The 72,089-nt window shown below is 39.6% G+C and overlaps 1 protein-coding gene across 1 annotated transcript; it reads left to right on the top strand.

The window, feature by feature from the left end:
* Window positions 1-17,484: 17,484 nt before the first annotated feature.
* LOC139461004 (CTD small phosphatase-like protein 3) lies at window positions 17,485-68,152 on the top strand. The gene is made up of 12 exons (XM_071242471.1): window positions 17,485-17,542; window positions 45,061-45,216; window positions 47,141-47,267; window positions 49,339-49,458; window positions 50,135-50,236; window positions 52,249-52,465; window positions 53,710-53,821; window positions 55,016-55,102; window positions 57,799-57,941; window positions 58,604-58,730; window positions 59,894-59,989; window positions 60,468-68,152. Exons 2-12 carry the CDS (start codon window positions 45,082-45,084, stop codon window positions 60,528-60,530), a joined length of 1,329 nt encoding a protein of 442 aa, XP_071098572.1. The 5' UTR covers window positions 17,485-17,542; window positions 45,061-45,081; the 3' UTR covers window positions 60,531-68,152.
* The last annotated feature ends 3,937 nt before the right edge of the window (window positions 68,153-72,089 follow it).

The raw sequence follows: 72,089 nt of genomic DNA, 5'->3' as shown, positions 1-72,089 counted from the left end.
TCTTTATCTTGTATCTATCTCCTCTTTATCACATCTATATCTCCTCTTTCTCTTGTATCTATCTCCTCTTTATCACATATATATCCCCTCTTTATCTTGTATCTATCTCCTCTTTATCACATATATATCCCCTCTTTATCTTGTATCTATCTCCTCTTTATCACATATATATCCCCTCTTTATCTTGTATCTATCTCCTCTTTATCACATCTATATCTCCTCTTTATCTTGTATCTATCTCCTCTTTATCACATCTATATCTCCTCTTTATCTTGTATCTATCTCCTCTTTATCACATCTATATCTCCTCTTTATCTTGTATCTATCTCCTCTTTATCTAACCTCTATCTCCTTTTTATCTTGTATCTATCTCCTCTTTATCACATCTATATCTCCTCTTTCTCTTGTATCTATCTCCTCTTTATCACATCTATATCTCCTCTTTCTCTTGTATCTATCTCCTCTTTATCACATCTATATCTCCTCTTTATCTTGTATCTATCTCCTCTTTATCACATCTATATCTCCTCTTTATCTTGTATCTATCTCCTCTTTATCACATCTATATCTCCTCTTTATCTTGTATCGACCACCTCTTTATCACATCTATATCCCCTCTTTATCTTGTATCTATCTCCCCTTTATCACATCTATATCTCCTCTTTATCTTGTATCTATTTCCTTTTTATCACATCTATATCTCCTCTTTATCTTGTATCGACCACCCCTTTATCACATCTATATCCCCTCTTTATCTTGTATTTATCTCCTCTTTATCTTGTATCTATCTCCTCTGTATCACGACCCGTGAAGATCCGGGGTAGGAATCGTTATTCAGCAACCCATGCTTGTCGTCAGATTTGATTTGATTTGTAAGATCACTGTATTGTCTGGTCCAGTCTCCATTATTTACAGACCGCCGCCATATAGCTGACATATTGCTGAGTCCGACGTTAAACAACAAACAAACAAATCTTACGACAAGCATGGGTTGCTGAATAACGATTCTAACCCGGGTATTCACCAAGCATCCAACATCAAACCGACACGCCGGGATATAAAAAAAATACTGAAACCACTCAATCCTTGTTGCAGATTCAGCATCCGGCAGCGGCTCGGGCTTGGCGATATTGAAGGGGGATATTCCCTACAGTCTGTCTATGGATCTTCGGCCGGCGGTCACCGACAGTGCGGGCTTTGAGTTGCCCACATCCGAGATCGTCCCTACCGGCAACGACGTGTGGGCTGCTCTGTACGCCATAGCTACAAACTTGCAATAGGAGTATCAACCAAGAGCGCACCTCCGGGAACGCATTACACCATAATGAAAAAAATATATAATTGGCGAATTTCTTCTTCTTCAAAACAGCTCCAGGTTGTGGCATTATCAGGACGGTTTTTTTAAAAGAATATTGGCAAAAAAGGTTTGAACTCAGATTTCCGCTTCTGTTATATTCAAACTAACGGATATCGTATTTTCTGGATATGGCCAAAGGGCAGATAACTCGTTAACTAGCAAGTTGCTGTATGGTTTATTGTATCACTGAAACAAACAAAAATACCTTTTTTGTTAAAGGAGGTGTTGATTCTAATTACTGCCGAACCCGGTTTTCTTGAACTCCCGGGGGACAGAGATAGTTCAAACTTATCCTTGGTTCCACATATCCAACTGGACTTTATTACCGTCTAGTTTAGCCATCAGACAAGATAAGCATCCTCTGCATCCTCATCGCTTCTTTCCTGGTTGAAAGTGTTGCCATTTCCTGAACTTTCATTTTTGTTTGTTTGTTGTTTAACATCGCACTCAGCAATAGTTATGTGATGGCGGTCTGTAAATAATCGAATTTGGACCAGACAATCCAATGGCTGACATCATGAGCATCGACCTTCGCAATGATAATACGATGACATGTATCATCCAAGTCAGCGCGCCTGACCACCCGATCCCGTTAGTCGCCTCTTACGGCAAGTGCGGGAAGTTGAAGACGAATTCTAACCCGCATCTTCACAGGCTGAATTAATGATAGTCACACGTTTGTTGTGTTTATAATTCATTGTCACGATTCTATCAGTTCTTTCCGAGTTTTATCGGTCATTACTTATCCTAGTTGAGACTTGGGTTCAATCTATACAATGCATTTCCCATCTGAATAGGTTCCGCGGCGCTGTTATATCAATAATTCATCTATTGATATCATTAAATGAAATATTATCAAAAAATCCATTTTAAATATTTCTTTTTTTCTCAGTTTAGATATTAATACATGAATTCATATCTTAAAATGAATTTTGAGATATGCTTATAGTTTTATGATCAGCGCATAATCGGATTTGGCTTTAGTAACTATTCATTTTGAGATATCTTTAAAAAATGTTGATTGTTAAAAATCAATACTTGGACTAGGTTTGACATTAACCGCTCCCTTGATAAGGAGTATATGGAGTTTCAGTGAAATATGACGCTAAGTCTGTCTAATGACACAGCGTCGTGAAACCTATTATTCGTAATTCTAACACAAACACACAAAACTGTGTCCTTAGTCTGGATCCAACAGTGTTACGCGACTTACTCACTCACTCACCCACTCACTCCCACCGACCCATCCATTCCCCACCCACTCACTCACTCACTTCCACCGACCCATCCATTCCCCACCCACTCACTCACTCACTCACTCACTTCCACCGACCCATCCATTCCCCACCCACTCACTCACCCACTCACTCACTTCCACCGACCCATCCATTCCCCACCCACTCACTCACTCACCCACTCACTCCCACCGACCCATCCATTCCCCACCCACTCACTCACTTCCACCGACCCATCCATTCCCCACCCACTCACTCACTCCCACCGACCCATCCATTCCCCACCCACTCACTCACTTCCACCGACCCATCCATTCCCCACTCACACACTCACTCCCACCGACCCATCCATTCCCCACCCACTCACTCACTTCCACCGACCCATCCATTCCCCACCCACTCACTCACTTCCACCGACCCATCCATTCCCCACCCACTCACTCACTTCCACCGACAAATCCATTCCCCACCCACTCACTCACTCCCACCGACCCATCCATTCCCCACCCACTCACTCACTCCCACCGACCCATCCATTCCCCACCCACTCACTCACTCACTCACTCCCACCGACCCATCCATTCCCCACCCACTCACTCACTCACCCACTCACTTCCATCGACCCATCCATTCCCCACCACTCACTCACTCCCACCGACCCATCCATTCCCCACCCACTCACTCACTCACTCACTTCCATCGACCCATCCATTCCCCACCCACTCACTCACTCCCACCGACCCATCCATTCCCCACCCACTCACTCACTCACTCACTCCCACCGACCCATCCATTCCCCACCCACTCACTCACTCACCCACTCACTTCCATCGACCCATCCATTCCCCACCCACTCACTCACTCCCACCGACCCATCCATTCCCCACCCACTCACTCACTCACTCACTCCCACCGACCCATCCATTCCCCACCACTCACTCACTTCCACCGACCCATCCATTCCCCACCCACTCACTCACTCACTCACTCACTCACTCACTTCCACCGACCCATCTATTCCCCACCCACTCACTCACTCACTCACTCACTCACTCACTTCCACCGACCCGTCCATTCCCCACCACTCACTCACTCACTCACCCACTCACTTCCATCGACCCATCCATTCCCCACCCACTCACTCACTCACTCACTCACTCACTTCCATCGACCCATCCGTTCCCCACCCACTCACTCACTCACATGGAAGTTGGTTGGTTGGTTGGTTTGTTGTTTTAACGCCGCTCTCAGCAATATTCCAGCTTTATGACGGTCGTCTGTAAATCAATCGAGTCTGGACCAGACAATCCAATGGCTGACATCATGAGCATCGACCTTCGCAATGATGATACGATGACATGCATCAACCAAGTCAGCGCGCCTGACCACCCGATCCCGTTAGTCGCCTCTTACGACAAGCGTGGGAAGTTGAAGACGAATTCTAACCCGCATCTTCACAGGCTGAATTAATGATAGTCACACATTTTTTGTGTTTATAATTCATTGTCACGATTCTATCAGTTCTTTCCGAGGTTTATCGGTCATTACTTATCCTAGTTGAGACTTGGGTTCAATCTATACAATGCATTTCCCATCTGAATAGGTTCCGCGGCGCTGTTATATCAATAATTCGTCTATTGATATCATTAAATGAAATATTATCAAAAAATCCATTTTAAATATTTCTTTTTTTCCCAGTTTAGATATTAATAAATGAATTTTGAGATATGCTTATAGTTTTATGATCAGCGCATAATCGGATTTGGCTTAAGTAACTATTCATTTTGTGATATCTAACACAAACACACAAAACTGTGTCCGTAGTCTGGATCCAACAGTGTTACGCGACTTACTCGCTCACTCACCCACTCACTTCCACCGACCCATCCATTCCCCACTCACTCACTCACTTCCACCGACCCATCCATTCCCCACCCACTCACTCACTCACTCACTCACTTCCACCGACCCATCCATTCCCGACCCACAAACTCCCACCGACCCATCCATTCCCCACCCACTCACTCCCACCGACCCATTCATTCCCCACCCACTCACTTCCACCGACCCATCCATTCCCCACCCACTCACTTCCACCGACCCATCCATTCCCCACCCACTCACTCACCCACTCACTCCCACCGACCAATCCATTCCCTACCCACTCACTCCCACCGACCCATCCATTCCCCACCCACTCACTCACCCACTCACTTCCACCGACCCATCCATTCCCCACCCACTCACTTCCACCGACCCATCCATTCCCCACCCACTCACTCACTCACTCACTTCCACCGACCCATCCATTCTCCACCCACTCACTCACTCACTCACTTCCACCGACCCATCCATTCCCCACCCACTCACTCACTCACCCACTCACTCCCACCGACCCATCCATTCCCCACCCACTCACTCACTTCCACCGACCCATCCATTCCCCACCCACTCACTCACTCACCCACTCACTCCCACCGACCCATCCATTCCCCACCCACTCACTCACTCACTCACTTCCACCGACCCATCCATTCCACACCCACTCACTCACTCACTTACTCCCACCGACCCATTCATTCCCCACCCACCCCCTCACTCACTCCCACCGACCCATCCATTCCCCACCCACTCACTCACTCACTCACTTCCACCGACCCATCCATTCCCCACCCACTCACTCACTCACTCACTTCCACCGACCCATAAATTCCCCACCCACTCACTCACTCACCCACTCACTCCCACCGACCCATCCATTCCCCACCCACTCACTCACTCACCCCCACCGACCCATCCATTCCCCACCACTCACTCACTTCCACCGCGACCCATCCATTCCCCACCCACTCACTCACTCACTCCGACCGACCCATCCATTCCCCACCCACTCACTCACTCACTCACTCACTCCCACCGACCCATCCATTCCCCACCAACTCACTCACTCACTCACTCCCACCCACCCATCCGTTACCCACCCACTCACTCCCACCGACCCATCCATTCCCCACTCACTCACTCCCACCGACCCATCCATTCCCCACCCACTCACTCACTCACTAACTTCCACCGACCCATCCATTCCCCACCCACTCACTCACTCACTCACTCACTCACTCCCACCGACCCATCCATTCCCCACCCACTCACTCACTCACTCACTTCCACCGACCCATCCATTCCCCACCCACTCACTCACTCACCCACTTACTCCCACCGACCCATCCATTCCCCACCCACTCACTCACTTCCACCGACCCATCCATTCCCCACCCACTCACTCATTCACTTCCACCGACCCATCCATTCCCCACCCACTCACTCACTCACCCATTCACTTCCACCGACCCATCCATTCCCCACCCACTCACTCACTCACTCACTCACTTCCACCGACCTATCTATTCCCCACCCACTAACTCACCCACTCACTCCCACCGACCCATCCATTCCCCACCCACCCACTCACTCACTCACTCACTTCCACCGACCCATCCATTCCCCAGTCTGTAAATAATCGAGTCTGGACCAGACAATCCAGTGATTGATATCATGAGCATCGATCCACACAATTGGGATCGATGAAATGCATCAACCAAGTCAGCGAGCCTGACCACCCGATCCCGTTAGTCGCCCCTTACGACAAGCATTGTCACCTTTTAGGGCAAGCATGGGTTGCTGAAGATCTGTTCTACCCCGGAATCTTCACGGGTCTACATGGAAGTAGTCATGTTAGATAGACATCGGGTTTTCGTGGAAACACAACATTAGATGAGAGTGCTGCAAAGTTTGGAGAGATGTCTGTCACTATTGGTGATACTGATTTGTTTGTTTGTTTGTTTGTTTAACGCCGCACTCAGCAATATTCCAGTTATATGACGGTCGTCTGTAAATCAATCGAGTCTGGACCAGACAATCCTGTGATTGACTTCATGAGCATCGATCCACGCAATTGGGATACGATGACAAGCATCAACCAAGTCAGCGAGCCTGACAACCCGATCCCGTTAGTCGCCTCTTGAGATAAGTATAGTCGCCTTTTACGGCAGGCATTGAGAGAGTGAAAAGGGCATATCCTTCCATTGTTTTAAGCTGATGTTTGTTTGTTTGTTGTTTAACACCGCACTCAGATATATTCCAGCCATATGACGGCGGCTTGTATATAATAAATTTTGGACCACGCAATCCAATGATTGATATCATGAGCATCTATCTAAGCAATGCATTGGGATACGATGACATGCACCCACCGAGTCGACCGAGTCTGAACACGCGATCCTGTTAGTTGCCTCTTACGACAAGCATGGGTTGCTGAAGACCTGTTCTACCCCGGATCTTCACGGATTATAATAACATACACATATTTTATGAACTTGTGCAGTTGTGGTTGCACGTTGGAATCTATCGATCATGTACCGAGCTTGTGTATCTGACGTCACGCGCCGTTGGTCGCATCGTAAAGGATCACCTGGGGCGCACTGCATGCGACGAATCGCTTAGAGTAAGTAGACCAGGGTCTGCAACAGTTCGAAGCGCTTGCGCACTCTTCCAAAATGGCGGCGTATCTATACCGCTTGGTTTCCTTGCCCTAATGAAGAACGAAATAGAAGAGGCTCGATGACGAGCTGATGCAATTTTTGACTACTTGGAAGATGTGGAGCAGACTGAGGATGATGGGGAGTTAGCTGCCTTTGCTTATTTCCCATTTGATCGAGTCAAGAATTTCTTGCTCCGCTTTCAAACTCAGCCGCCATTTTGGTTTGAGAACTAAGCGACCTCGGCCAATTGTGCGATTGCAAGTGGCTGAAAGTTCGCGCCCCGTTGTTAGGCGAACCGCTGTGCATCGCTTGCAAGCGATTGGCGCTGTGCAACGCAGCCCTTGTCTATCTGACGGCACGTATGGCAAGCCGTTTTCACATTTATTACGGAATAACACATATCTTCAATTCTTTTTAAGATATCCTGAATTGAATTGAAGATATCTTGAATGGAATTGAAGATATCTTAAATACAGATAATTGTAGTTATCTGCAATAAAATTTAAGATATCGCGAAATGAATTGAGAATATGGTGAAACGTATTACTGATATCTTGAAAAGAATTGCTGATATCTTAAATTCGATTATTGAAAATCAAAATATGATTTAAAGATATCAAAATGTCATGTTTTGTTATGATGTCAGTAATTCAGTTCCTGATATCTTGAAACTAAATACAGATATCAATAATTAATAATTGATATCTTCAATTGTTGCCATTATTAAAGACGTTTCTTTAATAATGTTACTTAAATAAGATAACTGATATCAGTAATTGATATAAAGATATTATCAAAATTATTAATGATATCTTCAATTGTTGCCATTATTAAAGACGTTTCTTTAATAATGTTACTTAAATTAGATAACTGATATCAGTAATTGATATAAAGATATTATCAAAATTATTAATGATATCTTTAATTGGATTTTTGATATCAGTAACGGTCGGAATTAATGATATCTTGAATTGAATTAAAGATATGTCTAATTGAATTAAAGATATCTAAAGCGAATTAATGATATATGTAATGCATTTGTAGATATGCATAACTTATTTCAAGATATCTTGAATTGAATTTAAGATATCTTGAATTTTTTTCTAATATATCTATGTACAGTGGGATGGTAATTGTTTAATGATATCTTAAATACATTTAGAGATATCACAAACTAATTTGTTGATATCACCGTAACATTTTAAGATATCAGTAATTGTATTATGGATATCAAAATTGAATTTAAAATATCTTTAATTATATTTTGATATCTTAAAAACATTATTGATATATTTAAAACAATTGAAGATATCTGTAATTCTATAATAGTGAGTGAGTGAGTGAGTATGGTTTTACGCCGCTTTTAACAATATTCCAACAATATCACGGCGGGGGACACCACAAATGGGCTTCACACATTGTACCCATGTCGGGAATCGAACCCGGGTCTTCGGCGTGACGAGCGAACGCGTTAACCACTAGGCTACCCGACCGCCCCAATTCTATAATAAATGTGAAGACGGCTTGCCATAGGCACGCGCAGTTGGTCGCATCGTAGACGATCACCTGCATTTTTGGTCAACTGATGACGTTCGTGAAGCCAGTAAACTACGGTTATAACGAACTGAAAGGGACTACTAATTTTAGTTCGTTATAACCGTAATTCGTTATAAGCATATATACAGCATAATTACAGCAAATAGTCGGAACTAATGGGTTAGTTCGTTATATCCGCCAGTTCGTTATAAGCGTGTTCGTTATAACCGTAGCTTACTGTAATTTGCAGAATGATGGACACCAAGGTGTCTGGCATCTCGTGGCATGCTCCATATTCAGCTGCAGTGAGACAGACTGCTTCCATCCTGTTTTTCACGAATTAGACGGAACATGGCGTTTTTGTGTCAAACTTAAAATCAAACTACAAAACCAACAGCTGTTATTTGAGACCGGGTGACAAGGTGTCCATTGAATCATTTGAAACCTTTAACACCTCCAGGTAATAGAGAGCGGTCCACGTCTTATGTTTTCAACAGAAGCTCGTGCAATTATTGCAAGTTGTGTTTTGGTGAATGTTATCATGTGATATAAGAGGGATTTTTTTCCTATTGAACATGTAATTCATTTTATAATTTTACATCACTTCTGTTTGGCGATAGAACACCTTCACCTTTCCTTTGGTGTCGAGAATACAGTAAACTACGGTTATAACGAACTCAAGGGGACTACTAAATTCAGTTCGTTATAACCGTAGTTCGTTATAAACATATATACAGCATAACTACAGCAAATAGTCGGGACAAAAAAAAGTAAGTTCGTGATATCCGTCAGTTCGTTATAAGCGTGTTCGTTTTAACCGTAGTTTGCTGTGTATGTAATCAAGGTCTCAACTACCCTCAACAAGTATCCATAGGGTTTTATGCATTCGGAACACACAGAGGAAGCGGAAAAACATGTTTAATACTTTTTTAAAATTCATACTGACACAGCAACTGCTTCCTGTTTCCCTTAGGCGGCCATTTTGTATGACGCTTTCATAAGGCCTAGGTTTATTGATTCTTTCTCTCAAATTTGAAGTCGCGGTTGTAGAAAAATAACACACTTTCAAAAATAATTGTCTTTTGTGTAAGCATATGTTCGGTAGGTATATTAACAAAATAATAATTCAGTGTCATATGATGGCCAAGATATTGAACAATATTTTTAATCATGCTGTCTAGGTGATTTTAATGCATAATTGTGTCGGGACATGCATGGACACAATTTGAGGGGACCCGGGCTATTGCAAGAATTAGTCACAAATACTCTATATTTTAAAAGGCTGAATAAATTTAATTGTCATCGGGTTGTACGGCTCGGTGAGCAGGTTTATCGATTGCGATCGAGTCGTCACATACCCAGACGACGTAGGGTGTTGCTCATAAGATCGATCACTGGTTTGTTTGGCGTGTAGCTGGAATATTGCTGCGTGCGGCGTTAATTTTTAAAACAAAAAACAATCGTAAAGAAAATTTAAAAAATATATATATATCTAGAATCTATCCTTAATCGACCGATCTGAAACTCAGATGTCTTGCTTAAAAAAATATATCCATCAAAACAGCTAAGGCACTTTTATCTGTGACAATTCACTTTGCGGCACAATTTTGCATTTATAGAGTCAAGATCTAAACGAAAGCCCGAATGACCTGTATTCGCGCATGTAATCGTTGCCATGTTTACATTTTAACGATTAGCATTTCCGCTGCAGGAGCGCTGGGGGCTTACGAAATGTTGTAATGCTCCCAATTTAAAGACCTCCGGGGTTGAAAATGATATTTTAAACGCTGCTCCCGACGGCCGCTAGCGGAGTGTCGCACAACCCTGGTTACACACTGTCGATTTCCCTGCGTCTGAATGTCAAATTGACATGGCCTTTAACTTCGCTTGTTTCAGACTCCGGCCCTGTGTCGATTGCAGGGGAGGGTTTTCTCATTTAAAAAAAAACAACTACTGGTGCATTTACTTTTCGAAGACGTTAAAAGTTCTAGGACATGGTGATCGCATTCGTAGATACGCATGTCCGTTGTTCACTACTTAGGCAGTGGACCAAAATATTTTTACTCTAGAGTAAGCGGCCTTTCGCCTTGCCGGGCACTTGTTTACACTCCCACAGTGCAATGCTACTCTCGTGACGGGTAGTTACAACTATATGCTGTTGACTTCGGTCGTCTACTGGCCGATGTCTGAAAAATTGACAGTGTTTCTTAGATAAATGAATAGCGTGTGAATGAATTATTACTTTTATATGAGACAGATGTACATTATGAACTTTAAATGATATTGACTATGCATGATAGAGAGATAATTACTTTGGCATTAATATGAGATATAATTTTATGTCATAATTGATCACGGTCTTTAAATGCACGTTTCCTCGTCCAACAGCTACATACACCACTTTGCAAAATAACATTAATTCATTAATTCATTAATTCATCGTCCGTCAGTCGTCCATTCATTCATTCATTCATTCATTCATTCATTCATTCATTCACTCACACCTTGTCAGTCAGTCACTCGATCGTCCGTCATTCATTCATTCATTCATTTATTAATTCATCCATTCATCCATTCATTCATTCATTCATTCATTCATTTACCCGTGAAGATCCAGGTTAGAAGAGGTCTTCAGCAACCCATGCTTGCTATAAAAGGCGACTATGCTTTTCTTTAAAAGCGACAAACGGGATCGGGTGGTCAGGCTCCTTGACTTGTTTGATGCATGTCAGGGTATCCCAAATGCTATGATCGATGCTCATGATATCAATCACTGGACTGTCTGGACCAGACTCGATTATTTACAGCTAGACCGCCGTCATATAGCTGGAATATTGCTGAGTGCGGCGTTAAAAAACAAACAAACAACAAAAAAACATTGTCCGTCAGACAATTGGTCGGTCCGTCCGTCCGTCGGTCGGTCGGTCGGTCGTCCATTCATTCATTCATTCATTCATTCATTCCAGCGTCAAGTCAACATGGCGAGTATTTGTGATTTCATCAGCTGATCTCTTGGGGGGGGGGGGGGGGGGGGGAGAGGGGCACGGGTGGCCCAGTGTCTATTCACAATCAACTATATTGGTCGGCCAGTCCCAATTTAGGATTACGTGGCTGTTAGCGGGCTTAGGATCTTGATCACAAACATGTTTCAATAAAATGAATATATATATTTTATAAAGTATATTCTGCTTTCGTTGACAGCCTGGGGGCAGGGTGGCCCAGTCGTCTTTGGTGCCGCGATTCGCTGTGCAGAGTTGCGTCCCTTGGGCACGCCAGAAACCTATGGTTGTGGGTTCGAATCCCGGTTCACCCCGATTATGTTTCTAGGTTTGTCAGCACCATACCCGTGCTCGTGGGTTTCACCGAAGTGGTAAACGTCTAAGACCTGCATCACTTTGGGCTTTCCTCCCACATTAAGCTGACACGCCGTGATATAACTGGAATAATGTTAAAAGCGGCGTTAAACCCAACTCACTCACTCACTCACTCTTATAGGCGAGACAGTCAAGTTGGTGTTACGCTCTCTCTCTCTGGCAGATATGTAGGCGGTAGCACAATACAGTGCCCCGTTTCACAAAGCGATCTTAACACATCGACGATCGTAAAGATCTGTTAGAGATAGGTCTTCCGACATTGTTAGCCTTAAAGGGTCACTCAGACGGCCTGATTCAGGATGGACTGGCTTTTTCGTGTGTTTTGAATGGTGACGTATACCGGAAGTGGAATACATTTTACAGACTGGCTTTTTCTGTTGAGCGCTGTGCACCACCGTTTAGTCTGTCATACAGACCCTGAAACAAATATATCCAATTATTATTAAACATATTTTATTGTCCAAAAAGACAAAGGGATTGGGCACAAGTGCACCACTTATTACCGCCTTCTCCCTATAAACAGTTAAACATAATATTGCAAAATGAAAGTGAACATTTTACAATTGTAGCTTGACAATTTGGAAACATAGTGCGCACTATATATATATATATATATATATATATATATATATATATATATATATATATATATATATATATATATATACATACAGTGCTCATATGAAGGATATGTACAATGTGCTGGAAAGTGAAGACAGTGTGCATCTCTTACATTTGCAAATGTTACACATTTTAGTGTTATATATAGATTTATAAATATTAATGATTAACAATTTTGAAACAATAATATGCTAGCTACTGAATCTGTTAGTCGTTTCTGTAAACTTGTGTACAGACAAGAATATTTTTTGTATTCAAGAAAACATTTAGGTTTGGGTTACCAAAAAGAATACTGTGTAGAGATTTTTGTCCTCCAGGATTATCCATAGCTGTCTCCCTAAAATCATCATATAAGGTACATTCGAAGATGAAATGAATGAATTTTCACAAGGAACTCCGCATTTACAGGAAATAGTATCAGATAAGTTAACACGAAACAGGTCGGAATTTAGTGTGCTACAATTGTGTCTCAATCTAGTGTGCAATATGTGCAATATCTAATGCAACTCCAGGCAAGTCTGTAATATTTGGGGGGCACGGGTGACACAGTCGTCTATGGCGCCGCAATTCGCTGTGAAGAGTTGTGTCCCTTGGGCACGCCAGAAACCTATGATTGTTGCTTTGTGTCCCGATTCGCCCCGATTATGTTTCTCGGTTTGTCAGCACCATACCCGTGTTCGTGGGTTTCACCGAAGTGATAAACGTCTGAGACCTGCATCACTTCGGGCTTTCCTCCCACATTAAGCTGACACGCCGTGATATAACTGGAATACTGTTAAAAGCGGCGTTAAACCCAACTCACTCACTCACTGTAATGTTTGGCAAGTCAAGAGATCTGAAAATGAAGAAAGTCTCTAGGCTCCTTTTTATTTTATTTTATAACCATAATTTAACAACTGTTTTTTTCTGTAAAATATGTTTATTTCAGAGACTAGATGTTAGTGTACATCCGGGCAACAAAAAACAACTAGGGCAACATTAATGAAGGAACGTAAAATAAAGTTCGTCTTGGAATTAATTAAAGAATATAGGCATATTCGCGGGAAGATAAATTTGACTCAATTTTGAAAACCATTGCTAGACTTTCTGCGATTTTAGTTTGGGCTATTTTGACTTCAAATTAATGATTTTACATGAACATTGCATATCATGGGCTCTAGAAGTTCGTTCGTCAAACCCGGGTCGCCTTTTTACAAACCCTGTCAAGCATAGAAAACCCACATCGCCTAAATATACTTATGTAATACGTGATGTCAGTGAGGTGTGTGTGTGTGTGGGGGGGGGGGGGGGGGGGGCACTCTCAGCCTACAAACGGAACGGCATGTGAAAACTACTGGTGTGTCTACCTCGCATAGAAGAAATTCCACAACAGTGTTTAAAGGAACAGTTACTAGAATGGGTCTGTAACTACAGCTGATAAAAATCGCATGTATGATAGTAAGCACATGTCTTGTTCGAGGAATGTACACATAAAAATCAACATAAATTAACAATATCTCATACATATGCTGTCATATTAAGCGCGTACAGCCATATACATAAACGTAGACGATGTCACGTGTCTTTGTAATAATTTGATAAAAAAATAGTAGAAGGCGTTAAGATATTATGGCTTCTGCTTGTATTTTAACTGATCACGTGTAAGTTGTTTGTTCCAGGAATGGAATATATATGTGTGTTTGTATTAAGATTTAATTTAAATATTATCATAACATGTTTTGTAATATTTTACTGTTGTATTTTAGACCTGTGAAGATCCGAGTTAGAATTGGTCTTTAGCAACCCATGCTTGTCGTAAGAGGCGACTAACGGGATCAGGTGGTCAGGCTCGGTGACTCGGTTGATGCATGTGTCGTATCCATAGGCATTGCGTAGATAGATGTTCATGATATCAATCATTCGATGACGTGATCCAGAATTTATGATTGGCCTTCAGCAATCTATCCCGACTAACGTGATCCGGTGGTCAGACTCGATGACTGGGTTGAAGCAGGTCATCGTATTCATAATATCAATCACAGAATTTCTGGATATTCGTTAAACAACAAACAAACAAACAAACAAGCTATACGTACGTGTATAGGCCCATTATAACCTATTGCGTACATGCATTCTATTTCACTGTACCCTAATTTCGCAAGTTAGCTCTTTAATCGTAAGGTTGACAGCTGTCAATTTCTCACATATATCGGTGAAATAAACACAGTGCTTTCATTCAGTGATTAACTCTGACGGATTACAGTAACGGAGTAACTTGCCAGCAATCTGTTCCCAAGGTAAAAAAAACCAGACGTAAGATGTAATTAATTTCAAGTATTGTTTTACTTAAAGCATAAATTAAATACAGTATATTATAGATATTATGTAACATCTACCATTCGAGGAGATCGTTTGGAGTTAGAATTGATCATCGTCAAAATATGCAGTTGTCAAAATGTGTACAGTACTTAAATGTTAGAGTGAGTGAGTGAGTATGGTTTTACGCCGCTTTTAGCAATATTCCAGCAATATCACGGCGGGGGACACCAGAAAATGGGCTTCATACATTGTACCCATTTCGGGAATCGAACCCGGGCCTTCGGCGTGACGAGCGAGCGCTTTAACTAGGCTACCCGACCGCCCCTTAAATGTTAGACCCGTGAAGATCCCGGTTAGAATAGGTCTTCAGTAACCCATGCTTGCCGTAACAGGCGACTATGATATTCGTAAGAGGCGACTAACCGGATCGGGTTGTCCCAGAAAATGCTTGAATAAACAGAACTATGCTCAGACGTTTAATGGCTTTTTTGGGGGGTAGATTATGGTTACAAGTTCTAAACTTACGTTTTCCTGTTTTCAAACTTTAGGCAACCATTTTTTATTATACTAATCATTGTACATTTTGAATACTTATCTCTCGCACTTGTCCAACACTTTAGATTAATGTTATTTAATTTTCCGTAGACTAAATGATTTAGATAAGTAGGATTTTTGAAAATTTGTGAAAACCAGATGTAGCTAAGTCCAAGTTCGTCAAAAGTTTGTTTGATGTATGTAATCCATTAATGTTTACATTTTCCAAATAGGTCGTCATTAAATAATAACTTGTATACAAGAAAAGATAATTCATATGATTTTCCGGAGAGTAATTTTGTCCAAAAATTTATCATTCCCATTTTAGCGATGTTTGATAGATGGAGTCTTCCAAGTTCCATGTACCATGAAATTTGGAATACATTTTCTTAAAAAATTAAGATATTTTAAAAACGCAAATAGACACCTTCTATAGAGTTGAGATGTTTTCAAATCCCCACATTTCGCATCCGTTGAGAACTGGTATAATCATACTGTCAAAAGCCAGTTGACTTGGAGGTGATAAATTTAACTTCGACGCCCCGGGTTGTACTCTAGGCACCGTATCACAATCTCCTTGAAAACAAGCATATTTACAGTTTAACCGTTTAAAACTTCAAAGAGATTGCCACTGTCTGGGTCATATCGTTATGAGTAAAGAGGGGCGTGGCAGTTAAAAAACATTTCACTGTCTGACAACTGGGTGTCTGACAATTGGGAAGGTAATGTCATTTGCAAATTGTTACTATGCAAACTTTTTTAGTTTCTGGTCTTCCTTCCACGCTTTGTTTAAAAACCAATCTGTAAGACACACTGATCCAGTACGGTGACTTTATTGGTAAGAATATATGTGTGAAAAGATGAACACTTCTTGAATACCATGTTTTGTTGACATGCTCCTTGTGAAAATTCCTTCCATTTCATCTTCGAATGTACCTTATATGTTGATTTTAGGGAGACATTAGCATATTAGTGTTTCCAAATTATTAATCATTAATAACGATAAATCTCTCACTATATATAACACTAAAATGTGTAATATTTGCATATGTATGAGATGCACACTGTCTTCACTTTCCAGAACATTGTACATATCCGTCATATATATATATATATATATATATATATATATATATAAAACTGATATAAAGAAGATAATGGACTAACGTGGACTTTATTATTTTATTATATCTTACATGTACACCGAGTGAACATTTACCTCATTTTGTGTGTGTGTATATATATATATATATATATATATATATATATATATATATATATATACACACACACACACACACACACACACACACACACACAAAAGTCCAAAGATGAGCTGTATAATTTACTCAACCGGTTTAACTATATATATGCTGTATCTGCTCAGATGAGTAAAGAAGGAAAGAAAAAACATAAAAATAAATAAATGAAAGAAAAATATAAAAAATTGACACACCAATTATGAACATTCAATTATGTTCTGAATCCCTTAACAAAGAAATCGCAAAAAAATATTGACTTTTTTTAGTGGACCACATACAATTGACATTTCATATTTCCGTTTTATCAAATGCTGATACGTCAATGTCACTGAAAGCAAAATATCAGATAATTAAAAAAATAGGTTGGTGAATAAACAGGAAATCGCCAATTTTAATTACAATTCCCATTAGCATACTTAATATGCATCAGCGGCCATAAAGGTTACGCTCTAGCCAAGATTACATATCGGGAACAAATTATGATTATGTCCGCGTTGTTGTTGTTCGAATTGAGAGAATACTTGATATTCTTACATGAATTTTTGTTCAATACATTAACAAAAGTTTATTATGTGAGCTCATTATTTCTGAAAGGACGAAAATGTAAAATAAGATTGTTCAGTTGAACACCGGATTATTTTATGTAGTTCCTACAAACGCGTGTTTAAGGGGAATAGCACATGAGAAAGACACTTGTCAATTAGCGCATGCGTAAAAGATTAATTCATCCGGGACCCGCTGCCTACGCGCGAAATGGAGTCGGACTGATTGCTTTCGACTGTTGGTAAGTTATTTATTTTATAAAACGCGTTTATATTAGCCTGGTTACTTCAGGATCGGAGTGTTCTAACACCATAGTATCTGACCACGTTACTGTCATCGCGGGATTCTCCCGGCGATCGCTCTATAAGCCTGCTGTTTTGACTGAAGTGAGGCCGTTGTTTCTGTTGGCTTTGGGCCAAGCCATTGAAAAAGTTCTGATGTTGTCTACGGCTTCCCACTATATTCCCGCGACAATTTTATGCACGATTGTAACTGTATTGTAAAGCTGTGACTTAAAATATCGAAAACACGCCCAACACAACACAACAGCACCATTGTTTACAATATCGGCACCTGAGTCTAGATGGTTGGATTACATGGAGGCGTGACGTCATACAATGACCTAGATTGGTGTTTGACACTGCCACTGTTATGGATACCTGAGTACAATTTCGTTTGAAATCTTGGGGACAGGGGCGATAGGCGACCATTGACGCTGTCTTGCTGCTCCTCATTTTCCTGTTCAACGTCAGCCTTGTAGGGTTATCTTTTCCAGTTTATTCGACCATTTGCAACGTAGTCGGTGATGCTTGATTGAAAAATGAGTTGTTCCAAGATGAATGAATCATGCAGTATTGATCGGATACGCACGACCTATTGCTTGCGACTAAAGGAATTGATTTTGTCAAAGAGAGAAATTGTGCCGCATATTCAAATCCCGGAGAGCACACATTGGCCAGCTGAACTGGGCTACACGGGTCAATACGGTCCTGTTTGAGGGAAAGTCTTGAATTATTGAGCTAGACATCATGACATTAGGCAAGAATATATTCAAGAACTACAAACAATTTTAAATATCATCAGGCGGGAATATATTCCAGGACTTCAAACAATATTTATGAAACACTCTTTTGGTTTTAATATTTTTTCAAATAACAGTGTGCAGCCCAAGGAACATGTCCAAAGACAGTAAAATGTCTGGTCGAGTAAGTTCATCTCAAAAAGAAAATCCCACATGAGTACAATGTGTGAAGTCCCTTTCTGGTTACCAAGCAGTAATATTGCCGGAATATTGCTAAATGCGGTGTAAAACCTCACTCACTCACAAAGAAAAGTTGTGTTTGAATTTAGGGGGTGCCATGGTCCATTGAGGTTTCAGATAAGATGCATATTGGCGTATCTCCCCCCCCCATATTCAAAACCCAATTACTTTCAATTAACTTGCAAACAGAACCGCATGTATTACATAAAATACTCTAATGTATCAAAACAGCACGCGGAAATATCCAATAAAGCTTTTTCAGCATGCATACAGCAGAGTTAATTTCCGAAACACAATTACGGGCTAATTTCCTTTCTGAGTCAAGCCTATATTTAGAACTGTTATATACATCTAAAACATTATTTAACTTTTTTAAGTCTCAAAATGTTTACACATTTTGGGAAAAAAACAATAGAGTGATGAATGGATGAGTGAAAAGATGTTGGTTACCCAATGAAAAATGTAATAAACCAATTAGAATAGAAACCGTAGAGTAAACACTCAATTGCTCTTAAAGTTATCAGGGGCTCTGGGTTTGCTCCAGTACTGAAAATCTGTTATCAAGTGACCCTCTTGTTATAAGTTGCTATGGCAATGCCACTTTCTTGTTAATTTTCGAACACTGAACGCTCATTTAAATGTCTCTACCTACTAAGAATGATACCCACATGTGAAGATACAGGTTAGGTCTTCAGCAAACCATGTTTTCCATAAGAGGCGACTAACGAGCTCGGGTGGTCAGGCTTGCTGACTTGGTTGATGCATGTCATCGCATCCCAGTTATGTAGATCGATGCTCATGATGTCAACCACTGGATTCCCTGGTCTGGTCCAGACTCGATTATTTACAGACCGCTGTCACATAGCTGGAATATTGCTGAGTGTGAAAAGAGTGAATTAAGAAAAATCCTGGAATAGATGGCAACAACTGGTTTAACATGTTTAAGTACCAAATGGAGCCCAGTGGAGAAAATGTATTAAATACCTGGCATGCAGAACAAAATAGGAATTTTATCATGTCTAAATCAGTGTTTGAAGATAAGGTAGGGCCTAGTGTCCTTTGTGTTTGCTAAAATAAGATTCTACATGCCTTAATTTTCAACTTTTAACACCGTGTCTGGATGCTGTTACTTGGAAGGTTAATTTCGACGACTGTTCATCATGTTTATGATGAGATGGCTTGTTGAGCCAGAGTGTGACCTGATTGCCATACCATGACCTGTAATTGACCTGACAATTTACTTTCAGTGACCTAACTTTCTTTTTCCTTGTGTAGATCTGTTGGGTCTTATCTATGCTGAGGTTGAATCTGTCTACTGAAGTGATTGATGATAATAATATCGAGCGTTTCATCACCTGCACCTGTTGAATGTAAAGTTTGTTTAGTACCCGTGTTACAAAAGAAAAATGTAAAAAATGCTGTGATTTAATTACAGTGATCCCTCGCTATTGGGCTCTTCGATAAAGCGCTACCTCGGTTACTACGTGTGGTTTCGCATGGCTCCCAAAATTTATGTACACTTTTAATACTGAGAGTTTTACACAGCTGTGATTGTATTGTTGTTCGTTGTTCATTTGCACATAACGCTTCTCATTGCATAATCAATCGTTTATCGCTGAATGGAGTTCTAAAAATCTGTTTGAAAACATCTGCAGCAAGTCCCGGAAATACGATTGTTCTGCTAGTTAACTTTTCACACTGTACATCCTTTGATCTTAGAAGCGCATGCATGCAATAAAAGAGAACCACAAGTGAAGTTTATTTTCTTAATTAGTGGGCAATCCAATTTGAGGCGACACTGTCAACTCACATGTAGTTGCTGTCACAACACGACGGTCATTCCTTTTGATTCCGATCAAGTAACCGTATCAAACCAATTAATCTGGCTGGAATGTGTATCTATATTTGCATGAATGTGTATGAATGCGAGTAGTGCTGGTCAAAACTCTTGTTTTCCGTATTTTAAGCAACATGACCAATCAATGCCACTGAATCACTCTGTACTTGTGTAATGAATTGTGATTGGCTCTTCTCTCAGAGCGTCTGTTACTACCATTATCGATCGATATTTTCATGTAAGTAGACTACATTCACATTGAATGTGACAGTTAAGACTTGTAAATGATAACAAACGGTGAAAACATAATGGTTATGTATATATATTTTTACACTATGAACGGTAAACAACTTGTATCATTGCAATGTGCGAGACAAGGGAAAGATCGTGTGATTGGCCGAGCGTGCTCCCCCGCCTCGGCCTCGGTTAAACGGCTCATCGTCTATAACGCCCACCAATTATTTGGACCCCATTGGTAGCGTTGTAGCGAGGGACCACTTTATTTTGAATTTTTTTTAAATAATTTATATTTTTGTGTCTCATGGTAAATCAGTAAAAGAGAAGTAATATGTTATAAAATACAAGAGGGGCGGTCGGGTAGCCTAGTGGTTAAAGCGTTCGCTCGTCACGCCGAAAACCCAGGTTCGATTCCCGACATGGGTAAAATGTGTGAAGCCCATTTCTGGTGTCCCCCGCAGTGATATTGCTGGAATATTGCTAAAAGCGGCGTAAAACCGTACTCACTCACTCACTCACAAATATAAGATAAGACTCAAAACCTATCTTTTCACCAAATATTTCTTGGAGTATTGAGGCTTTGTGTTTTCCTAGCTGTGTAATGTCTCCTTTTTGTGTAGACTCAAATCAAGCGCTTTTGAGCAGTTCTTCGAACTGGATACCAGCGCTTTATAAATCTGTAGTTATTATTATTATGACAATGGATAAATCGCAAAGAACAATGAAGAACAAGGCATGCTTTATTTCATAATAAGACATTGAAATATCATGATGTCATTTCTCGAAATTCGAAGCTGCACTCGCAACTCGAAGTCGTAAACTGGACAACATTGATTTTTAGAGGGAGGTGTCTAGTGGGTTGTTGCCTGTAGATGTAGCCGGGCAACGTAGATATACGCAATAGTATCGAGAAATAAAATGTTGTAGTGCAGCAAGGGGTCCCCCTTCCCTTCCCCCCCCCCCCAAACATTCATTCATCCATCCGCCTACCCATTCAACCATCCATACACTCAGGGTTAGAATTGAACAATAGCCTGCAAGCCCAGGGCTTGTATAGATTCCTGCGGGCAAGTACAAATTTTCAAATTTCCCAATTGTTTTAACATTACAAGGTGGCGGTCGGGTAGCCTAGTGGTTAAAGCGTTCGCTCGTCACGCCGAAGGACCCGGGTTCGATTCCCGACATGGGTACAATGTGTGAAGCCCATTTCTGGTGTCCCCCGCTGTGATATCGCTGGAATATTGCTAAAAGCGGCGTAAAACCATACTCACTCATCCCAATTGCGTGGATCGATGCTCATGATATTAATCACTGGATTGTCTGGTCCAGACCCGATTATTTACAGACCGCCGTCATATAGCTGGAATATTGCTGAGTGTGGCGTTAAACAACAAACAAACAACTAACAAAAAAACATTAAAAATAGAAACATTCCTTTGTCATATTTCAAATCTAATTGTTTCTTTACATTGCCTGTACTGTGATTAATCAACATGATCAAACCACCTTTAATATTCCCCGTGAACATTCAGGTTTCATCACTGCATTAAGCGTATGTTACTAAGCATTGTTTGTTTATCTGCAACAAAATAAATTAATAGTATTTTTGTAAGGGTAGTATCACTGATCCCGCTGGCTTTTGAAACTCTAAGAATTACCAGTCCCCCCATAATTTTTGTCAGTCCCAACTTCAACAAATAAGAAACCGATGAAAATTACCTTGTTAAAGTTGTTATAATTCTTTCAACATCATGCTCATTGCAATGACGTCATCTCTGAAATTACTTAGTTAGATCTTCACATCATTCACACAAAGTTCAGTCACAATTTTCTCTTCTTTTTTTTGGTAATATTTCAAGACTTTTTCACTACAAATATACTTTTAACCTCAAAGCAGATGTTATTTCCTAGCCCTTAGAATTGACAAATTGAAACCTTGATGGTTACAGACAAGCTGACTTATATGAATATCACAGATTTATAAGCTATGTTATTTGTTGGTCAACAGGGACTGGCAGTCACATGAATAACCGGTCCGAGCCTAATTTTAAGGGTAAAAAACACAATTACCAGAAACAGGAACATTGAATATTGCTTGGGGATGATAGCTTAACATGCTTGGTAATAATTAAATAATGTTAAAGTCACAGCTACTTTGACAAATAATTTAGGAGTGAAATCTGTTCATCGCTCTTCAAATATGTCGGTCAACAGCTTGTAAATCGATTTATTTTGTTACGGGTCAGGTTTGATTGGCTGTGGCGAATGTATTGTCACCATATTTTACCCTTCAGTCCTATAGTACTACGTGTGAATGAACTTGTTTCAAGAGACTGTTATTGTGGTAGTCATTGTAAACAGAGCGTGTTGACATGGAAATGACAAAAACACTGCTTCTTGCCTCTGTGCCATATCGAGCTCCACTGAGCACGTCCTCCAGCTAGTGTTAAATAATGTTTATTCGAAGGATGCACTAGTAACCAGATTCGATGTTTTGATAACGCTTTCACAACCACTACTCTAGTTAGAACATTGATAACGCTTTCACAACCACTACTCTAGTTAGAACATTGATAACGCTTTCACAACCACTACTCTAGTTAGAACATTGATAACGCTTTCACAACCACTACTCTAGTTAGGACATTGATAACGCTTTCACAACCAATACTCTAGTTAGGACATTGATAACGCTTTCACAACCACGACTCTAGTTAGGACATTGATAACGCTTTCACAACCACGACTCTAGTTAGAACATTGATAACGCTTTCACAACCACTACTCTAGTTAGAACATTGATAACGCTTTCACAACCACTACTCTAGTTAGAACATTGATAACGCTTTCACAACCACTACTTTAGTTAGAACATTGATAATGCTTTCACAACCACTACTCTAGTTAGAACATTGATAACGCTTTCACAACTGTAACTGACTGGATATATGACTGTTTCTATACGAATGTGTCTACCTGTAATGTGACCCTTCATCAATACCTCATTTATAAATCATTTGGCAGGGCTCAAAGTTGCTAATTTTTAATTTGTCTACTGTCTAAAATTCAGTGGTAGCCAAACGACTACCTTGAAAAATATCTTGTGGCGACTAAATTCTATTGCTACTAGGGCTGTTACAATTCACTCGCGTATTTGGTGAATCAAACCGTAGCCATTCATGAATTGAATTCGTTATTCATGGCCACTAGAATGAAATATTTATGAATATGCAAGCATATGCATTTACATGAAAAATTTACCCATAAGAACATATTTTATGCATAGATTTCTTCATAAGACAACAGTCTTATACTATTTAATTTGACAGTATTGTGGTCACTGGTCATTGTTGCATTTGAGCAGATACTAGTACCTGGATAAGTGCAGTATATAAATGAATAATATATTAAAAATTAACAAACCATGTCAAATAATTCATGTTGTTGCCTCACTGAACATGCTGAATATGACAGATATTACATCCACTGCTGACTAGTTATTGTATTCGTGAATTAATATTCTTATTCATTACCCTATATTCATGATACGAATCGTATTCGCCTCATAGTGTATTGACTGTATTCGTTGCAGCCCTAATTGCAACACATCTTTAGACACGAAAATAAACGTCTGCTACTAATTGTACTCGCAAATAATTCCTCCTAAAGTCAACAATGAGCCGAAATGTATAAATATTAATGTAATTAGTATTTTATTCTAGTTGATAGTTTATTGGGTAAACAAGGATATGCCTATATAATCTACTAACATAAATTGCATCATTATTTGAGTCACAAATAACAAAACTCAAGTACAGTTTCCACTAATATACAATAATAGTTATTTGATTAAAGATAATTGCTCCCTACACTATTGGCTTGACTTCTTAATTTTACCACTGGCTACCTGGAAAAAAACTTGTAGCTGTATGGCTACTTGGTAAAAAATTAAACTTTGAGGCCTGTTTGGTTGGCCAACGATAAACATTGAGAGATATTTTTGAGATATTAGACCATTGAGAAGAGCACCTACCTTGTCAGTGTAAATCTAGACACAATTTCTCTATTCTTCTGTAATGGCGACTTTTCGGTAAAGATTTGCCAGCGTTAACTAACAAGGATTTATCTAGCATTTTAAAATAAGTGCAGACAGATTGAGGAAAAAAAGTTTTGTTCGAAATTTGGGATCTTCTTAAAAGTCATGATTGTGTAACTTCGGGGGTATTTTAACATTCCATTCAATGGAAACAATTACATTACAATTTCATCTTGTTTGTTGGTCCTGTTTTGTTTGTTTGTTTGTTTGTTTGTTTGTTTGTTTAAAGCCGAACTGGCAATATTCCAGCTATATGACAGCGGTCTGTAAATAATCAGATCTGGACCAGACAATCCAGTGATTGGCATCATGAGCATTGATCTACGCAGTTGAGATATGATGACATGCATCAACCAACTCAATGAGCCTGACCACCGTTAGTCGCCTCTTATGACAAGCATAGTCGCCTTTTACAGCAAGCATTGGTTGCTGAAGACCTATTCTACCCCGGATCTTCCATGTCTGTTGTTCCTGTTATCAGTGACAAACAGGTCGCCTTTGCAAAGCAATAAATTTGTTATTACCCTCAGAACATGATTTGAAAAAAATGTTTTATTTCAATTGGGAGTTGTTGCCGAGACTTGGGCCTAATGTTCCTCTTAGCTGGTCTAGATATATCTACGACTTCCTCATGGATATAGCTCACTAGAAAAAGAATGGGTACATTTTCAGATTTATATTGTATTTATTTATTTATTATTGTATATATTTTTTTTAAATATGCAAAAGAAATCACCATGACCCATGAAATCACCTTGTTTTTTTACTTGTGTGCAAATATGCATAAAAAATTTCAACTGTATAACAACACTCAGAGCTCCAGATAAGCTGCGTATCTGCGTAAAATACGCATCAGACATGCAGAAATACGCAGTAAAATATAATCCAAGCTTATCAAATACGCAACAAACATTACAGATATGCTACAATAATAAAACTTGTGCATATCATCATTACTGATACCCAATGATTTTAAAATGCGTGGGTAAAATACCCACATCACCAAAAGCTTATCTGGAGCTCTGACACTGTTTAAAATTACCCAATGCATCTCTATTTGTTCACAGATCTTTAGTTGCACACATTCATGAAGTCAACTGAATTAAATAATGCCTATAAAAGTAGCAAAAAAATCTAGTCATGTGTAAAAATACCCACTAGACTCTACCCAACGGAGTAAAAACATTGAAAAGGGAAATATCCAATCTCATCCCTGTATGTTATCATTATAAGGATCAGTAGACTAAAACTGTTAGTTTCTAACGCTGCCATATAATAACACTAAACATACAAAAATAAACTGAAAATGATGTTAAGAATCATTTTGGGCCAGTAGTCTCAAAAGTATTTGGCAAAAGCTGATTAAACAAGAACTCTTGAAAAAATCCAAGTATAAATGCTAAATCATGACTGAACCCAGATGAAGAGAAGTGATATATTTTTTCACTATTTTCTGATTAGGATATACATATGATTCTACAGGACATATTGGAGGCAGTAGACTCCATTTTTTAGCACTGTGTGGTTCTACCTCAGTTCCACCAACACCTGCTTGGAATGGGGCTGTCGAGAGTCTATATTTAGAAACCAGGACGCCTAGTCCCATGTTGTATTGATCAGAAAGCAGTTTAGAGGCGGTATGGATTTGGAACCCGTATGGTGCATGCACGTCCCTCTATAGAGACATGGAGCCACTGTTAATATCATTCAGTGTATTGATTACAAAACAGTGTCAATATCAGTCTGTCTCCACTCATTACCATTCTCTGAAGACACTTTGTGATTAAGTGATAAGGCAAAAAGGTGTATATTTCATCCTGAGCCATGTTTATTGCGTTTTTCGCATTGTGGGTGTTAGCTACAGATAAGACTTGATCTCCTCTCAAGATCTTTGGGATAGATTTCTTGATGATGTCTGTGGATAAGTGACTATTATTATGCTTCTGGTTCAGACTGGTGGCGAAAGTCGTGTTATATTATTGTTTTTGCTTTTGGTTGACCTGTGAAGATCTGGTTTAGAATTAGTCTTCAGCAACCCATGCTTGTCATAAGAGGAAATAATGGGATTGTTGTCAGGCTCGCTGACTTGGTTGATGCATGTCATCATATGCCAGTTGCGAAGATCAATGTTTATGATGTTAAACACTGGATTGTCTGGTCCAGACTCGTTTGTTTACAGATCAACATTATCCTGAAAGTGAAACTAGTCTAGTAAAATTATGTAAGCTCAACTAATAATATACCGTGTTTGACGTAATAAGCGTCCAGTGCTCTCTCAAAATTAGAAATAGGGGGCTCTTATTAGAATATAATTTTGGTGAGAAAAAAAAACAGAGTTGAAAGATCGTAAATTTTGTGGTTTATGCTGACAGCCGAAAATGATACAAAAGAAGAATCTGTGTGTATTATACAGATAGATATATTTTCCAGAATTTTATTGCCCATAATTAAGGGTGCATATAACACACGAGTGCATATTATACACGAATAAATAAGTCTTGTGCACATTGATCAATTGGAAGGGGTGCTAATTGGGATTGTTCACAAGTCGGGGCGGTCAGGTAGCCTAGTGGTTAAAGCGTTCGCTCATCACGCTGAAGACCCGGGTTCGATTTCCGACATGGGTACAATGTGTGAAGCCCATTTCTGGTGTTCCCCGCTGTGATATTGCTAAAAGCGGCGTAAAACCATACTCATTCAATTGTTCACTAGCCAATATATCAGCAAATATCGTCGTGGGTGCTTATTACATTGAATATGGTTGTCCATATAATACCATTAAGATGATCTGGAAAAGTGCTAAGATGAGGCTGGTACTAATAATCTCAAAAGTTTTTAGCACAGACTCTGTACATTAATGATATCCTATACCAAATATTCTTGGTCAAATCTTCATGTACAAGGCTTTGTATGGTTTGGAGGCTCAACATTGGCCTCGTATGTTTGGAATAATTCTCAGAAAGGGCCTCATGATTCTTTGGTGCCATCATGGAGGATCAATGCCAATGTTCACCAAGAACCAAGGCTCGTCAATTTCTGTCGATGCCTATTGCTTCGGTTTGAAAACCAGACAGACACTGACGGGCAACCAACATCGCCAATCAATTTCCATCCTTCAGATATCAGTCTAAATACCCACATAGCATTCTGGGGAAATCAAATATAAAAAATCAGCAGGGCATGATATTGAAACAATTGAATTTCATTTGTTGATCAGTGGAGAGGAAATGGTGGTGGCTTATGGTGAAAGTGATCAAATTTGTATGAGTGTTTGGGTATAGGAAAGCATCGGTACATTGATCGACATAGGCTAAGCGCTCGCTGACGCATGTATACTTGATTGATTTTACAGGGAGACGCTTATCGAAACTGATACCATGGTATACACTGTAACTGGGTTTGAAATTCAGAGTGTAAGTCAGGGGTCTGTCATTAACATGTTTTTTAAGGTAAAAATTTAAATGGTCTTTTGATTTAAATACTTGTTAATACAGAAGAAACACTGGAGGAACCCAGGTCTCCCTTTCCAACACTGCTATGGTAGTCGGTGCCAGAAGGTTTTGCGTCTGCAAGACCGAACTTGTCTATCAGGCTCCTTTCATGTTGATTTTGATGTTATATCATACTATTATTAGTCCAGGCGTTTTATATTTTTCGGATTACCGACCTGCCGACTCAAATTTTTGAGAAAATGTAAAAATAAATCAGATTTCCATTTTTCTTTTCGCCGATAGCCGCATAGGCAGTTATTTTATTTGTTATCATCACCTTTTAATAAAAAAACATATGAATTCCCCGTTGTCAACTAGTAAAGAGATACATAATCGATCTTTGTTGATCTCGAAGCCGTACATGAATAGCCTCCCTTGACAATAGTTTGTGTTGTAAGTGGTAGAATTTTTATTTTTACAAGGGGCTTTATCGTCACATGGCGGTCTTTTGAGCACAGAATATGTTCATAAAGTATGCCAGAGGCATTCTGCATTAAATAAAATGCATCCGGCTTTTTGCTCTTTTCTTTTTTTTCTGTTTTTTTTTCCCCATCCTCCAAGCCTGGACTGCTAGTTCTTACTAGACCGAACATGCCCGTTGGTTTCATGAAAGTGGTAAACATCTGAGACCTATGGTCGAGGGTTCGAATCCTGGTAAGCTTATTGTAGCCTATTTCCTCGTGTTCTCGTCGGTGACCCGTGAAGACCTAGGGTAGAATAGGTCTTCAGCAACCCATGCTTGCCGTAACAGGCGACTATGCTTGTCGTATGAGGCGACTAACAGGATCGGGTGGTCAGGCTCTCTGACTTTGTTTAAGCATGTCATCGATCCCAATTGCGTGGATCGATGATCATGATATCAATCACTGGATTGTCTGGTCCAGACTCGATTATTTACAGACCGCCATCATATAGCTGGAATATTGCTTACTGCTGACTAGTAAATAGAGGTGACTATTGGCTTGGACCCTGGACCCTGGACCCTGGACCCATCAAGCAACAAAATTGTGTTAGAGGCTGCATTTGGATAAATGACCCATTGGCACAAATTCCCTGAATATCACCGTTTGATTTCTTCTGTGTGTTCGTGTTAAAGATTATACATATCACGATAAGTTAGATCTGCCTAGATAGTAAAATCAGGATGAAAGCGGTTCCATACATGACCCGAGATAAGACAGCCAGTGTCACCCAGTGAAATCTGAGGCTATCTGAACTTCTATCAGGACATGATACAATCTAACAAAGTCAAAGTTAGGCATTTTCTCAAGCAATGGGAATTCTTCATAGTTTTCCAAATTAAGCAAGAAAGTCAAGAGAAGGAGTCTCTTGTTGTAACCCATAGTTTTACACTGGTAGAATCGAACAGTTTCAGTCCACTAGTCATTATAATGATAACATATAGCAAGTCCCCTAAAAATGGCAAATTTCTACTAGTCCTTATGATACCTGTACTATTGGGCAGTTTGGCCAGGACTACAGGACTAGTGCCAATTTCTAACCCTGGTTTTATGGTTAATACCATGATCTATGACTTGTGAAGATCTGGGTTGGAATTGGTCTTTACCTACCAATGCTTGTCATAGGAGGCGACTAACGAGAACAGGTGGTCAGGCTCGCTGACTCAGTTGTGCACGACCATGGATGACATCGAATCCCAGTTGCATAGATTGATGCTCGTTATTTCCTCCTTCGGCTTTTGTTTTGGAGGCTAAAGGCTCAGTCCATCTCAGTACCTCCACCAGGACGCGGATATTGTGATGCAACGATGATCTTGTCTCTACGCTATCATGTTTTATTTCACCTGGAGATTTCAAGACTCTGAACACTAACGCAATAGGATATGCTGTGTGTTATGATAACTGATCCGAGGAATGTGAAAAGCACATAGCAGGACTCAAAGTTGGGACCTAATTTTCAATTTGTCTACTGTCTAAAATTCAGAGGTAGCCAAATGACTACTTCGAAAAATATCTTGTGGCAACTAAATTCTATTGCTACACATCTTTAGACACAAAAATAAACATGTCTGCTACTAATTGTACTTGCAAATAATTCCTCCTAAAGTCAACAATGAACCAAAATACATTAATATTGATGTAATTAGTATTTTATTTTAGTTGATAGGTTATTGGATAAGCAGGGATATGCCTATATAATCTACTAACAAATTGCATCAATGTTCGAGTCACAAATAACAAAACTCAAGTACAGTTTCCACTAATATACAATAATAGTTATTTGATTAAAGATAATTTCAAATGCTTTTGGGGGGCACGGGTGGCCCAGTTGTCTAAGGCGCCGCGATTCGCTGTGCAGAGTTGCGTCCCTTGGGCATGCCAGAAACCTATGATTGTGGGTTCGAATCTCGGTTCACCCCGATTATGTTTCTAGGTTTGTCAGCACCATGCCCGTGCTCATGGGTTTCACCGAAGTGGTAAAACGTCTGAGACCTGCATCACTTCGGGCTTTCCTCCCACATTAAGCTGACATGCCGTGATATAACTGGAATACTGTTAAAAGCGGCGTTAAACCCAACTCACTCACTCACTCACTCACTCAAATGCTTTTGTCTACCTACACTATTGGCTTAACTTCTTAATTTTACCACTGGCTACCTGGAAAAAAATACTTGTTGCCATACGGCTACTTGGTAAAAATTTAAAGTTTGAGGCCTGCTTGGACACTGCCGACAAGCTTCTATTTTAAGTTGAGCCGACAGAGCCATTGAAAAAATCACAGAAGTGGATGAAATTGTGCTATACCAGTGTTCTAGTTCCCTAGTTAGAACTGTTTTCTGTTGTTATAGATCTGAAATTCGAAGTCAGTAACTTGAAGTCACTGTCGTCTTTGAGCTCAAACTGTAACTCTCTTTTTGTTATTTTCAATTTGGCATGTTGATTGTGTTTGAAGTTGACCATTCCCTGGAGAAATATGTAGTTGCTGGAAATATTACCTAATTTCTTTGTTCATAGATTTATTATTTTCCCCAGGGCGGGGGGGTGGAGGAATCTGGATTAGAATCAATCCCCCATCGTAAGAGGTGCAGAGCTCCAGATAAGCTTTTGGTGTTGTGGGTATTTTACCCATGCATTTTTAAATCATTGGGTATCAGTGATTCTATCTGGGTATTCAAATTTCTGTGACCCACTAGTTTTTACACTTGTGGGTATTTAAGTTGAATATTTAAAAACACTATTCATCTAGTCCCTGCAAACTGGTGTTGTGTGGGTTCGAGAGCTTTATAGGACTCAAAAATACCACAATACTTCCACAAGAAAGTGTGATGGCAAATGATCATGATCTAACTGTCATCGTGGAGTTTGGCAAGGTTGACGGAATGCCCGTTTATAATTTCAAAATAAGTTGGTGATTTGCTAATCGAATATGCAGGGTTACTTCACAATATTTTGATGATACGCACAAGTTTTATTTTTGTACTGTATTTGTAATGTCCGTTGCGTATTTGATACACTTGGATTTTATTTTACTGCATATTTCTGCATTTCTGATGCGTATTTTACGCAGATACGCAGCTTATCTGGAGCTCTGAGGTGACTCTTAGTTGATTGGATGGTCAAGTAAGGTATGTCATTGTACCCTGACAATATCAATCACTGGATTATCTGGTCCAGACTCGATTATTTACAAGCTGCTGTCTAATTGTTGGAATATATATATCTTGGTATCCCAGTTTCGTCAATCGGTGCTAAAGATGTCAATCACTGGATTGTCTGGTCCACACTTGATTATTTACAGACCGCCGTCATATGTCTGGAATATTGTTGCATGCGGCGTTAAACAACAAATAAACAAACAAATCAAAGACTAAATGATCATGTGGACAGTGGTCACCATTGATGGACACCCATAACTGCTCTTGATGCGTTTAAGGTACTATGAATATAAGGACGCAGGATATTTTTTTTCTGCCTGCGTTCTCTATATTTGTGCATGCTGGATGCACATTGTGTGTCATGGTCCTTTTCAGCATGTTCAGAACTCAGAACAGGCCTCAAAGTTGCCACTAGAATGGTCGCCAATGCGACCTTAATTTCAATTTGTTTACTGTCTAAACTTCATTGGTAGCCAAATGACTACCTTGAAAAATATCTTGTGGCGACAAAATTCTGTTTCTACACATATACCTATATGCAAATAATTCCTCCAAAAGTCAACAATGAAGCACAATACATAAATATTAATGTAATTAGTATTTTATTTTAGTTGATAGTTTATTGGATAAGCAAGGATATGCCTATATAATCTACTAACAAATTGCATCATTGTTCAAGTCACAAATTTTTATAACAAAACAAAAGTATAGTTTCCACTAATATACAATAATAGTTATTTGATTAAAGATAATTTCAAATGCTTTTGGCTACCTATACTATTGGCTTGACTTCTTAATTTTACCACTGGCTACCTGGAAAAAAATACTTGCATGGTTAATTTAAACTTTAAGGCCTGCAAAATGTCAGACCTGGAACGAGTTCTGGAGCTGGAAGTCCAGACCCCAGCACCTCTGTTACTTCAGACAAAGGTTATTCAAATGATAATTGAACAATAATCGTCTGGACTGTGTTCATGATGCTGACTCAGGTGTAACGTGAGGCAGCAGCTTCGTCATGGAAGTTGCTTTGACATTTTTGGATTTATGAATAAATTAAAAAACTGTTCTTTTCACAAACAAACAGAATCGCTGCAGAAATCTTTTTCCTTGTTGTACAGCAGAACGGATGTGGCATAAACGCAAGTGGATGAATCACTGACTTTCATTCATGTTTGTTCTAAAAATATTGCTTAGGAAATAAAAACAGAATTTGCCCGGGATGCAGATGAGTGTCCACCTTCTCCTCGAGGATGACAGGGTTGTCTGGTTCACTTCCCTGGATTGTACTTGTCTAGCATTGTGTCTAGTGTCTAGCATTGCCTAGCATTGTCTATTGTCTAGTGTCTAGCATTGTGTCTAGCATTGTCTAGTGTCTAAAGCATTGTGTCTAGTGTCTATAGCATTGTGTCTAGTGTCTAGCATTGTCTAGTGTCTTGTGTCTAGCATTGTGTCTAGCATTGTCTAGCATTGTCTATTGTCTTGTGTCTAGCATTGTGTCTAGCATTGTCTAGCATTGTCTATTGTCTAGCATTGTCTATTGTCTAGCATTGTTTAATGTCTAGCATTGTGTCTAGCATTGTCTAGTGTCTAGCATTGTGTCTACTGTCTGGCATTGTGTTAAGTGTCTGGCATTGTGTTAAATACACCCCAGTGTACCGATTATTTGATAGGAGATAGTTAAAACTCAGTACAGTGTTAAAAATTTGCACAAGTCCTATAGTCCTTGCCAAACTGCCCAAACAGCTTAGGTATCATAAGGACTAGTAGAAATTTACCCTTTTTAATTTTATTTAATGTTATTATAAGGAATGGGACTTTACTGCACTTAATATGAAAATGATAAAGTTTTTAATTCACTCCAAGGATGAGAAAGTGTTAATCTATACAATATATGCATATGTGAATGTTCAATATCCCAGGCAAGCTGCTACGCCATCTGTTCCCTGTTCTCAACCTTGCCGTGACATATTTACTGTTTGTTTTCAAGCTGTGTTGACATACTGGGGTCAGAGGTGGTCACACTTGTTAACAATGGGGGTAGATTACCAAGTGATCCTGGCCCGGGGCAGGACTTCACTCTATTCAGATCTGATGGTGTCACTGACAGGGTACTCTAGGCTTGTTGAGAGCTGTCAATCGTCTTGCTAATTGATGGGAGGGTTAATGACTTTTTTCTATGATGTTTCGGCTGCGTTTTGCTCATGAAATAGTTATACATGCTGGTAGCGTATTTTGATGGATTATTTTGTTTCTCCAGGACTCTTGTGTGTGGATATATTAGTTTATCTTATATTTTGGGTTCTTACTGGAATTTAGTGCACCGTGACCATGGCGACAGAGGAAAATATTAGGAGTGAGAATGTTCAATATTAAGGTACAGTGTTTAAAGTTAACATGAAAGTCGAGGGGTCCTTGTGATAATCTTCATATATAAGCTAAAGAATTTGGTGTCGCTAGATTCAGACTGCATTTGGGGACTGAACAATGGTCTTTGGAAGGGGATGGAGAACTTTGTTCTCTGGAAGTGCTGAATGTCTAAACCATATTGTGCTCTGAAAACTCATGAAATTGTTTGGTTGCTATATTCAGAGAAAATAATTATTGTGTAGCAGTGACCGAAAGTAATTTTTTTTTCTAACAATAATGCCTACATAATATTTGATTCTTTGTATTTTTGTAATATATTTTTTAGTGAACTGAGCGTAATATTTTTTTATTTCATTTATTAGCGATCTCTATTTTTGAGAACAGGTTTTTGACTGTTGTAAGCTATAATACTGAAATCGTTCATCTTTGGATGTTTCTGCCTGGACGGTAATTGATTTTAAAATCGTGAAACCTTAAAAGGAAAAAAATAATAGATTTCATGGTTGTTGGGAAGCCCAGTTCGCCACACAGAAGATTTAAGAATGCATTTGTGCTGAGTACTTGAAAATTTGCTGTCATTGGCTTTTGAAGTTTTCAAACCCCACTAGCCAAAGAACAAGCAATTACGGTGAAGGGCAAACCACTATCCAGGCAAGATACTGCCTTGGAGTGTCCTTGACCCATGTTCTCATCGCCTCCCACGCGGCTCTGCTCTCCTAAGCAGTTCAATTCACGCGCTCACTAAGAGAATCTAAGGGAAGCGATTCTGCAGTAATGCTTCTGAAAAAATTCCCCATTTGCAGATTACAGCTAAAATCTTTGTGTGTCATAATTTAAGTAGCTGGAGAAATTTGCGGTTTCTGGAGGTCATTACGAGGTCCAGTGGATTGGAAGAGTTTGAAATCGAGCATGGCTCGGTAGACTATTGAAAGGCCAGGCCACGGCACACATGGTCAGATTGATCTTTTTTATTGATTGTAGGCTGATGTCATGCAGCGTTTCAGGAGACTCCATCGATAATATGCCTCGATGAGTCATTGTGTAATGTTAATTTATAGACATTGTACTTACAGCAGGAATTGTCCAGAGCTAGCCACTGCAACCTGTTTTAGACCTCGAGGGTTGCCTGTTGTCGTTCAGGTGCTTAGCTAGATTCAGAGAGCCATCTAGACCCGCTCGATGATGTCTGCAGCAAGTGAAAAAATTTCCAAACTGGAAGTAAAATTTTCCATGTTCACTGTACTGGGTTTTTAAAAACTGGTATTCATTGCCAGTGTAGTTCTATTGTTGAAATTAGCTTGGAGTTAGATAGTGTCAAGTAATCATTATTAGTTTATGACTGTGGTTCGTGTCAATCAAGGCTGACAGGTGTTTTCACTCACAGTGTGACAGACACGACCCTTGTGTTTCAGTCAAATGTTAGCCAGCACACTTACAGGGATGGCTTCAAGGCAGTAGAGACGGGTCAGGACCTTAATGATGCTACTTGAAATAAGAGGCAATCCAACTGATGCTGATTTGATGAATAATCATTAACATCAACATATTTAAAAAAACATGTTTTGGGCAATGCTACTTGGCAGAGGCGATAGTTTCATTGTCAAAATTGCCATGGAGGTAAGAAAAATGATTAAATCTTACCGTAATGGCTCGTGACAGTTTAGGCAAATAATGTTACACACAAAACAAAGATATTAAACATTCGGATGATGTATTCCTAATTATCAGTTTGTTGATGGTAAATATTTGATTCAGTCTGCAATATTTCCACTTGTACGAAGCGCGAGTCTAGCAATCTCCAACTTCAGCCACTAGTGAGAGTGACAAGCCCCTCCTCCCCTGAATCCAGATTATCGTAAAAGGCGACTAACGGGATCGGGTGGTCAGACTTGCTGACTTGGCTGATGCATGTCATCGATCCCAATTGCTTGGAATGGATGGATGCTCATGATATCAATCACTGGTTTGTCTGGTGCAGACTCGATTATTTACAGACCGACGTCATATAGCTGCAATACCGCTGAGTGCGGCGTTAAACAACAAACCAACCAACCAACCAACCTGAATCCAGAATACCACCCAACTTTTCACTCTTGAATCCAGAATATTATTTAACACAAATCTCAAGAGCATGTCAGAATTCACTCTACGAAAGTCCTGGATACCCTCTAAATAGGCTCCTGATTTCCACGTACCAAGATTGGGGGAGGGTGCGTCAGCCTCACAATCTTGAAGTCCGAGTGATCAGCTAAATAATAAACCATATGATGACACTAAATTAACAAAAGATAAGTTTGGGCTGTAGACTCAAAGGTTTTTTTTAGCACAAACTGGTCTAGTAAAAATTCTTCTGGTTTCGTAAGATCAGCTTATTCTGGTTCATGTACTAAGAGTAAAAATGTTCTGAAAATAATGTAAAATACAAGTTTGGGCAAGTATTTATGTGGTGCCTGATCAAAATATTTATGAGATGTGAATTGATCAAAGTACTCTTGCAGTTAATTTGGTTATTTTATGAAGACAAATTTGACTAATGAATTTCAGCTTACATATTTTTTAATGCGATGTTTTGGTACAGATCCTAGAAACCGTTATTATAGTGTTTTGAACGTCTAGAATAAGTTGATATCACAGCTTCTATTGGGGATGGCAAATTGAATAAGTTTATTTCTCTTAAGTATTTTGACAGGTGTCAATGAAAAATCATTGAACTATGAAACTTTTGGACGAATATATTATTGGGTAGAGGTGCGCAATATTACCAGTTTACCACGATATGATGTTTGTTTGTTGTTTAACGCCGCACTCAGCAATATTCCAGCTATATGACAGCGGTCTGTAAATAATCAAGTCTGGACCAGACAATCCATTGATTGACATCATGAGCATCGATCCACGCAGTTGGGATACGATGACATGCATCAACCAAGTCAGCACCATGATATGAAATACCAATGAATACGTAACACAACACGATTGGAAAATACCAGTTTATTGCATTTTTCAAAATCCTGAGTATGATCTTGTTTGAAGATTTTAAGTACCAACTCAAAAGGAAATTAAGAAACTTTTTCCTGTGGTCAAAACAGTTTCCTTTCTATAACACATGCTTTGTGACCATAGCAACATCCAACAACATATGGGGCGGTCGGGTAGCCTAGTGGTTAAAGCTTTCGCTCGTCACGCCGAAGGCCCGGGTTCGATTCCTGACATGGGTACAATGTGTGAAGCCCATTTCTGGTTCCCGCTGTGATATTGCTGGAATATTGCCTAGTGGTTAAAGCTTTTGCTCGTCACGCCGAAGGCCCGGGTTCGATTCCTGACATGGGTACAATGTGTGAAGCCCATTTCTGGTGTCCCCCGCTGTGAAATTGCTGGAATATTGCCAAAAGCGGCATAAAACCATACTCACTCACTCCCAACAAAATACAAAGTTGTCAAAAACAAGCAGGGTTTATTTTGTTCAGGTTCATAACAAATTACAGATTCAAACGCAGCAATATATTGTCGTACATATCACAATACATAAATCATTATTGCAATAACTTTGCAGTACAAAACTCAGGCCAATACCCATCACTCTTATCGGGGAATGCCATTAGATTGATTGAAGAAATTTTTTTAATTGACCTCACAGTATGGAACGTTCTTTTGTCTTGAAAAAAAGGCTGTCTGTAACAAGCTTCATTTTTATCAGGACCAACTTCCAGTCATTATAATGATTATATTAACAAGGAGTTGTTTAAAAGATGAAAAAGGGGACCTTGACAAAACCTTACTGGAATATTTGAGTTGTCCCTTGACAAAACTGGAGCCGAAAGCTAAACATGGGCTCCTGTTGTTTCTAACACTGCATACTGAAAAGATTCCAAAGCATATCTTTCCTGGAAACATCCAGAAGTTCACTTCCCTGAGTGTCTGGCATCTGTAAGTGATACCCATCGGCAGTGATGCTGTCTGACTCCCACAGCAAGGCCAGTGGGTGCATTGCTACCTGCATTGACCCAGATTCCAGCCCACTGAATAGAGTCTGCCACAACAGGCCTGTCCTTGCTTCCATCACTGGGTCTGGTGCTCAGGGCCACTTGGGGACTTATCTAGACCTGCTCAGAGGCTGATATTGGGCCCAAAGTCAGTAGCGTATGACAGTAAAAATTCCCAAATCAAATTTCACTTTTGCCAGTTCCTCTGATTTTATGGAAATAAATGTTAAGAAAATTCCACTTTTGAAATATATCATTATATTTTCCAAATTTGCCTTCCAATGGGACTTGGAGCGGTCGGGTAGTCTAGTGGTTAAAGCGTTCCCTCGTCACGCCGAAGACCCGGGTTCGATTCCCGACATGGGTACAATGTGTGAAGCCCATTTCTGGTGTCCCCCCGTCGTAATATTGCTGGAATATTGCTAAAAGCGGCGTAAAACCATACTCATTCACTCCAAAGGGACTTTGTTTGAAACCCAAGATAAATCCCCGTACTTGTCCATAAGACTGAGTTGAGATGAAAGTTAGCGGGACTAGTTGTTTTCTCCAAAAATGTCCCTATTTATGTCATTGTCTGTGTTTGAAATTGAGCATGAAAGTCAAGTTTTCTTTTTGTCGTTCTTATGTTTTAATTCAAAGAATAAGGGTTTCTTGATTCAAATACAGGGTACAATTTCATTCTGTTTTACCACCTGCACCAGGTGCCAGGATCCCCCTTTATTTCGAAATTTCTGAAACACTTGGTTATGGCCAATCAGTGTTCAAAATGAGCTGCTGAAGAGTTTGTTATGGCCAATCACTGTTCAAAATGAGCTGCCGAAGAGTTAGTTATGACCAATCAGTGTTCAAAATGAGCTGCCGAAGAGTTAATTATCAACAATCAGTGTTCGAAATGAGCTGAGGACAAGTTTGTTTTGACCAAACAGTGTTTGAAGTAAGGCAAGCGGTCCCTAGATTCAAATTGGATACCTCTTAATTTCAAACACTGCCAGTGGTGTCTTGTCTACCTGTCAGTGCGCAGGGTTGGTCTTAGTAATGCAGCAGTACAAGTTTGAACTTCTAGAGTCAAATGTTTGTGGCAGGGAAGGCCATGTCTGGTTGCTGAAAATTTTAACATCTTCTGGATCATTGAGTGTGTAGGTGACTGAGTGAGTTGGGTTTAATGCCGCTTTTAACAGTATTACAGTTGTATCACGGCGTGTCAGCCTTATGTGGGAGGAAAGCCTGAAGTGATGCAGGTCTAAGACGTTTACCTCTTCGGTGAAACCCACAAGCACGGGTATGGTGCTGACAAGCCTAGAAACATAATAAGGGCGAAACGGGAATCAAACCCACCTTCATAGGTTTCTGGCGTGCCCAAGGGATACAACTCTGCACAGCAAATCGTGGTTCCTTGGACGACTGGGCCACACTGCCTCCTTCTGGATCATTGAAGATTGTCACTGCCGGACACTGAACACAAGCTTAACAGGCAGCCTGATCACATATTTTCTGAAGACATTTCATTATGGTGTTGTCAAGCATATTTTCTGTGGCAGGAGCGATGTCTCTGTTGGCAACACATTACGAATGTCCACAAGGACGTCTCGTCATCTGTCCTGCTGTATTCCATGACGATAAAAATAAAAATTATGTGGTCAACTTTTGTAAATTATGCAACCAAGTTTTGGTAATTCTGCCCAATTTTGGAAACTTTTACACTTAATTCTGCAGTGTATTTGATGAATTCTGCGGCATAATAGAGATATAAATGCAAAATTCTGCATGAGTTCTGCACGAGTTCTGCACGAGTTCTGCACAAAATGTGAATTCCTGCAAGATAGGTATATTTTGCAACTGAGTGCTTTTCTGCTAAATATAACGTCACGGAAGGGGGCTGCAGGAAAAGATCTCTTTGAGCAGAACATGATTAATTGTTATTGTTGATCAGATTTTATGATAATATTATACTATACGTGAACTTCGTCCTTGTCGTGACCCTAATGTAATAAATGTGGTAAAACTCCCACCTTAATTTTTTTTTAATAGTTAGCCTTGGGCAGAAGCTGTGTTGGAAATAGACTTTGACCAATAGACCTGAGGCCGACAGATTTATACTCGGGCTGATAGTTTTAAATTTCAGCCGGCTCTTACGGACTACAGTTTAGTTAAGTAATTACTTATTAACATGATTAAGCATGATTAAAGTAATGTGATAAACATTTCGATTGATCAATCTACACAAGACTTATTTATGCGTGTATAATACACACTTGTGTGTTATATGCACCCTTAATTATGGGAAATTAAATTCTGGAAAAATATATCTTGTCGTGTTTAAAACGCACAGACATTTCCTTTGTATCATTTCAGGCTGTCAGCATAAACCACGAAATTTACGAAATTTCAACTTTTTGTTTTTCACCAAAATGTTATTCTAATAAGAGCCCCCTATTTCTAAGTTTTGAGAGCCCCCTGGGGGCTTATTATGCCGAATACAGTAATGCGTGTAAAGATTAAAGATGTTGTGGAACAAGCAGAAGATAAAAATATTTTAACTTGGGAATGGGGTCAAAATTTGAAGCAGGTGTTTCCAAAAATGTAAGGTTAAGTGATCTTTTGGTTCAAACGCTACAGTTGCAAACCACAGGAACACCAGTGTGAAATCCCGGGGTCCTTTAGTGATGCCAGTGTTATATTTAGGGGGTGCCTTGATTTAAATATTTTGACAGCAAACCACAAGGACCCTCTCGAATTTCTAATGCTAATCAGGTCATGTCAGGATTGGACACCCAGTAACTGGTCTTATTTCCCTGAGGTCAAAGGTCATTGACCAGACTGGTCAGTAAGACAATCCTGTGCATATGTTTCTGTCAGATGCACACCTTTGATTCGGGAAAGATTAGACTCCAGGTGAAGAAACTCTCACGGCAGGGCGGAGGCCATTTCTGTTGGACTCAAATGGTCAATTCCAACTTGTCCACAGTTCATTTCTCGCTCGTAGTTCGTCTAAAGTAGACAGATTTTCGGAAAAATCAACTTGTCCTTGAAGATTTTCATTAGTCTTGGTCTGATGGACAAGTGGTCATGTCTGTTCGCCTGACCCCAGTCAGCTATTTCACTCCAGTTTTGAATCGTTCAGGTAATATGAAAGAAACTCTACACATTTTCAGTGTTTGAAGTTAAGGAGTTCTGTATTCAATGAAGTGTTCTATGTTATTTGAATCTCAGGCCCCCTTAATATTTTAGTTTTGGGGCCCCTTGACTTTCGTACTTAATTTAAAAAATGTGAGACTGATAGCGATTTGGTGTCAGTTTTATCTATAAGTCATTAAGAGGCAACATTTCTGCCTAATTCTGCTGTTAATTCTCAAATCTTCTGATTTTGCCTTTTTTCCAAAATAAATAAATCAGCAAGTCAGACATAATATCTTTCAAATAAAGGTATTGGTATGATTACAAATAGTGGACGGGTGGTCAGGACGTAGAAGGCATCACAATTGACTGCTGAGGTTTGTGTCCTGCGTCAGAGACCTATGATTGTGGGTTCGAGTCCCGGTTCACACTGATAATGTGTCCCGTGTTCGTGGGTTACACCAAGTAGTAAACGTCTGAGACTGCACAGCCTTCGAAATTCATTCTAGTCCGCCAGCCCCTGACTATGAAATTGTGCTGAGGAGAACTGAAAACCCAATGATGGTAGTCCTCTTTGACTAGTAGCATTTGAGGGATATAGAGGGATATAGTAGCATTTGAGGGATGAAGTAGCATTTGAGGGATGTAGTAGCATTTGAGGGATATAGTAGCATTTGAGGGATGTAGTAGCATTTGAGGGATGTAGTACTAGCATTTGAGGGATATAGTAGCATTTGAGGGATATAGTAGCATTTGAGGGATGTAGTAGCATTTGAGGGATATAGAGGGATATAGTAGCATTTGAGGGATGTAGTAGCATTTGAGGGATATAGTAGCATTTGAGGGATGTAGTAGCATTTGAGGGATGTAGTACTAGCATTTGAGGGATATAGTAGCATTTGAGGGATATAGTAGCATTTGAGGGATGTAGTAGCATTTGAGGGATGTAGTACTAGCATTTGAGGGATATAGTAGCATTTGAGGGATGTAGTAGCATTTGAGGGATGTAGTAGCATTTGAGGGATATAGAGGGATATAGTAGCATTTGAGGGATGTAGTAGCATTTGAGGGATGTAGTAGCATTTGAGGGATGTAGTAGCATTTGAGGGATATCACTCTGAACCAGTTCTCAGTGCTGAACTTTGCTTCAAATTGGAACTGAATTAAACTGACAGAAAATATAAAGATAGTAGTGATTTTTGTTTGTGAAAGCAGAACTAGCTACCATCTCGGAGTACTTATGAAATAAGACTGACTCTAGTCGTCAGGATTAGCTGTTAAAACAGGTTTCAAATGGATTTCAAGAAGTGGTTGATTAAGACAAGGCTTCTGTGAAATGTGTTCAGCTCTTGGATTGGCAGCTGATGTGCTTGACGTGTCAGGGCGGTGCTTTGACAGTCTTCCTAAAGTGCTTGAATTGTAGTTGAAGGACATGTCATGTTGAAACTGAAGAGGATCCAAAAAGATTGCTTCCAACCATTTGTTGAATTTGTGTTCCGTAGCTAGTCAGTCTTTCAGTAGTGAGGATTGAGAAGTGAAGCAGTGTCTGACTTGAGAAGTGAAGCAGTGTCTGACTTGTGAAGAAACTGCTCTAATTGCTGAAACATTTTTGTCATACATTTGAAGACTCAATATGCAATCAGCTAGTTCCACAAATGAAAAAACTTTGTGTAAAATAGCCTCAAAATCATGCTAGACTTAAAAGGTACCAGCAAGTTTCAAATTTAGTTTATTTTTCCGTGACAGTGATATTTTGGACGTGTCAGACTCTTGGTCAGAGTTAAAATGTCGTAATTGAAGTCAAAACATTCTCTCTTCTCGCAATGTTTGACACTGGTAGTCATAATTTGTTTAGTAACAGAGCTTGTTATACATTATTTCAGTCACACTAACACAGAGAAAGGAGGTGACACGAATCTCGCAACCTCAATTCGATAGAATATTGTTTGATTTTTGATGGTTTTATTTATCTACAAAATGAATTAAATTTTTTTAATTTGTTCAACTAAGAAGTCAGCATGAAAAAATCACTGTAACAATTTCTGTAGCTAAGGGCTGGGGACATTTCAGAATCAGCCCGTTTGAAATTGTGTATTTCTCAAATTGCTTTATTAGTAGTTGACATTTGCAGAACGCTGTGGCTTTGCTGGGATTTTTACTGAAAGTCCCAATAAACCTGTCCTAAACTTTGAATTAATAATTCACCTTTTATTTGCTATATTATGCGGTGTATTTGACAAGTTGACTTTTAGTCTACGATTCTCAGCTCCATCGCCTAATTTTGGCGATAGACTGTCTCAGAGCTACAGATAATATAAGCAGAGTATATTTGCGTGCAATACCCCCCCAATTTTTTTATTCAAAACCAAATTACTTTCAATAAATTTGCGTACAGAAATACATGCATTTTATGAAAAACTCAAATGTATAAAAACAGCACACGTAAATACCCAACGAAGCTTTTTCATCATGTATATATATAACATGTGTACAAAGTAGCTAAATTCCGAAACAAAATTACAAGCTTATTTACTTTCCGAGTCATGCCTATATATGTAGAACAGTTATATACATCTAAAACACTATTTCATTTTTTAAATCTTATAATTGAGTGATAAATAGATGAGTGAAAAAATAGTGGTTACCCAATGAAAAATGTAATACCGTATTCGACGTAATAAGCGCCCCGCTCTAATAAGCGCCCACGGAGACATTTGCTAATATATTGGCTAGTGAACAATCCCAATTAGCACCGCTCCGATTGATCAATGTACAGCGCCCACGGAGACATTTGCTAATATATTGGCTAGTGAACAATCCCAATTAACACCCCTTCCAATTGAGCAATGTACACAAGACTTATTTATTCGCGTATAATACGCACTCGTGTGTTATATGCACCTTTAATTATGGGCAATAAAATTCTTGAAAAATATATCTGTCGTACTTAAACACTTCAGGCTGTCAGCATAAACAACGAAATTTATCTTTCAACTCTGTTTTTTCACCGAAATAATATTCTAATAAGAGCCCCCTACTTCTAATTTTGAGAGCGCCCTGGGCGCTTATTACGTCGAATACGGTAACCCAATTAAAATAGAAACCCTAGAGTAAAAACTCTGTTGCTCATAAAGTTATCTGGGCCTCTGCTGTCTTATGTGTCGTAAAAGGACTCCCAGTACACGACACGCGAACACCGAATCACACCAGCAGGTATTCTTTGACAGGGTTTTACAGTGTCAGAATAGCCGAAACTAACATATGTTTGATCAAGTAACCATGGTAACAGTATTTCATGTTTGTAGGGGCAGTCAGGTAGCCTAGTGGTTTAAGCGTTCGCTCGTCAAGCCGAAGACCTGGGTTCGATTCCCGACATGGGTACCATGTGTGAAGCCCATTTCTGGTGTTCCCCGCCATGATATTGCTGGAATATTGCTAAAAGCGGCGTAAAATCAAACTCACTGACTCACTCACTTATGTTGTTTGATAGGCATTACTTAGAAGTTGACGGAAGACAAGATAGACACAATTTTTATGGATAACAACTTCTTTAATACTGTGAAAAGCGACCTTTCGGTATAGATCCTCCTGCTTGACAATGGTATAAGGATCTATACCGAAACGTCGCTTTTCACAGTATTATAGAAGTTGTTATCCATAAAAATAGTGTCTATCTTGTCTCACTCATGTTGTTTGTGAATCCAGAACTGTTGGAAATTGTTGTCAGTGAATTTTAACCTGCTCTATTCTCTTGCAGATTTGTTTGTGATTGTTAACCATGCAACTGCGGCAGAAGACCGGACACACGCCCCCTAGTGGTGGGAAGCTAAGCCGCAGGAAGGGAGGCGACTCCTTGGCTTCACACTGTATCTCACGGAAGCGCAACATGAAGTGTGAGCACAGTGCAGCAGAGGTAGGCACAGAAAACTTCTCCATGCACGTTGTGCGCAGGGTTCATATGGGGCATTTAATAATCATCAGACCGCCCCGTGGTCTTATGGTAGAGCGTCCGATCCCCAGCCGCGTCATACCAAAAGACGTTAAAAGATGGTACTTGTTGTTACCCTGTCTGGCGCTCGGGATTAAAGGGCTAAAACAAGGACTGGTCGGCTCGGAGTCAGTATACTGTGTCTGAGTGGGGTATTCATGTTAAACGGCAGCATTGTATCTCAGTGAGCCTGCACTATAAATCGGCATCCGTCCAGTCTAGTACAAGCAGCCACACACATACAGGTGCATGCACGTTGCTTTATAACTGCAAAAATCTTGGACGCGACGTTAAACCCAATTTCACCTCACCTCATATGGGGACTTTTTATAATCATCTCGTGTGTTGGCTTTTAAAGGCAAGACGGCCTACGTGGTCTAGTGGTAGAGCGTCCGTCCGGAGAGAAGGTCTGGGGTTCGAAACCCAGACATGTGATATAAGATGTTAAAAGATGGTACTTGATGTTAACCTGTCTGGCACTAGGCATCAAGGGGCTAAAACAAGGACTTGTCGGCTCGGAGTCAGTATACTATGTCTGACTGGGTATTCATGTTAAACGGCAGCATTGTAATGAAATTCGCAGTTGTCCACACCAGTACAAGAAGCCACAAACACACATGCATCTACAATAATCTTGGACGCGACGTTAAACCCCATTTGACCTCACTATTAGAGGCGACTCTGGATCGGGTGGTCGTGCACGGGGACTTGGTTTGTCTTTGTACTCTGACATGCTCATATTATCAATCACTGGTTCGTCTGGTCCAAATGGCATTGTTTACAGGTCATGGTCATGTAGCTGGAATATTGCTGAGTGAGGTGTAAAACAACACCCCAAACAAAAACTTGAAATGTGTAGTAGGCAATGCATGTGTGTCACTTTGTCTCTACCTCATAACAGGTGGTCAGGCTAGCTGACTTGGTTGATACATGTCATCGATCCCAATTGCGTGGATTGATGTTCGTGATATCAATCACTGGATTGTCTGGGCCAGACTCGATTATTTACAGACCGCCGTCATATAGCTGGAATATTACTGAGTGCGGCGTTAAACAACAAACCAACCAACCAACTGTACCTCATAAGGTTAACCTGATTCGTATAAGCCCCTTAAACTATCCCTTTGCAGCCCTCTGAGCTATCGACCAATTTGCTCGTGGCTTAAATCTATTATTGGCAACCTAATTTGATCTACTGCACGCCAGTTTGATGACTTACAAATATACGTAACTGTCGTAGATATCTAGCATGTTTTCTTGAGTACGGTGCCTACCAAAGCAGAATGCAGTATTTGGGGGATTATAATTTTTGTTCTTCACACAATAGAATCCATGTGAACATATGTCCTATCTCAGGTGAAACCCGTGCAAACATATGTCCTATCGCAGATGAAACCCATGCAAACATATGTCCTATCACAGATGAAACCCGTGCAAACATATGTCCTCTCTCAGGTGAAACCCGTGCAAACATATGTCCTATCTCAGGTGAAACCCATGCAAACATATGTCCTATCGCAGATGAAACCCATGCAAACATATGTCCTATCACAGATGAAACCCGTGCAAACATATATCCTCTCCCAGGTGAAACCCGTGCAAACATATGTCCTATCTCAGGTGAAACCCATACAAACATATGTCCTATCACAGATGAAGCCCATGCAAACATATGTCCTATCACAGATGAAACCCATGCAAACATATGTCCTATCACAGATGAAAAGCGACATACCATTTTCTGCAATGTTTGAGAGCGGAGAGGGTGGGGTGAACATTTAATTATGTATAATACTATTGTGGCCTTATCTGTCGGTTCTCTCAATTGATGTCTTGGAAATGTTCCCAGGGAAGTCGTGACACTCCAGTGAAGAAGACGAAGGTTGAGAACGGCATCAGTGGAACAAACACAAATGGTGTGGACGCGCTCATCACCTCAACCCCACACCGTACCAAATCGGGCTTGAGGAAGAAAGGTGGGTGGAGCGTTTGCAAAAAACTTCACCAGAGTTAGAAATTGGCACTAGTCCTGTAGACCCGTGAAGATTCCGGGGTAGAATAGGTCTTCAGCAACCCATGCTTGCCGTAAAAGGCTACTATGCTTGTCATAAAAGGCGACTAACGGGACCGGGTGGTCTGGCTCCCCCAATTGCGTATATCGATGCTCATGATATCAATCACTGGATTGTCTGGTCCAGACTTGATTATTTACAGACCGCCGTCATATAGTTGGAATATTGCTGAGTGCGGCGTTAAACAACAAACCAACCAACAACAGTCCTGTAGTCCTTACCAAACTGCCCAATAGTAAAGGTATCTAAGGACTAGTAGAAATTGGCCCATATTAAGGGTTTTGTCGATTTATTTGTCACAATACGCTGGAGGGTTTTTTTAAAATGAAAGCCTGAAGAGATTAGTGTCCGGACCTGCAGCTTCTACAGTATGTGGGGCCCAGTTGCAGATAGGCAATTTATTATTACCGTATTTGACGTAATAAGTGTCCAGGGTGCTCTCAAAATTAGAAATAGGGGCTCTTATTAGAATATTATTTTGGTGGAAAAAACAGAGTTGAAAGAAAAAATTTCGTGGTTTATGCTGACGGCCTGACTGTTTATATACGCCAGATATATTTTACCAGAATTTAATCGCCCATAATTAAGGGTGCATATAACACAGTGCGTATTATACACGAATAAAAAAGTCTTGTGTACATTGATCAATCGGAAGGGGTGCTAATAGGGATTGTTCACTTGCCAATATATTAGCAGATATTGCCGTGGGCGCTTATTAGAGCGAGGCGCTTATTACGTCGAATACGGTATTTCAAACACTGTTCCAGAGAATTGACACAAAATGACACAAAGTTGACAGAAAAGCCTTGAATTTTGAGATCTTGGAAAGTCTTTGAGTTTAGATTATGGTATAAAAAGGTCTTGGAAATGAAAGTACCTAGAAATCATTTGATCAAATTCCACCAAACCTATCATGTGAAATCTCATAAAGTTTGTATGAAAAAAAAGACTAGCTATTGACCTCACAGTAGGCATTGTCAGATAAACATGGAAAATCTGAGTCAAGTGCCTATTCATATCAAACATATCAATAATAACATAGACTTGCCGAGGAGATTTAAGCTTTTATCAACAGGTGTTGATATTTTTGATATCATGACACGAGAATGAGATTCTACTTAACCCAATTCTTCAACTTTTTCAGTTTGTAAACAGTAATATCAAGTGTCTTGAGTGTAAAGTGAAAAGCTAACCAGGGTTAGAAACTAACAGTTTTTGTCCACTCGTCCTTACAATGATAACGCAGCAAAACCCTTAAAATGGGCCAATTTCTACTAGTCTTTATGACACCTTTACTATTGGGCAGTTTGGTATGGACTACAGGACTAGAGCCAATTTCGAACGCTGCTAATAAACTTCAATGGCAGAGGGATTAGTGACATCATTTGGTTGTGTCATCATGGTAACCGATGACGTCAAAGTGTTGTGATGCCTTTTCATTGCAGGGATATCTCTTGGTTTTTGGTGATAAATCACTTGTTTTAGCTTTTGATGTCATAGTAAGGTTAAAGATGCAAAGCTATATAATTGTAATGGTCGTAGGTTTTGAATCAAATTGTCCCAGGTATCTCTAAGTTGTGGCTTGGATCTGTGATCCAGTTATAGACATTGGATCCAGTGTCTGAAATTACTGCCTGCCCGCCTGCCCGTGACTGGTAACTTTTCTGTCGGGCAGCAGGAAATTTTCCAACACCTGCCCGACTGTCTAGCAGATAATTTTATGACTACTTTCGTATTCAGTTATATTTAAACTGTAGATTCCAAGTAATTATTTTTTCAACTTGAATCAAGACTTTAGACACATTTGTCTCTCAATTTTTGCGATTTTTCAATGTTTATGATGTCTGAATGTAAGCATGGAGCTTTGAAGATGCACTACAGCTCTTATGGGCCACCTGCCTGACTATCTTGTTGGGTCTTTATTTGAAACACTGATTGGATTGGTTGTGACTTTGTTTGTCGGTGTTGTTAACAGCCGTTGTTCGAGACCAGGACAAGACACACATCAAGGCCAAACCAGAACCAGGCAGTCCTCCCCGTACAACGCTGCTCGGGACAATCTTCTCCCCTCTGTACCCCAACTACACCCAGGATGGTCAGTATCACTTATAAACACTGTAGGGGGCACACGTAGCCCAGTTGTCTAAGGCGCCGTGATCGCTGTGCAGAGTTGCGTCCCTTGGGCGCGCCAGAAGCCTATGATTGTGGGTTTGAATCTCGGTTCGCCCCGATTATGTTTCTAGGTTTGTCAGCACCATACCCGTGCTCGTGGGATTCACCGAAGTGGTAAACCTCTGAGACCTGCATCACCTCGGGCTTTCCTCCCACATTAAGCTGACACGCAGTGATATAACTGGAATACTGTTAAAAGCGGCGTTAAACCCAACTCACTCACTCACTCACTCACTCACTCACTCACTATAAACACTGTAAACACAGTCATCTCTATTTCCCCTGAAAACTGCGACTATGCTTGATCCCCGGCTGTGTCATACCAAAAGACGTTAAAAGATGTTACTTGTTGTTAACCTGTCTGTCTGTCTGGGACAAACAAGGGCTGGTTGTCACGGAGTCAGTATACTGTGTCTTTTAACGTCTTTTGGTATGACGCGGTCGGGAATGGAACTCCAGACCTTCCACTCTCCGGGCGGACGCTCTACCACTAGACCTAAAGACTCCCTTTAATTTAAAATACTGTAATGATGATGTCTTATTTTTGTGGAGCTGATGAAGAGTTCTTGTGATGTTGATCTTGATGTTGATGTTGACAGAGACAGACCTGACGTCACCCAAGCAGGAGCTGGAGGAGATTGCCAGGTCCCTCATCCTTGACCTGACATCGACGGAGGCTGAGTCAGACAGTGCTGCATCTAGTAAGTATTGTCCTCATCCTTGAGAGCCAATAAACACTAGTAGAAGTTTTGAGCACACTGATTATTGCTTAGCTACAGCAGAACTTTCAAAAGCAATCACAAAAGCAATTTGTGACGATTGCTGACTGTGGCATGAAATATCAAACAAACAAACCAGGTGTTTGACACTAACACTTCTGCCTTAGCTTGAATCTATCAAGGACCAGTAAAATTATATTAAAGGTGGTCCGGTGGTCTAGTTTTATTTTGGGACCAACAAAGTAATTTAAGTTAGTATGACTTTTAAAATCTGCAGTAGACTCTGAACTCTGAGCAGAACCAGCACCCTAAACAACCTAGTGTGGTACAGTGGTTACAGAGCTTCAGATAAGCTGCGTATCTGCGTGAAATACGCATCAGAAATGCAGAAATACGCAGTAAAATCAAATCCAAGCGTATCAAATACGCAACGAACATTACAGATACGCTACAAAAATAAAACTTGTGCGTATCATCAAAATATTGTGAAGTAACCCTGCATATTCGATTAGCAAATCAGCAACTTATTTTGAAATTATAAACGGGCATTCCATCAACCTTGCCAAACTCCATGATGACAGTTACATCATGATCATTTGCCATCACACTTTCTTGTGGAAGTATCGTGGTATTTTTGAGTCCTATAAAGCTCTCGAACCCACACGACACCAGTTTGCTGGGACTAGATGAATAGTGTTTTTAAATATTTAACTTAAATACCCACATGTGTAAAAACTAGTGGGTAACAGAAATTTGAATACCCAGATAGAATAACTGATACCCAGTGATTTTAAAATGCATGGGTAAAATACCCACAACACCAAAAGCTTATCTGGAGCTCTGGAACGCGGGAGGGAACTAGTGCATCTGAGGTATTGTCTTTATGACCTATGTATGTATTACACACACGATCTGGGAAAGCACCCTTCTTAGTCAGAACCGTTGTCTAGTAGAGATTCCACAGGACCAGAAGATATTGCTAGTTGTGCCCTTTGGACTACTGCCAACTCTTGGTCAGTGTCAAAGACACCCGTGAAGATCCTGATTTCGAAGAGGTCTTCAGCAACCTGTGCTTGTTGGAAGAGGCGAATATGCTTGTCATGAGAGGTGACTAACGGGATCAGGTGGTTTAGTGATTTGGTTGATGCAAGTCATGTCATGATGTTGATCGATGCTCATGCTATCAATCACTGGATTGTCCAGACTTGGTTATGAATAGGACGCCGTCATATGGCTGGAATATTGCTGAGTGCGGCATTAAACAAGCCAGCAAACAGTGTGAAACACAGCGAGTGATGACAGTTGGTGCTCAGTGTGAGGTATATATGGGTTATCACGGATGGTAAATATCCTGCATTAGGAATAAACATTGTATCAGCGAGCCTTGGCGACTATTTTAATTTGTTGAGAAGGTTTCAAGCCGCAGAGGTCTACAAGCACAGATATGGCTACTGATCCCACTTGCCCTTGCAAAATTGTTTCGAAATTTATATCTCCAAAGTTGCCAAAACTTATAATATGCCTTAGCAACGTCACAGTTAGACACTGATTTTCGGTATATTAGACTGTTCTTTTGATAATGATAGCAATTATCCCTGTAGTTAATCCAGGTTCCCGATGGTAAATTCTGACTCGATCGCCGAATGACGAGGGCGACGCCATGATTGTATATAAACAGTGAAAGAAGTCCTACTTGACCTTTGATATTTGCATCTTTATCCGCATATGACCCCAATGGATATCGTTTTTATCCTTTGGCTTTATCCTGCCGAGAAAGGGGACGGTCGGGTAGCCTAGTGGTTAAAGCGTTCGCTTGTCACGCTGAAGACCCGGGTTCGAATCCCGATATGGGTACAATGTGTGAAGCCCATTTCTGGTGTCCCCCGCCATGATATTGCTGGAATATTGCTAAAAGCGGCGTAAAACCAAACTCACTCACTCACCTGCCGAGAAACCTACCCAATATATGATAAACTGACTAATGTGTTGTGCAGGTAAGGAGAACGAGGACCCGGACATGGACAACGGCGTGGAGTGTAAGGAGGCGTACACCGCCGAGAAGGTGATGGAGGAGAACAACAACGGCAGCCTCGTCACCTACAACCCCGCTGTCCCCCCTGAGTGCAACACCTACACTGCCGCCCCCGCCCCCAACCCCGAGGAGAACCAGACTGAGGAGAACTACGAGTGGGAACAAGAACCTTACGATCCGTGAGTTTGTTCCTCCATAGTATAAGACTAGTTCACCGACTGTGGGGTCCATCTCTATGGAATGGGTTTTTAAAAAAAATTTTTTTTATTTTTTTAATATTTTTATGAGATTTGCCTTCAATATTTGTTGGGCCGGTTGGGTAGCCTAGTGGTTAAAGCGTTCACTCGTCATGCCGAAAAACCCGGGTTCGATTCCCGACATGGGTACAATATGTGAAGCCCATTATTGGTGTGCCCCCGCCGTGATATTGCTGGAATATTGCTAAAAGCAGCGTAAAACCATACTCACTCACTCAATATTTGTTCCTTTTCAGGCCTCAAAGTTGCTACTAAAACTGTCGCCAATGCAACCTTATGTTCAATTTGTCTACTGTCTAAAATTCAGACGTAGCCAAATGACTACCTTGAAAATATTTTGTGGCGACTAAATTCTATTGCTACACATTTGAAGACACAAAAATAAATAAAAGCTGATGTTGGAAAACACGTCTGTTAATAATTGTACCCACAAAAAATTCCCCCTTGAGTCAACAATGAACCAAAATACATAAATATTAATGTAGTTAGTACATACCTATATAATCAAGTAACATAAATTGCATCTTGTTCGAGTCACAAATAACAAAAATGAAGTACAGTTTCCACTAATAGTGCTATGACTTGTACATAAATTATTAATATAATAGTTATTTGATTAAAGATAATTTCAAATGATTTTGGCTGCATACAATATTGGCTTGACCTCTTAATTTTACCACTAGCTACCTGGAAAAAAATACTTGTAGGCATATGGCTACTTGGTAAAAATGTAAACTTTGAGGCTTGCTTTTATGGAATTATATATACGTAAAACCAGAGTGCGTAGGTCTGCTTTGTCTTTATGTTGATGAAGCCGTGAAGATCCGGGGTAGAATTGGTTTTCAGCAACACATGCTTGCCATAAAAAGCCGTCAGGCTCGCTATCGTGGTTGATGCTTGTCATGGTATCCCAATTGCGTGGATCGATGCTCATGATGTCGATCACTAATTGTCTGGTCCAGACTCAATTATTTACAGACTTCTTGGCAACTGAGATTTCATCTTCCCGAGACAAGAGAGTTAACCAAGACTATAAAAGTCCAGTTTCCACCCTTGCCTAGTTGGGCAAGGAAGGAAACGACTTTTAAAGTCAGTTAACTGTCTTGTCTGGGGAAGATGCTGAGATTGATGATAACTCTGGATGTCCCCGTTTCCCTGTGTTGCAGCTACATGATCATCCGCAGCTTGCCCCCCCTGACTGACGAGATGCGGGTGCGATCCCCAGCCTTGCCTCTCAAGACCAGAAGCTCACCCGAGTTTTCTTTAGTGCTAGATCTGGTAGGTGGTAACACTACAACACTGTTTCAAGCATAGTCTTTAGTGGAGCAGGGGCACGGGTGGCCCAGTCGTCAAAGGCGCCGCGATTCGCTGTGCAGAGTTGCGTCCCTTGGGCACGCCAGAAACCTTTGATTGTTGGTTCGAATCCCGGTTCGCCCCGATTATGTTTCAAGATTTGTCAGCACCATAACCGTGCTCGTGGGTTTTACCGAAGTGGTAAACGTCAGAGACCTGCATCACTTCGGACTTTCCTCCTACATTAAGCTGACACGCCGCGATATAACTGGTATATTGTTAGAAGCGGCGTTAAACCCAACTCGCTCACTCACTGTAGTGGAGCAAAAATAACTTGCAGAGTTGCAGCCCTTGACCATGCCAGGATCCACTTGTTTTAACACCTAAAGTTGAAGTAGGACAAGGGCCTTTTTTATGCCTAATTTTAAAAGTAACTTGGCAACTTGGTATCAAATTTATCAGACATAAAAAGGCTGTTAACTAGCTTTTCTCTTCATATTTTCAAGTTTTGGACTTCTGACATAATCATATTCATAAATATGTCTAAAATGAGTGAAAATGGCAGATTTTCTGAACTTAAAGACCTTATCTATCTTCTGAAAATAAGCTTGTATTAAATACTGACAATCTCTAAATTCAGCCCCTTTGTCCTTCCTTGCCTGAGAGACCCGTGAAGATCCGGGGTAGAATAGGTCTTCAGCAACCCATGCTTGCCGTAAAAGGCAACTATGCTTGTCGTAAAAGGCGACTAATGGGATCGGGTGGTCTGGCTTGGTTGATGCATGACATCGATCCCAATTGCGTGGATCGATGCTCATGATATTAATCACTGGATTGTCTGGTCCAGACTCGATCATATAGCTGGAATGTTGCTGAGTGTGGCGTTCAACAACAAACCAACCAACCAACCTTGCCTGAGAACTGAAACCAACAGTGTGGCGTTCAACAACAAACCAACCAACCAACCAACCTTGCCTGAGAACTGAAATGAAATCTGCCTGTTAGTCCAGTGTTGGAGGAATAGCCTAGTGGTTAAAGTGTTGCTCGTCACGCCGAAGGCCCAGGTTTGATTCCCCACATTGGGACAGTTTGTGAAGCCTGTGTCTGTTGCCCCTGCTATGATTTTGCTGGTTGCTGCTGAAAACGGCATTAAACCATGTGCCCTCATTACTGTTTCAGGACGAGACTTTGGTTCACTGTAGTCTGACGGAGCTGGAGGACGCAGCCTTCTCCTTCCCAGTGTTGTTTCAGGATATCACATATCAGGTAAATATCTCGTATTACACCTATTCCGGATATCTCACAGCAGGTAAAGATCTCGTATTACACCCATTCCGGATATCTCACATCAGGTAAATATCGTGTAGTACACCCATTCCGGATATCTCACAGCAGGTAAATATCTTGTAGTAAACCTATTCCGGATATCTCACAGCAGGTAAATATCGTGTTGTACATGCATTCTGGATATCACATATCAGGTAAATATCGTGTAGTACATGCATTCAGGATATCTCACATCAGGTAAATATCACATGTTTCAGGAAATTACATTTCAGATAATGTAAATCTGTAAATTAATACGAGTGCTGATCCCTAGCCAAAATGTGACTCGATATCATTGCATCTCCCCCCACCCCATCCCATGTGGAATGATGCATATCCTTACCTTGATTGAACCTTACCTTGATTCAATCAAACAGCGAATAGCACCGCTTATTAGCACTGAGAAGAGCACTTCCGTAAAATCAGTAAACAGTGTTTTCCTTAGAACAACACACAGTTTATATGTTTCCCTGTTGACTTGCATTAAGGAATTTCAAGGGCAATAAAATGATTGAACCAACACCACTTCACTGATTAGGATGTGGAGAAGGTGTCAACAAGCTTGACACGAGTGGGTTGAACTCTTGATCCCAGCAGTGATAACTTACCGGATGCCCATTGTGTAATTCCTATTCTTTGAATGACATTGTTATATACTTGTTACAACTGGGGGCGGTTGGGTAGCCTAGTGGTTAAAGCGTTAGCTAGTCACGCCGAAGACCCAGGTCCGATTCCCTACATGAGTACAATGTGTGAAACCCTTTCTGGTGTCCCCCGCCGTGAACAATGTCACATATAGAATGCTAACAGAGCTCCCTTGTAATACCAATTTTATGAAACGAGTGAATAGTTGTGGTATCTGACGAATGAAAGCGAGACAGATACCTTAACTATTCACGAGTTTCATAAAATTGGTTTTACATGTAGAGAGTTTAGTATTTTATTTATTACTTGCCATATATGATGTTTTTGAATTATACTGTTGAGTATGAATATTCTGACACCTAACGATCCACGGCATAGTCCAATTGAGTTTAACAGAATAATACTTCAAACACGTCAAAAGTTGAAACGTATGAATTTAATACCATACAACGGTCCACCTTTAGAATTCACAAAATTATCGTAGGTCTAAGACTATTGCAACTCGCATACTTTAACTTAGACTTCTGACTGTCGTTGCGTTACAATACGATCGCCTTGTGGAACGGGCCTTGCACCTCAAAGTTTACAATAACGTCACAATACCCGATGAAGTAATTTGTGGAATTTTGTTGCAAGATCCATTGGCGAAACAGTGCCATGTGACGTCAGCCTGGTAACAAGGTTGCTGGGGTCATCGAGTGTGCATAAGCTCCTCTCAGTGATCTATCAACTCCACACGCAATGTCGTTGAATAAGCCAAGGGATGTTGAGAGCTTTCAATATTTGTCAGAGTCAGAGAGTCAGGCTCGCTGACTTTGTTGATGCATGTCATCAATCCCAATTACCGTATATCGCTGTGTATAAGGCGAGTTTTTCGTACCTAAAATGAGGGGGCTAAGAAGGGGGGTCGTCTTATACACGGAGTCGAAGATCTCATTTTTTTCCACTGGCGATGTCAACCGGCGTCCGATAGCCAGCCCAGCATTTGACAAAAAAACTTCGCATTTCGTCCTAAATAACTGTTCCAATAACTATTTCCATACATAAACATGATTTGTATCTCTTTTCCTTGAATAAAGTTTAATAATTTATGCAAATAAAGTTGAAATGACCCTCGCCTCGATGCAGATTGTCAAACCAGCTGACACGGTAAAACAATCAACATCCGTGAGCAGAAAGCCGGAAGTACCGGTAAGCATTTGCATATTGCACATGTGACCTAACATGTGATAACCGGTGAAGCTGAAATCAATTCCCGCTGTTTTTACAGTTGTATTAACAAGTGTTGGAGACGGTGATTGTGAAATAAACACGCTGAATGTGAAGCAAACATAAGCCTTGTTAGTTACAACATAGTTAAGTGGCGATTAAATTACTCACCATTGTTTCATATATGTTATTACTTCATAAATGAATTTTATTTTACGGGCACCAATTTGGTGTCGTACCGTGTAAACACAAAATGGCGACGTGTGCTGGAGTTACACACGCGACCTATCATTGTAGAGAAAAAACAACGCAAGATAAACATATTTTTTATTGCATATATAAGGTTTGTGTGCGCACTTGTGATGTGTGCGAAATACGCATCAGTCAGAAAGCGCACGATAAATCTCCAAAGTAACTAACTAACTAACTTGTGATGTCTGTGTGCGAAATACGCTACAGTCGGCAAGAGCACGTTAAATCTTCTACCGGTATATCAGTCAGACTTGTGATGTGTTTCATTCCAGGTCGCCTTATACACGGAGTATAGGATTTTGGGTTGATTTTTAAGGCGTGTACAGGGGGGTCGTCTTATACGTGGGGTCGCCTTATACACAGCGATATACGGTACATGGATCGATGCTCATGATATTAATCATTGGAAATCATTTAAAAACAACAACAACCAACCAATCAACTTGATTCAGAAGGGTTCAGAAAAGATTGACCTTTGCCAATACGCTTCATTCTTATTTTGTGTGAATGAGACTGATTTATTTTTCCAGGTGTATGTGAGAACCCGACCGTTTTTCCGCGAGTTCCTTGAGCGAGTGTCACACCTGTTTGAAGTCATTCTGTTCACTGCTTCAAAGAAGGTGTATGCCGATAAACTCATGAATCTACTCGACCCCGATAAAAAGCTTATCAGGTAAGTGTCTGCTGTATGTAAACCCTACCAGTGATTAGGATCAGTGAAGATCTGGGGTAGAATAGGTCTTCAGCAACCCATGCTTGTCGTAAGAGGTGACTTACAGGATCAAGTTGTCAGGCTCGTTGTCTTTGCATGTCATTCTATCCCGATTGTGTTGATCGATACTCATGATCACTGGATTGTCTGGTCCAGACTCGATTATTTTACAGACCATTGGTTGTTAGGTTCAGCTGCTTGTGAATGGTTAATGGGGGGGGGGGGGGTGGTTGCAGGGTTAGAAACTAACAGTTTTTGTCCACTAGTCCTTATAATGATAACATATAGCAAAACCCTTAAAAATGGGCCAATTTCTACTAGTCCTTAGGATACCTTTACTATTGGGCAGTTTGGTAAGGACTACAGGACTAGTGCCAATTTCTAACGCTTGGGAGGGGGGGGGGGGGAATTCAATTAAGGGGAGGTAATCCTTATAGTTCTGATGCTACCCCACTAACTCAGCATACAATTTCTCTCATAAGCTTGAAAGTTATGTGATTTCAGCATAGATTCAACAGGGCTCCATTTAGCCATATAAAACATGCACACGTTCAGCCTGTCATTGAAAAATCCAATCTAATATTTATGCACGAAGTTACACTTACTCCTGTTTTGTATCACAGACATCGGTTGTTCCGAGAACACTGTGTGTGTATCAATGGCTACTACATCAAAGACCTGACGATCCTTGGACGAGACTTGTCCAAGACCATCATCATTGACAACTCCCCACAAGCCTTTGGGTACCAGGTGAGCACCACAATAGCGTGCTTAGAGCACATTACTTGAGATCCATACAATCTCTTTATCATCGGATCTATTACCCCATACGATGCCTCTCTACTACAAGGCCTGGAAAACCCACAATGTTAGCCAAACCCTGACAGAACCCAGCCCATATCATTTCTAGATCAACCTTCTATGATAGTTAGGTTTCAATTCTTTTCCACCCTTATTCGGAAAAGTTTCAAAAGGAAAAAGTATCCGCGTCTGAGATATTTTGTACTGTTACAAGGGGCGGTCGGGTAGCGTAGTGGTTAAAGCGTTTGCTCGTCACGCCGAAGACCCGGGTTTGATTCCCGACATTGGTACAGTGTGTGAAGCCCATTTCTGGTGCCCCCAGACGTGATATTGCTGGAATATTGCTAAAAGCGGCGTAAGACCATACTCACTTGTCCTGTTACAACTTAATTAACTGAGTATTTGTGTTAAATCAACTTGAAATCAAGCTGCACATGGTAATGTGCCATGGCAAATTCGAATGCTATTTGTATGACAACATATCCAAGTCCCCACTCCCCATCCCTATCAAAAGTTGAGTAGTATATTTTGTAACTTTTATTATTTCCATTAAGAACTGCCTGTATAGGTTTGTTTTAGAACTACAGAAGTCAAATATGACGGCCTCAAAGCTGATTGCATGATATAGCTGGAATCCTGATTTCTGAGACGTTAAAGACTCGCTATTGCTTTTGGGCCACCATCATATAGCTAGAATATTGCTGGATGCAACATAGGGCTTGTTCTTGCTTACAGGCCACAGACCTGTGAAGATCCGGTGTAGAATAGTTCTTCAGCAACCCATGCTTGCCGTAAAACATGACTATGCTTGTCGTAAGAGACAACTAACGGGATCGGGTGGTCAGGCTCACTGACTTGGTTGATGCATGTCATCGATCCCATGTTACGAGAATCGACGCTCATGATATCAATCACTGGTTTGTCTGGTTCAGACTCGATTATTTACAGACCGCCATCATATAGCTGGAATATTGCTGAGTGCGGCATTATAAAACAAACCAACCTAAGCGTACAGGCCACCATCATATGTCAACATGCAGTTACACCTTTATGGTTTGGTTGTTTGGTACACAGTTCTGTATTTTGAAAGATCACTCTCTTCTCATTTTCAGTTGGACAACGGTATCCCCATTGAAAGCTGGTTTGTTGACCAGCGAGATGACGAGCTTCTAAAACTGATCCCTTTTCTTGAGAGTTTAGTGGCCCTTGTAAGTGTAGAAGAATTATTTTGTTTGTCAGCGTTACATGTTTTATCCTTGTATGTGATCATTGCCTTCGCAAGGCGTTTAGTTTGTATGGACCGTATTAAAGTATCAACTGAAAATAATAATATTAAAAAAAATTTGAAAGTTTTAAAAGTTTTTTATGTGTATGTGCATATTTTTTAAATATTGTTTTTGGATTGAATATATTTATGTATTTTTTTTACATTAAGCTCATTTTCAATACATTTTGTTTTTTGGACTAGTTTTGTATGAACTATATTAAAGCATCGACTATAAATAAACGTGAACAAATCTTGTTTTTTTGCTAACATATGAAATATAAAACATATATTCAAAAAATTAATTGTTTTGATTGTATATGTTTTTTGTATTGTTTACTGTACGTTTGTATTATGGCCGAAGTTAACTACTTAAACGTGATGTGTTCTGTTTCCTTGATATTTGTTCCTTGATGTTTCAGAATGAAGACGTAAGACCTTACATTCGTGAACGCTTTCGGTTACACACTTTGCTGCCTCCCTAATCCACCGGTGGAAGACAGGAGTTCTCTCCCTTTAAGAGAAAATGGCACTTGTACAGACATTGGATGTTGGGTCGTCATCAGTCGGGATGTCATTCTGTCAGGGGAGAAGTTATTGTGTTCAACCTTTCTCTCCAAAATTGTGCCTATAGTATTGTGTGGTTTAACCTAGTCAATAATTGGTCCCTTTTTTCACAAAACAATCTCAGCTTCCATCTCATGTAGGAGCGTAGTCATAGGGCAAGAACGTTGGACCTGTTCTTTTGTGACGATGTCACAACTTCTTAACCACAGATTTGTATACTTTTTGCTCCAAATTCAAATTAATAAGTGTCAATTTAATAGATTCATCACATAGAAATGTAGAAAACTATGAACCTAGAGATCGGAATATTTGTAGTGATTCTTTAAGGTGAAAAAGTTGTAATAATTCTCTTACCTGTGACATGAGTGTCCATAGAAGACAAAATAATCTGAATTTTAAGAGCTTCGATAAGTATAATTATTGTGTTCAGGGGAGAATAACTCTCGTGAAGAATGTCATCCCGTTCTGAGGTAGCCCATGCCATGCATTCTGTTGTCACACTTGACTTTCAAGAAAAGGACAAAAACAAACCCACTGTATTTGTTTGTAAATGTTTCTTGTTAAGGTTTCTCATCAGTGATTTTACTGTAGTTATTTGTGAGATATTAATATATATTATATTTCTTGTACAAAACCACTTGAAGCCCACTGTACACACTTACCTAGATCCAGAAGTATAGATCAATTTCTCTGTGCCGTCCAATTTCACCGAGTCAATTTTCAAATTCATTTCTTTAACAAAAGGCTGAGAAATATTCCGAATTTGCTGCAAAAGCTACAGTTGTTTGTTTGTGTGTACACAGGGTGAAAATTTCTGTTATTGTCATAAATTTTTATTTTTCTGAAAGATGTTCATTAATTTCTGAGAATGAAAATGGTTATTTTAGAGATTCACTGTTAAACGTATTGACAATGTCTTGTCAGGGCTAAACTGTATCTTATTCAGGCCTTGAACAAGGATTGGATTTCTATGAAAAATATGAGAATATTTGTTAGATTTAAGAGCTATACATGAAAGGGTATATGGCACCTGTTTCGTCTCTTTGCTGACGTAGCAGACCCAGACGAATTCTGCGGGTTCAAATTACAAAATTCTGCAGGTTCAAATTGCAAAATTCTGCGGAAAGGTTATCAAAATTCTGCAGGTTCATATTACAAAATTCTGCGGTAATACAAAATTCTGCTGGAAGGTTATAAAATTCTGCAGGTTCAAATTACAAAATTCTGCTGTAATTACATAACTGTTTCCCCTAAAACTTAATACAAACTTGTTTATTTCCATAAAATGTTTAATCTCTTGCATATAGACATTTCAAGACCTAAAATTATGCAAATACATATGCATAGTGTCTGATAATTATTGTTGGTTAGATGTAAATATAGTTTATATAGTCGTAATACCAGAAGAACATTTTAAAGTGAGAATGATATAATTCAAATTGTTTTATTCTAGGATTCATATTTTTTATGTTTGAATCACATGAATCTTTGAGCATTGTTTGAGTGCAAAATTATTGAGAAGCTTGAAAATAATGAAAATTAGAAGCTTGAAAACAATGAAAATTGGTGTATTGATTGATAACAAGAGGCAAGTTTCACAATTCTGCAGTAAGTTACATTTTCTGCAAATTGCAGAATTCGTCTGGGACTGACTTAAGCCCCATTAATGCTGTGTTGTTGACACTGTCAACTGTTCTGAAGAGTTGAGAATTGAACTCATAAAGTGAGGTTGTACATGTTATCTGAAGTCAGCATTGGAAGTCTTGTGATGATGTGAAGATCAGGATCCGACTATGTTATGGATTTACAAAAAAAATTCTATTTAAAAACATTTTGGTTGAAAAGAATCTTGTGACAAACGAAATCTTTTGGTGTTCACTTATGGTCGGATATGAGAAACTGCTTGTTGAAAAAAAAGATAGTTTGTGCCTTATGTACTCTGTGACCATAGTCTAGTCAATAACTTTTGACATGTGGAATGCGAAAAAAACCTGTTTCTCTTCGCCCCTTTCAGAATCAGATGATGTTAAAGATTAGGTTCGGAGTATCCATATGAAGACCATTTTTACCTTAAAAGATTTTTTTAAAGTCTTGAATATACATGATTACCATGGAATACACAACGCGAACAGTAAATCTGCATATATTTTTAATCCATTTTGACATTGACATACCTATTTCTGTATTTAAAATTAAATATTTTTTTTCGATATCAAGTATGATTTACCTGTTATCATCAAGGAAGCGATATCTATTTATGCTTAGAGATTGATGTGTTAAGAATTGATATCTTACCTTTTTAATCTTTATGGGCAGCGCAAATGTTTGTACTCTATCCTTATGGATTTTGGTGTCTAATGCCTCACAGCTCTGTTTCGTGTGAACAAGTAACTTTAGTGCTTTGTCAGCTAGAGGGCTGTGCATTTTGTATCAGTTTGGTTTTAAACCACTTTTTATCGTTTTCATGATGTGATGAAATTATTTATTCTCAGCAAATGAAATATTTCTCATAGCATCATTTGTTCATGTGTATAAATTTTAAGCGTACACCACATCTTGCATTGAGTCCTGTACAATTTTTTTGTGCCTAGTTAATTTTGCCAGAATTGTAAATATTTTTAGCATTTCAACACTTTATAGCTTCTTTCGTTTTATACCGTCTTAGCTCTTTTGTTTGTTGATGATGATATGGATTATTTGTATTCTGAAACTGCTGCCTTTCTTCAGAAAACTAGCTTTTATTGAGTGCATGGAATTTGATTTGAGTTGATCAGGAACGACAAGCTTCTGATCTTCCACTTGTTCTACGGGGGAAAGTTATCAGTTGTTGTTCCTGGTCAATGAGGAATCATATGAGCATTAGTGCATTTTAGTCGGAATGAAAGACTGAAGTATACAGACTTTCCTTCCCAAAGAAAAATGTTCAAATAAAATTGTCTTGATATAGTCATATGTTACTCTACTAGTTACGTCATCAAGTATGTTTATTGCTTATTTTATTCAGCGATTTTGTTACTTGTGTCAAAATTGCTGTCATTTTGTTGAAGAAAAAAGTTCTGTTTCGTGATTGGGGGCAGGTAACTCCGTTTAGATACTGAATTACCTCCCTTCGCATAAAACAGGACCTGTTCCTATGATAGATATCACTTTTGAAAGTTTTGTTTGGGTTTTTTGATCAGCATCTTTTTTAAAACATGGAATAATTATTTTTTCGCTCAAAATGTTTCCAGTTGATTTTTTAAAGGGGACCAACCATTCGATATTACGAAGGGCCCTGTTCTTATATATTTTTTAAATATTGGAGAAAAGAAATTTGTCTCAGGTTTTATAAAAATGATAAAACTTGTTTCGATGGACATGCATTAATAAAAAATAAGATGGCTCTACAATATTTAATGAGGGGTCCCCAATACACTGAACTTAAAAGAGGGGACAATGAATATTTTTGGGGGATATTTTTTGTAGTGAAGACCTGAGAGCCCAATTTCTTCAAAATACCCCCAGAATATTAATGATCCGAACTTTTTTGGTTCAGTATTTATATGACAAGAGCCAAAGGGTTGTGTTTTACAATGTGCTCATTCGTTTGATAGTGTCCTGTTGAAATCATTTGGTCAGTCCTAGGAGAAACTTTCTCCAAACTCACTCCATGCTCATAAGAAAACAATTGTCTCATGATCTTTCTCTCATTCACTTTGAATAACCAGTGTACAGAGGGTTGACGACATAAATAAGGGAGATAACTCTCATCAGAGTTCTCTCCCTTTGCTTGAGTGGGTGCTTTTAGGATGGCAGTTATTGATGCAGTCCGATGTCATTTCCTGATCTAGCAAATACTTAGTTTGAAACGTTTGAAATGTTGATATTCTTCTAAAAGCATTTGCAATTTTTGATGAGTATCAGTTTAAATTCCGGATTAAACTGATCTATAAACTGTTCTAAAGTTACGTTGGGTAGGCCACATTACTATATTAACAGGAATAGACATTGCTGTTAGGAAGTCCCGAACCTTTCTGCAAGACATCGTCAGTAATGATGTAGTCATTACCTATATTTTTGCCTGTCATTTAAGAGCTGCAATTCTTGTACATTGTTGTGTCCCTTAGCTGCACCAGGATTCGGGTTCTGAAGCTGTGGATATCAACATTATGCTATGGGTTTCACCAAAGTGGTAAACGTTTACAATATGTATTACTTTGGGGGCTTTCCTCCCACGTAAAACTGACACACCGCATTCAACGTAATAAGCGCACACGGCGATATTTGCTAATATATTGGTAAGTGGACGATCCCAATTAGCGCCTTCTAATTGATCAATGTACACAGGAGTTATTTATTTGCGTATAATACACACTCGTGTGTTATATGCACCCTTAATTATGGGCAATTAAATTCTGGAAAAATATATCTGTTGTATATATAAACATTTCAGGCTGTCAGCATAAACCACGAAATATATGTTTCAACTCTGTTTTGTTTTCACCAAAATAATATTCTAATAAGAGCCCCCAATTTCCAATTTTGAGAGCGCCCTGGACGCTTATTATGTCGAATATGGTACCCGGATTTACTTGTACTGATCACTATAGAATGTAACCCCAGTCACTCACTCGTGTGTCTGTTAGCCAGCTGTACCCATGAGTTATTCTTGGTGAAATGTCTATAGGCAGCACAGCATTAGATCTCCATGTGTTAACTCAACTCGTCTAGTCCTAAATGGCACGCAAATGTTTTTCATCACTTTTGATCCAATTTTGTGTAGGTTCCAAATCTATATCTCATTATTTTAGTAATATACTTTGTTTGGTTTTTCGTTTGGAAGGAACAAGTGCAATTTTCCATGGCCATTTTTGAAAGAACCAGTAGTCTTTGGACCTTGTTGGAAGAAAATGAAATCCCTTCTTTCAGATTTTTAGAAAATGTTGTTTCCATGGGCTTCATTGAGGTAAATACTTGTCAGGATTTGGTCACAGTAATAGTGAAATGAGTCGTGAGTGGATATTTGAAAATAATATGGTTGTGCTCAATACATTTGACCATTAGTCAGTGTAAACGTTGGTTTCACATTTTACTTGAAGTTTATCTCATGACGAAGTAAGGCATATTTGGTGCAATAATGATTTTCTTTAGACGGAAGATTAGAAGATTAGGTCTAGATTTTCTGTGTTGTTTTTTCGTGTTACATTTTTCTTTCCTTCTTAGATTCTATGCAAGGAAACCATGAATACGTTTATCTTTGGAGAAAAGTGAATAGGAAAAGCGTAAGTTTGTGTGAATATTTTATCCATATACGCAATTTCTTATTGTTATGTCTTTTACAAATGCGTGTTGCAGTCATGAAAGAAACAATGATGTTTGTATCATGTTCATATGAATTTGTGTATAGTTGCAGATTTTTGTTATTTCTGCTATTTTACCTATGTTGTAATTTTCCCATTATAGAAACCCAAAAATATCCACCATAACACATTTTGTACAGTCGCACAATGCCAGATTGTTCCGCACAGCAGGAAACTATTCTCAACAGCGTCATTATGGTAATGAACATCTGATATTATCTACTGATGTCGAGGTAGGGAACGTCAGTGTTATATTGAAGAATATTCATTCAGTGATGATTTTGTGTATATTTATGTATTTAACATACAATTATGAGTCCATTTTTTAGGAACTTTGGAAGTAATATTGCAAATCTTAAAAGAAACTCACAATGAGCCCTCAATAAATACTTTTGCTTTCTGATAATTTTGACTATAAGCCAGATTATTCTGTTTAATGCTAAGTCAAAAGATAAACTGCTTTTACATGTTTATTGCTTCCTGTGTATTTTGACACCAAGGGAAATTATATTTCAGGTCTTGAACCAATACAATATGGCCTTTTGACCCAAATTATTGAAATTAATTTTTGGAAAATGTTAAAGATTATTTTCAAAACATTTCCTAATAATCTATGTGAAATAATCTTGATACTGTAAATCCTTGAAAAAAGACTGAGGGTGCATGTTTCTTTGGGAAGCAAACATTGTGGCATTAAGATTTTGTTTTGATTGTGTTATGAAACATTTAACACTTGCCATTAGCATTCGTTCATCATTGCCTGATTTGACACGAACACCACACCCAGGAGTAGCTGACAAGATTCTCCATGTGGAACTGAGGCCGAGTTGGGGAAAGCATCTTGTCAAGGATTTACAGCAACTGTGTACATGTATGTTGTTACCCAAGTATACTTGTTATATCGTCTCTCTGGTGTGTGAAGTCAGAAGTACTTAAACCATACACTGTATCAAGGGGGTACATCGTTGGATAGCATCCAACGCATACAATGGTTGTGGCACACCCATATACCAAATCTGAATATGTTAGCTTGGTAACAGCAAATTTGACACTTTATGTCAGATGATTTTGGGTTTAATCATAAGGAACTTGTCCCCATTGTGTTTTTCTAATGGAAATTGACCATTTTTTTAAAAAGCAATTGACAAAATGCATGGAAAATCATCAGGTTCTTGTTCTGGGGGGATTTATTTCTAGCAGAGATGGAGGAGGGACATTTCAGGGTCAGGATGTAGAAAGACCATATTCAAAACCATAAAGGGTATGGTTCAACAAGTAGGCTACCACTGAAAGGGAGTATTGCCAGGGTCTAAGTTGTTGTTCAACACTGCACTCAGCAATATTCCAGCTTTGTGAAGGATGCCAGTTAGAAGTCTGGACCAGATAATCCAGTGATTAACATCATGAACATCGATCCACGCAATTGGGATACCATGACATGCACGAGCCGAGTCAGCGAGCCTGACTACCCGATCCCATTAGTTGGGTCTTACTACAAGCATGGTCATGTTATACAGCAAGCATGGGTTGCTGAAGACCTATTATGACCGTGTGATGCCAGGCACTCGATTTGTTGGATCTCATCTATTGTTTGTAACATTGACATTTCTTTTTGACCTAAGTTCTTCCCATTTCAGAACTACGTCCATTAGCATGTGCTGTTTCTCACGATTCAAAAGTATTGTCGGGAGGCCTTTTTAGCAGAGACTGGATAATATTTGGGCTAAACGGAACATGTATGTAAGATTGTGCTTGTATATTTGGGGCTGGTTGTGTTTTCACTTCAATACTGGCTTTCCTTGTGCATAAAAACTGCATCAAATTGCTTGAACTGTTTTGAGGTCATAGATACTGAATTGGAAAATAGGACTTACTTAAGAAACAATGTTGGATACTTATTCATTGTAGGAAAGTCGAAAGATTTTGCATTTTTTTCAGGATTTCGCAACGAGTTTAAGAAGATTTGCAGTTATTTCATTCAGTTGTGACTTGGAATATGGATTTGATTTTGTTGAGAATGTTTGGTGTTACCGCCAGTACTATTCAGTGCCATGCATTGCAGTTTTACAAATATTTGTTTTTGCTTGTATACACTTGTTAGAATTGTTAGCCTAGCGACTTCACACACCACAGAAATAGAATCATTTGTACATGTCCGATGTTTGTGAAATATTTTAGAATAAATAGCTTTTTATTTTGAACGTTGTGTTCTGTTATTTCATAAAAACGAAAGACCTAGGATTGGTTCATCCAAAGATTGTCATGATACAACTAAAATACTTTTTGAAGCCATGTAAAACTCACTCATCTCTCCGTTTTTGAATATGGAGTATAAAAGGTGACACGTTTGCCATAACGATGTAATGAGGATTGAGTTGAATGGTATGACTCGGTAAATCTCGTAATACACATCCCGTCGACAGTTTACTTATGCAAATCAAAACACGATATTTCATCGCTTGATCGAAAACAGGACTCTGAGAGAACTGAATCGTGTATATATATACAAATGGTGCGGGCCTTATTGATACTGCCACCGAGTAAAATGCGAGGCGATGCTTTCATGTTTTATGTCACGTACTAGGCTGCACTCTACCAAATCAGAATCAAGATGTGCGGTGAGAAGGTTGGCAGCTGTGATTGTTTGTTTGTTAAATATTAGGCCGCACTCAGCAATATTCTAGCTATATGACGTCTGTCTGTAAATAATCTAGTCTGGACCAGACAATCCAGTGATTGACATCATGAGCATCGATCCATGCAATTGCGATGCGATGACATGGGTCAACCAAGTCAGCGAGCCTGACCTCCCGATCCCGTCAGTCGCCTCTTACAAACAGTCGCCTTTTCTCTTCAGCATGGGTTGTCGAAGAGCTATTCTATCCCGGATCTTCGCGGGTGCATCTGTGATTGGATGATATTGTTTAATATGCGTTTGAAGGTGCATCAACACAGTAGTCAAAACTGACCGTGTTTACCAATATTTAGCCCAGTTATTTTAAACATCGGTACTTATGTTCAAAGTGTCCACGACAATTTTGCAAGTAAGTGACATTTGGTGCAGAACTTGGGTTGGCGTGTTTAGCTTCCATTCGTCACCACTCGCCTCTTTCCGTTACCTGAAAGAAGACTCGTCCCCCTATCGATGAATGTTATATGCAAATACCACAAACCAGTCAGAATGCGGGTATGATTTCAAGTTCTTTGTCAAAGAATCTCTCAGAAATAATTTTTGATTTTACATACGAGGGGCGTTCAATAAGTTTCGCAGAATATCTTTTGCACTCTTTTGAAAGTGGTATTAAAAGCTTGAAGGACAAATGGAATAAGTGAATTGAGGTGAATGGAGATAATATTAAAAAAATGAATGTGCAAATTTATTCTGCGACTTGGTCTTATATTGAAGATGCAAAACTTATTGAACGCCCCTCGTATGTCTTGCATATAAAAATATACCCAAGATACAGTTAAATGTGTTCAATCATACTGTATAATTCCGCACGTCCCCATGTGCTTTAAACTGCATCTGAAATAAATGTAATGCATGGGGATATATATGTGAATCATTTCGCAACGAAATGACAATTATTTTAGGTATGCCCGTTTGCGCTAAGACGGAACCCGGTCGCAAAAATGGCCACTCGTGCCCCACGAGTCGCTATTCGGCTTGTTCCGGAAGAACACGAGTTGGTCATGAATGTTTAGCCTCTTGTACTCGAAAATCGAACAGGCTAAGCTGTCCAAATTTTGGGAACGTATTGCACTTTTGAGGCCAGGCTATGCACACATGTAAATGGATTGGCTGTTGAGTTCCTAATTATTTTTACAAAGGTATAACGTTACTATAGACGGCTATGGGGAAAAATGGATTTGTGTAACCTGCAACTACAGCTTATAGGGAAACAACACTCAAGTTTTAAAGTACTGAAACATGGATCGGCTTTTTCTTCGCGGATTCAAAATGTGCTTCTTATAGCCTATAATTTCGACTGGTTTAACATGTGTTCGGCGCTATTCTCGCTACGCTGCATGATGCGACACCTTTTGGAGGATCGAAAAATGAGAAGCCGTATATGAAACATCTTTCAAGGCAAGAGAGTTGACTTTCTTTAAAAGTCCAGCTTCCACCCTTGCCGAATCAGGCTGGAATTCCTGGGCTCGACTGTAGCACCACCAGTGGCTGTTACGAGTTATGTCCCTTTTATGCCTCTCCTCAGGACCAATCAGATTCCACCTCTCGTATCACTTGCATTTGTTTCAAACAAAATGGCGGCGCCCAGACAAGACGATATGATCGACAAAAAACTATAAAACGGGTCTAACATCGCAAAGTGCATCAAATCATGTGAGCACCTTGATTAAAAACTTGAAAAGATTTGGGAAATATCTGTTGACAACGAGTGCACATGTCTTGCAAATCCTGCAATCGACGAACTCTGCATGGCAGTTTACGAACCGGATTTCGATTTCGGTTTGCGACTTTGATTGGACTATGCATAGATCGTTAGTCCAGCCAAAATCTAACCCATAATACCAGCCTAGATCGGCAAGGGTGGAAACTGGACTTTTATAGGCAGTTAACTCCCTTGCCTCGGGAAGATGTACATCATACAAAGGTATGCAAAAGAGAGCTTGCAACAGGCTATGTCTAGCCACAGCAGGAACATGCCTTGTTCTTATTTACGTCCAAAATGACCCAACACATGTTCAATTGGGGACATGTTACGGGATCGGGCTCACCATGGCAAAACGTTCACATTGTTGTCGTTGAGAAAGTTCGTGATTGGTGATTCGCGCTGTGCGTGGTCGGACGTTACCTTGCTGGAGTAAGAGGCGACTTACGGGATCGGATGGTTAGGATTGCTGACTTGGTTTGAAGCTTGTCATTGTATCCTAATTGCGTAGATCGATGCTCATGATGTCAATCACTGGATTGTCTGGTCCAGACTCGATTATTAACAGACCGCCGTCATGTAACTGGAATATTGCTGAGTGCGTTGTTAAAGCTCTGCACGCTAACGTCGAACCCATTCGACAGAGGTGTCACTTCCCGTGCATCTGATGTCGAACCCATTCGTCAGGCGAATAGCATAATGACACCTACCCCCCTAAAAAAACCCACGCCATATCTATTTACCAAGAAGGCTTTGCGTAACATTTAAATTACGTATGACATGCATAAATGCTCAGCTTGCTCAATATCAAAACTTTCAGTAATTTATTTACACCACAAAAATTAATTTAGCGAGTTAAAAAGGTTTCGGCCAACTTCTCGTCACACAACTACCAGAAACGGCCATTGTTGACGGCATGCACTCCGATTTTTTCTTTATTATTTCATCATTTTTCCTATTCGATCATAATTTTTTGTTTGCTGACGAAATGAAAACACTCATGTTCCTTAATTTCTAAAAATTAGCAACTTTCGGTGTAAATAATTGTAAATGAAAACAATCTGAATCGTAACATCAACGATTGGATGGAACTTGTACGATCATGGCAACGGCGGTAAACAAACAACTCCACATGCACAGCTATCCCGTTTGACTATTACAATCATTTTGATACACCTAACTTAATTTTCTAGAATTATTGACACGCATGTATAAATCTTTGTAAAAAAAAAAATCATTTTTAAAGTGTTTGCAAATAATTTCGTTTGATAAACTTTCGGACACATTGACAAGCCGACAGTGACACGTTTGGGCGTGGCCTAACTCGCGATTTGTTGATTTGAACAAAGTCAGCAAACACTGCGAAAAATAACAAATATTGGATGATACGCAAAATCTGAACTGATATACATTCTAGGTAAACCATTCAATAGCAAAATAATGCAGTTTACGAGAAATAATCAAAATACTTGCAATTTTAGCTATCATTTCCGAAACCTGAAGCACGTACCGCATGTGACACATGGAAGCAAAATATGCATAAGTTGGTAAACTATCATGAAAAAATTCCGAAATAGATTCAAATTAAAAAGAAAATGCATAATTTACTATTTTTCGTCAACTATTTACTATTTATTGATCTGGACCTGGATGTGTCAGTCTAAATCCGAAACCGTAATGGATTTCACGCTCGATGATTTTAATTTAAAAATATTTTCTGAAAACGAACGCAACGGAGAGCGAT

Source organism: Haliotis cracherodii, unplaced genomic scaffold (assembly GCF_022045235.1).
Source record: "Haliotis cracherodii isolate W230 unplaced genomic scaffold, xgHalCrac1.p SCAF_14, whole genome shotgun sequence".
Taxonomy (NCBI): domain Eukaryota; kingdom Metazoa; phylum Mollusca; class Gastropoda; order Lepetellida; family Haliotidae; genus Haliotis; species Haliotis cracherodii.
This window is presented reverse-complemented; position numbering and strand designations above follow the sequence as displayed.

Excerpts from the sequence above, each read along its gene's own strand:
- LOC139461004 (XM_071242471.1), top strand. The coding sequence starts at position 45,082 with ATGCAACTGCGGCAGAAGACCGGACACACGCCCCCTAGTGGTGGGAAG. Across the intron at positions 52,466-53,709 it reads GAACAAGAACCTTACGATCC|CTACATGATCATCCGCAGCT; the intron begins GTGAGTTTGTTC and ends CCTGTGTTGCAG. Across the intron at positions 58,731-59,893 it reads CACAAGCCTTTGGGTACCAG|TTGGACAACGGTATCCCCAT; the intron begins GTGAGCACCACA and ends TCTCATTTTCAG.